At 38.3% G+C, this 72,089-nt stretch overlaps 2 gene segments (V, D, J or C); both read right to left on the bottom strand.

Moving 5' to 3' along the window:
- Positions 1-14,810: 14,810 nt before the first annotated feature.
- Positions 14,811-15,560, bottom strand: LOC132154778 (T cell receptor alpha variable 9-2-like). The segment is given in 2 exon segments: positions 14,811-15,182; positions 15,292-15,560. Coding segments are annotated over 2 exon segments (363 nt in total).
- Positions 15,561-50,219: 34,659 nt separating this feature from the next.
- On the bottom strand, positions 50,220-51,038 carry LOC132154777 (T cell receptor alpha variable 5-like). The segment is given in 2 exon segments: positions 50,220-50,914; positions 50,999-51,038. Coding segments are annotated over 2 exon segments (396 nt in total).
- Between the last annotated feature and the right edge of the window lie 21,051 nt (positions 51,039-72,089).

The following is a 72,089-nucleotide window of genomic DNA, read 5'->3' as shown; positions in this document are numbered from 1 at the left end:
TAGATTAAGATATTTTTTATTTAAATGTAAAACTGCTGTATGAAATTTCAAATTTATTTTGCTGTAAAACAGCAATTTGTTCTTGTTCATTATCAAAAATACCCTTCTCTACTCTTTTTTCATGTGCTCCTAACTTGTTCAGTAGCGGTTACCACATTCTGTCGTTTGCAATCTCAGTGGTATATGTGATATAATAAACATTTGATTACTGACTTTTAAAGCAAGAATTCTGTGTGTGAATTTTTGTGAAGCTTCCATCCATCCATCTTCTTCCGCTTATCCGGGATCTTGTCCTTTCGGTCATGACCCAAAGCTCATGACCATAGGTGAGAGTAGGAACGTAGATTGACCGGTAAATCGAGAGCTTCGCCTTGCGGCTCAGCTCTTTCTTCACCACGACAGACCGGTACATCGACCGCATTACTGCAGAAGCTGCACCGATCCGTCTGTCAATCTCCCGTTCCATCCTTCCCTCACTCGTGAACAAGACCCCAAGATACTTAAACTCCTCCACTTGAGGCAGGAACTCTCCACCAACCTGAAGTGGGCAAGCCACCCTTTTCCGACTGAGGACCATGGCCTCGGATTTGGAGGTGCTGATTCTCATCCCAGCCGCTTCACACTCGGCTGCAAACTGTCCCAGTGCATGCTGAAGGTCCTGGCTTGATGAGGCCAACACGACAACATCATCCGCAAAGAGCAGAGACGAAATCTTGTTGTCACCAAACCTGACCCCCTCCAGCCCCTGGCTGCGCCTAGAAATTCTGTCCATAAAAATCATGAACAGAACCGGCGACAAAGGGCAGCCCTGCCGGAGTCCAACACGCACCGGGAACAAGTCTGACTAACTGCTGGCAATACGAACCAAGCTCCTGCTCCGGTCGTATAGGGACCCGGACCCTCCACAGGCCGCCGCGAGGGACACAGTCGAATGCCTTCTCCAAATCCACAAAGCACATGTGGACTGGTTGGGCAAACTCCCATGAACCCTCCAGCACCCTGTAGAGGGTATAGAGCTGGTCCAGTGTTCCACGGCCTGGACGAAAACCACACTGTTCCTCCTGAATCCGAGGTTCTACTATCGGCCGGATTCTCCTCTCCAGTACCCTGGCATAGACTTTCCCAGGGAGGCTGAGAAGTGTGATCCCCCTGTAGTTGGAACACACCCTCCGGTCCCCCTTCTTAAAAAGAGGGACCACCACCCCGGTCTGCCATCCCAGAGGCACCGTCCCCGACTGCCACGTGATGCTGCAGAGGCGTGTCAGCCAAGACAGCCCCACAACATCCAGAGACTTGAGGTACTCAGGGCGGATCTCATCCAACCCCGGTGCCTTGCCACCGAGGAGTTTCTTGACTACCTCGGTGACTTCAGCTTGGGTGATGGACGAGTCCACATCTGAGCCCTCAGCCTCTGCTTCCTCAATGGAAGACGTGACAGCGGGATTGAGGAGATCCTCGAAGTATTCCTTCCACCGTCCAACGACATCCCCAGTTGAGGTCAACAGCTCCCCACCTCTACTGTAAACAGCGTTGGTAGGGCACTGCTTCATTCTCTTAATATCTATTGAGGCGCCGGACAGTTTGCCAGAATCTCTTCGAGGCTGACCGATAGTCCTTCTCCATGGCATCACCGAACTCCTCCCAGGCCAGAGGTTTTGCCTCCACAACCACCCGGGCTGTAGTCCGCTTGGCCTGCCGGTACCTGTCAGCTGCCTCAGGAGTCCCACAAGCCAACCAGGCCCGATAGGACTCCTTCTTCAGCTTGACGGCATCCCTTACTTCCGGTGTCCACCACCGGGTTCGGGGATTGCCACCTCGACAGGCACCGGAAACCTTACGGCCACAGCTCCGAGCGGCCGCTTCGACAATGGAGGTGGAGAACATGGTCCACTCGGACTCAATATCTCCAGCCTCCCTCGGGATCCGGTCGAAGCTCTGCCGGAGGTGGGAGTTGAAGATCTCTTTGACAGGAGACTCGGCCAAACGTTCCCAGCAGACCCTCACAGTACGTTTGGGTCTGCCGAGTCTGTCCAGCTTCCTCCCCCGATTATATTGTGCTAAGCTTATCAGGCATTTTGTATCACTGGGGTCCAACTCTAAAAGTACAGTAATAGAGACAGATTTACACCCTTTATAGTGATTTCAGTGGAGCTTTTGGATGTAGTTGACCGAAAGTGACTCATCTGTTCCGCTGTATGATACAAACTCGTTTTGAAATTATAATCATATAATTCATTAATGTATAACACTTTCATTATTTTGATGTTATTCTTGAGGGAAGAAATAACAAAGGGTATATTTTAATTCTCTGCTCTTGCTAATTAATGATAAGTTATTTAATTTATCTCAATTTACAATTACAATTTAATAATATTTTATTTAGTTTGTTCATTGGAAGATGGAAAATTTATAAATTATGAACCACTGTTTATTGTTCAACAGGTGTTACCATATCCTCTCATTTATTTATTTCTGTGATTTACAAATGATATTTCTGTTGTTTGATACACATTTGATTGCTGTTGTTCAAAGAAATAAGAGTGTGTGAGTTTTTGTGAAGCTTCTCGGGCATTTTATATCAACAGGCCTCAATTGAAGCTCAATAATAGAGAGCTGACCTAGTAACTCTTAATAGTGAGTTCAGTGGATGATTCAGATGTAGTTGACTGAAACCGACGGTCACAGATTACCATAACTGCTCCATGATCGGGCACCTTTATACCGTTAATATTCTGGCTCTGTTTGGATACCAGTAAAGAAAAACATAACTGATGCTTGTGTCATATGAACAGCTCATTGTCACAGAATCTCCTTCTCTTCTGATCATATTGGTACCCTTGCTGGACCAGTGTCTGCTAATGCACCTGCATTACAATTTATTATCATCATTAAACCATCAACAAGTTATTCATGTTGAAACATCCATGTAATGTTAAATGTTAATGGTAAAGTGCTATTTATATTCACCTGAAACCGTTATGAAAATAGACATCTTTCTATGTTGATACCTTTCAAACATCAGATTAAACTGTCTTTCTTTTGGGTTTATATATGTGCATGTAAACTTCATTTGATATATGATAAAAATGGATGCACAGATAAATGAGTGCAGTGAAGCTCTGTTGTCTGTGAGTAGTGTTTGCATGGTCAGTGACCTTTATCCCTTTTTATTTCATAATATAAATATAATGATACATATCAGTTAAAGTCATGCGGACATCCTTATTCATTTTTTTTCAGACTTCTAAAGCAAATTTAAACTTATTAATTAAAGGATAATTAGCCTAAAATCCGAATTTGAGTTTAACTGGGCATCAAATCTCTCTTCAAATTCAGCTCAGGGTGACCTGCTGTCATGCGTTGGCAGTTTTTGTCTTATTTGGCTGATTAAACAAAGTCTTTGATAAAGCATTGCATAACAACATTATTATGCAATATACATTGTGATATTAACATTACAGTTACAAATTTGAAAGTTTTGATGTTTACCATGGAAAAGCCAAAAATGCATAAACATTCTTAGTCATCTTTGTCTATGAAAGAAAGGTTAAGCTTATCTTGTGATGATGATATTTCAAAAGCAGATGTTTTCTTTGGATTAGTACCTTGGAGGTAGTGTCATGTGTTTCTAAACTAGTGGGTCGCGACCCAAAAGTGGGTCACGGAGTATACAGACAAAGAGGCAATATCAACAGGGTTTTAGTATGAGTGTTGAGTGTGTTTCAGTCACAGTGGGCTGCAGAGCACAGTAGTACACAGCAGAGTCAGATATACATGGATCCTTAATTGTCAGTAGAAATGATTTTGAAATTGTGTTGAGATCGCCACTAAATCTTTCCTTGAACTGCATGTCAAATTTGCTCAGCATGTATTCTGGAACTCCATTTGTTTTTTGCTTGTACCACAAGAGATTTGCAGACATATCAGTGGTTTCATATTGACAGTAGAGTGTTACAGCTGCTCCTTCAACAGCAGTTTGAACGGTTGTATTTTGTTCAACGCTTTCCAGAGAACCACATCCTGCAATGTAATGCACAACATCACTGATGAAGATCTCATATTCATTTTAAAAGAATATTGTAGATTTTGACTTACCCCAGTAAAATGTGATAAAGATGACTACAATTCTTTGCCAGTTTGTCATCACAATTGTTAAAATAATAATTTAGATAAAATGAACTCGTTAAAATCTACAGCAGACTCTTGTTTCAGCCTCTCTTTGATAAAGCTGCTGTAACACAAATGCAAAGACCTGCAGGAGGAGTCTGACTGCACAGAATCTGAATCTGACTGTCTCCTCCTCCTGAAGGATTCTGGGTGTATTTTGAAAAAAGTCTTTTAACATATGTTGGTTCAGGAACTGACCCCTTATTTAAATTTGATGAACAAAACCAATTCTGGAATTCGGAGCACTTGACATTGTTATTGTACTTTGATATGTTGTTATTGTCCCCAACACACTGGAAAGGATTGGATTTGAATTAACAATCAGGCATTACGTGACTGAAGATATTAAGATACTGAGTAACTCAAGTGTTAAAGATGAAACTCTCTTACCAAAATCATCAGCTGTGAAGAAAAGAGTAATAATCAGCCATTTTGTCATTGTTGCTCTGAGATGAAGAGAGTGAAAGTCAGACTCTACTTGTCAGATCTCTACTTATAGCAGATCTCACTGTCCTGTAGCTTCTCTTGATCTTTTCAGCCAGTGAACTCTCTTGTACAAGAAATTAAGAGCTGCTTCCCCCCCGGTGGTGAATTTATATTAAACCGCTTTTCATTCATTTGTAACATTTGGAATCATTTGTGATTATTTACTTGTATAAACCTTGAAGTGCAATGGCTTTTGACATACTATGCATAATATGACATTACTGTGTAAAATAATATTACATAAATACAACTTTATGTATCTGAATCAAGTCGGGATAGATGAGATGACAGGATAATATGATATTCAGTCAAACATCCCTTAGTTTTATATTTTTCTCAGGTTTTAGCCTTCTATAAGAATTTGAGGGATGATCTTAAAATATTTTGTTATATTGTTTGTGATGTATGTCCACATCTAAAGTATTGGTTATGCATATGTTTTGCATATTAATAACAGTCCACAAAATACAGCATGTTGTAAAATAATTTACAAACAGTGTCACTGAATAAATGAGAAGTAAAATTACATTTATCAGACAGACCAGACTTTTTTTTTTTCCAACACAAACATGAACATGATGGAACGTTTTCTTTATAACCAAAGCTTACAACAATATATTTGAGGTGATGTCATGTATTGTATAATTAGATATCACCACTTTCAGACTAAAAATATTTTTACCATCTCTGTCCTATTTGAGGCAACATCCAACATAATTGCATCACAAAATCCCAAAAATGTTCATAAATCAGATATAGTATCTGAAAACACAGGTGTTGTTATTGTCGTTATGTTTTTTGAAGGTCGAAGTCATAGTTAACTTGAAAGTTCCTGATATGAATTAAAGATAATGTTTTAAAAGTACAGAATTTGATTTGACCATTTTACATTTACATACATGTTGTCTTTAGAGGCGTTTATAAAGGTAAGAATATATTATATGAGTAGCACTTGGCAAAGCAGTTCCCTGTCAAGGGAACTTCGAACTGCGTCCTCTGAGGGGACACTATGGGGAACACCTCGTCGTGACCCGTGTCTGAAGCATACTTTGAAAAACGCCAACATGTTGGCCGGCGACAGCCTCTGACGTCACTACAGCGCGACTATAAATACGCGCCCGTATACCCGTCACTTATCTTCTTCGTCTTCATTGACGGTTTTGTTTGAAGCGTGCATCTGAGAAACGACCAAAACGGTAAGAGCGATCTATTATTGTTGTCATGGCATCCACTAGCAGGCGTTTAAACAGTGTGTGCATCCGTGTCAGTGTTATTTGACACCTGACGACACACACAATCTTTGCGTCTCTTGTTTGGGCGGAGAGCACGCGCGCGATGTCCTCGAGGGGGCAATCTGCGTGCACTGCTAGCGTTTTTCTGTGAAAAAGCTCCTCTCTCCTTTGTCTCTCTTTTTGAGGAAAGAGGGACAGCCATCTGGATCCCGCGGCTCAGGACCCACCGTTGCCGAGGCACGGAGGAGGATGAGCTCGTGGGGATCACAGGTGGATCTCGCTGAGGAGTGTAGAGAGGGACTTTTTTTCTTTCACACTCTCCGGCGGCAAACGAGAGTGAACTTCGGGAAGAAGATGGGGAGCTGTTAGAGGTTATGGATCACGTCACGGCAAAATTAGTCTTGCTATGGAAGCGTGCCAGAAAAGTAACGTTGCGAGGTCACCTCGATGAGCGTTATTTCTCTGACCATAGCCCTCCAGCCCAGGTGAGCCTTCTATTCTTGCCTGAATTACATGCAGAAGTCGAAAAGGAATGGAAGAGGCCGTTTTCCTCTCACATCCATCGGTTTGCATGAAAACGGCTATGAGGGGATGCCCCCTGTAGAGAGATGCTGGCTAGCTATCTCTCTGTGGGGGAAACATCCTCTCTTAAATCTCCCTTTTAAATCTCCCTCTTTGCCATCTAAGCCCCTCCAGGATGCATACCGCTTAAATGGCAAATCATACGCGGCAACAGGTCAGGCTGTGGCTTCGTTGCACACGATGGCAGTGCTTCAGGCTTACCAGGCTGGCCTGCTGAAGGACCTGGATACAGGCGAAGGTCCAGGTCCGACCCCGAACAACAAAGGGGTCCTGGCCCATCTCGATCTGAGGATCGGAGACGGGCGCAGAAGGCTAGTGTCGCGGCTCGCGCTCCTCCCCCGCCTAAGGGCAGGGGCAAGTGGAATCGTGGGTCACGGAGAGGTAAGCAGGGTCTGAGGGATGTGATTCAGACGAGGCAGCGTCCTCGCCCGGATCAGAGCGATACCTAGTAGCTCCGGATGTTTTTAACCTCTGTTTTAACTTCTGTTTTTATCCTCCCTTGCCTAATTCCCCTGTAGCCACCAGCCCTCCACCTGATCAAGGTTAGGTGGAAAGTTTCTCACATAACAGTTTCCTGTCCTGGACCTATGATTCTTTGGTTGGTTCTATGTTCATTGTAACCGCCTTATTGACGGTCCGGACCAGAAGGGGGCACCCCGCAAGCGGGACTCCAGTACAGGAGGGTGGGTGAGTATGTAACCCTTGCTTTACCTGCTTATGGGTGTTATGTTGCTGGTGGTTATATGTCTACTAACAAACTCTGTGAGTTTCCTTTACAGTGCTCTAGGTATTAGGTGGCCAAGATCACAGGCTTTCGGCAGGCGGCCGCACCGCGTGGGTTCCGACACCCACCGCGGAGTCGGACCCGCGTGTGGGAGGCAAGCACTCTGCTGTTGTCCATCCCACACTCCCCCCCGAAGAGCCTGGCTGATCGTCAGAACTGGCACAGCACTGTGGGGAATTTCATGGATGTCTGGCCAGGTCACCCTGAGGGGCCGCCTGGCCGCTTGACGCATCCGGGGAGGTGGTAGTTACGGAATTCTTCTGTATGTACTGCCTCAGGTGATGCTCCCCTCGCTTGAGGGTTGGAGCTCGCCTCTCCTGTGCGATCCAGCGCCTCTGCGATGCTTAGGAACCTTTTTGTACACACGCTAAGCCTGTGTACTTTCTCAAAACCACATAGTGTTCAGTGTGCACGTGAACACTTTGCGCACTGTCTGAAGTCCACGTAAGTGGTAAGTGTGCACGCAAGACTCTGCGCACTTTCTGAAATCCACGTAAGTGGTAAGAGTGCATGCAAGATTTTGCGCACTTTCTGAAATCCTGTACGGTAGGGGTTACGCGCTCCGCTTCGTTCCCTTTCTTAAGATGATTAGCCCTGGGTTCCATGGGCTTCATTCAACCAGTGTGTATTTGTTATACACCTCAAGCATCGCTTCCCTCAACATGGGGGGCTGGGTGGACTCCCACATATTGTGGTTATCAGGTAGTAGGCTTCATCAGGCCTCTCTGATGGTGAGCTCCCACATTCTGTGGTTGTCAGGTAGTAGGCCTCACCAGGCCTCCCTGGAGATTTAGCTCCCACATACTGTGCGTTTCCACTAAATAGCATACTGTGGTTTTCAGATAGTAGGCTTCACCAGGTCACTCTGAAAGCGAGCTCCCACATACTGTGGTTGCCAGGTAGTAGGCTTCACCAGGCCTCCCTGGAGATTTAGCTCCCACATACTGTGCGTTTCCACTAAATAGCATATTGTGGTTTTCAGATAGTAGGCTTCACCAGGTCTCTCTGAAGGCGCGGTCCCACATACTGTGGTTGCCAGTTAGTAGGCCTGACCAGGCCTCCCTGGAGATTTAGCTCCCACATACTGTGCGTTTCCACTAAATAGCATATTGTGGTTTTCAGATAGTAGGCTTCACCAGGTCTCTCTGAAAGCGAGCTCCCACATACTGTGGTTGCCAGGTAGTAGGCCTCACCAGGCCTCCCTGGAGATTTAGCTCCCACATACTGTGCGTTTCCACTAAAAAGCGAGCTCTAGCTCCCTGCCATGCTTCGGACGCAAGCTTCACGAAAAAGATAAGTGATGGGTCCTACGGGCGCGTATTTATAGTCGCGCTGGTAGTGACGTCGGAGGCTGTCGCCGGCCAACACGTTGCCGTTTTTCAAAGTTTGCTTCAGACACGGGTCACGACGAGGTGTTCCCCATAGTGTCCCCTCAGAGGACGCAGTTTCTCGTTCCCTCTCAGGGAACCATGGTTACATTCGTAACCTGAGACGTTTTCTAACATTTGTGTCAAATGATTAAGCCATGTTTTTAGGCAAAAATAACATCCTATTAAGTGTAATAAGTATTTAGATTTATCTCGATTTTTAGATTAAGCTTCATAACAGTGGAAGTAGTCGCATCATATCAGAGGTCGAACAATACTCAGATGCTCAAAATGTCTGAGTGTCACTCATGTCTGAGTGTTAAGTGTGTTTCAGTGACTGTGGCCTGCAGAGCACAGTAGTACACAGCAGAGTCAGACACACACACATCCTGGGTTGTCAACAGATATTGAAATTGTGTTGAGATCGCCACTAAATATTTCCTTGAAATGGATGGCATAATTATCAAATTTGACCAGAATGTATTCTGGAAATCCTTTTACTTTTTGCTGGTAATTTGGCAATATATCAGTGGTTTCATATTGACAGTAGATTGTTACAGCTGCTCCTTCATCAGTAGTTTGAACGGTTGTATTTTGTTAAACACTGTCCAGAGAATCACATCCTGTAATGTAATGCAAAAGAAAGAAAAGAGGATCAGATTTTGCTTATATTAGTATTAAAGCAGTTTTTACTTACAGAACGTGACTTACCCCAGTAATATGTGATAAAAAGACTACAATTATTTGCCAGTTTGCCATCATAATGATTTTTGAATAATACTTTAGATAAAATGATCTCAATTAAACATACAGCAGACTCTTGTTTCAGCCTCTCTTTGATAAAGCTATTGTAACACTGACTGCGTTTACATGCAGCCAATAACCCGTTCAAAACCGGGATATTAGCAATAACCCGGTCGCGCACGGCCATGTAAACACCGGCAAAAACCCGGATATTCTCATATCCCGGTTTTTAAAAACCGGGATATTATACCTGGGGTACCCCTTTTCTAACTCGAATTTTTGGTCTTGTAAACGCGTTTCGGCATATCCCCATCAAAATGTGTGTTCTGCGCATGTTCTATTCGCAAGGAATCTTGGTCTTTTGAGTAGAGACGACGCATAAAAAACCCCGCGTGCAGTATAGAGGCAAAGTTGTGTCAAGTGCTGCTGGTGGATCAGTACCAGCGCCAAAGCGCAAACAAAGACTATCGCTATCTGCCCCAAACTATTCATTATCCGCCTGCTGCTGCTGTTGTTGTTGTTGTCTTTGGATACAGGAAGAAGAATCGGAAATGACGCATATTGCGTCTTGTTGTCCGTACGTCCAGACGCTAACCGTGCATCGCCGTTTACATCGGGATTGGTAACTCTCTCTGCTCACGCATGTAAACGGGTTATCCCGAATGTTTCAGAAACCCGAATAGTGACCTCAACCCGACCATAACCCGAATTTTAACAGCATGTAAACGTAGTCACTGTCTCCTCCTACTGAAGGATTCTGGGTGCATTTTAAAGTCTGTCCAATGTTTGTTTTATCAGTCCCATACATTGGTTCAAGCACTGACCCCTTATTTCCATTTGATGAATTGATGTAATTCTAGACATTATCACTTGACATTATTATATTTATGTATATTATAAGAATAAACTTAATTTTTAATCTTAAAAAATGTATAAATGTCCAAACTATTACGATTGGTTTTGCATATATTTAGCATATTAGCAATCCACAACTTTTTATTTTGATCTCTTTCGCTCTTTCTTTCTTTTCCCATTATATTTATAACTACATCACTAACTACACACAGGTGTTTCCACAAGTTTAATTATATTGTGTGAATTATAGATTGTGGGTTTGATGTGGCTTGAGATCAAAGTGAACAATTTAATTTAGTTTTTGTACAGCTTCACATAGACTTTGTATCACTGGGCTCCAACTGTTAGAGCACAATAATAGAGAGCTGAATCTGACAGAGTTACACCAGTAATAGTGAGTTCAGTGGATGTTTCTGATGTAGTCGACTGAAAGCGACGATCAGCTGGATTCCCAGTGCTACTCCAATCCCGAGCCTCTTTCCACATTAAATACTGAGGTTCTCCATTAGGATACTGTCTGTACCAATAAAGTGTAACATATCTGCTACTTGTATCATATGAGCAGCTGAGGGACACAACCTCATCTTCCTTAAGGACACTAGTTTCTTGATTTGGCCTTATCTGGTCTGCAGTCATCACACCTAAAACAAAGAAATAAGATAATTACTGATTCAAACTGCACACAATTATTTCTTACACGGTTTTTCTACTGTAAATGACTACAATGAATAAAGGGAGTCACACTGTACCTGGGGTCAGAATTAAAATCAGAAACAGGCATTTTACCATGTTTACAGTAGGTCAAATCAGTGTATTGATGTTCTCTGGGCTCCAATTATAATGTATTACTGTAGTTCAGTCCTCACAGAAGAGGTGTGTCTTCAGAATTTTTTTTTTTTAATACTTTTATGGCTTCACTTGCAGGTGATTGGTTGGAGGTGACAGTTTTGAACACAAGCACAAGAACCTTGGAAAAAGAAAAATGTATATACATTCTGTGTCATACTACACTCTGTTAAAAAAGTTGAAGTGATAAAAATAATGAAAACAAAATGGAAATGCTATAGATCAGTTCTGCTTGAGTGGAACTTCACAACTTCACAATTCCAGGTTCATCTTGAACTTTTAATGACTCGATTCTTTGGTTCCCCGAGTGATTTAAGAGCAATTTATTCTATATTACTGATATGATTCTCACTTGATAACTTATAAATGATGCTTTTTAGAATGTTTTCACTTGTTTTATAGTGTTACGTTAGTAAAGTTGGACAGGTTTTATTTATTTTGCATGTTTTTGTGTGAGTGTTGAGTGCGTTTCAGTCATTGTGAGCTGCAGAGCACAGTAGTACACAGCAGAGTCAGACACGCGCAGATTCTTGATCATCAGAGGAACTGTTCTTGATGTTGAATCCAATGTTGCAGAAAACCTCTTCTTAAAATCAGGCTCAGTTATTCCTTCACTAAATTGATATTTATTCAGAATAAATATTGGGGATTTGTTTGGCAGCTGTTTGTACCAGAAGAGATAAGCATCTGCATTAGTATTTTTTGTAGTGTAATTACACATTAAAGTCACTTGATCTGCTTCATTTGCAGTCATTCCTCCTGAAGGCTGTTCTACTTTGTCTTGCCCCCTGCATACTGTAAAATAGATTTAATCATTAATAATTTACATATATGAAGTAACGCACATATAAAGAAATAATAAAGTGCAAATTAAGAACTTTCTTACCAAAGTCCTGTACTGTGAAGAAAAGTGTAATAATCACCCATTTTTCCATTGCTGAGATAAAGAGATTAATATTTTAAAGTGTATTCTTCTGTTGTGTCTCTCTCTCTCTGTCTGATGTGATTGTAGGTCCTGGATTCCTCTGTGTTGCTCTTCAAGTCTTCAGGTCCACAGGCAAGTCTCTTTAAAGACACCTTGAGGTATACTGCCTCCATGTGGTGAATTTATGTATTTCTTAATTTATGTATGTTTATCCAAAGTAACTTACAAATGTGAAATACAATCAAAATCAGTCAGATATCAAAGCAATTTCTCAAAACACATCAGATTATCAGATTTCTGCAAAAACCAGAGCAGTACCTTGTATGCTTCTAGAGGAGGTGCTTTGTTTTGGAGGTTGCAATGCTTTAAGTTAGTAAGTAGTAATGAAATACATTATTAATTAAAATTTTGAATTGAATTTAAATAAATTTAAATGTAAAATGTTTATAAATGCAAAATGTATTTGTCTCAGTCTTGTTCACAAACTTTGTTTTATATATATATATATATATGTGTGTGTGTGTGTGTGTGTGTGTATATATATATATATATATACATATACATTTTTTTCTGTAAAGACACTCTGCATCTGTATACACACAGATTTATGGTTTGTCAAGACAAATAGAAGTACATTTGAATCACATTAATAATATTTAGAAAAATACAAATGTGACCATAAAAAGACAAAAATAAAACGAAACTTTGTATTATGTCTAAACTTTTGCATGCTGACACAATGTTTTTGTGTGAGTGCTGAGTGTGTTTCTGTCACTGTGGGCCTCAGAGCACAGTAGTACACAGCAGAGTCAGACACATGCAGATTCTTGATTGTCAGAGGAGCTGATTTTGTTAATGTATTTAGATGTGCATTAAATCTCTTCTTGAACTTGTCGTCATTATCTCCATAAGTAGACAGCATGTACTTTGGGAATCCATTGACTTTTTGCTGGTACCAGAAGAGAGCTGGCGATGGATCAATGCTTGTATATGTACAATTGATTATTACAGCTGCACCTTCAACTGCTGTTTGAACTCTCATATTCTGCTCGACGGCATCCTCAGATCTACATCCTGGAATTTAGAAAACCATTTACCAATTTAATTCATTCAATCATTAATTAATTCTCAAATCAATATGGAAGGAATTTTGTTTAAGAAAGAATATATACTTACCCAAGAAATATGAGATAAACAACACTACATATGTTTTCCAGTGTGTCATCATCTTAATTTTGTAAATGTGCTGTGTTTAACTAAACTAAACTAAACTGAATGAACACATCTAGAAGAGCAGTTCTATTCCCTTTGCTGCTTCAGTCTCTCTTTGCTAAAGTTACACTGAATACATTCACAAACAGCTGGAGGAGGAGTCTGTCTATATACAGATTTTTTTGACAGTTTTTTTGGACACATTTTGACACTTAAGGTATTGAGTAATTTGTTTTAACTTTGAAAGAATATGACATTTTAGTATTCTCTATTTTTTTTTACTATGTGCAAGTGCATAATACTAATACAGATGAAATAAAATAATGTATAATGTTAGCATATTCGTTTTGTCATACATAACTCTAAACAAACCCTATGTAATTTATTCAATGCAACATGAAGGCTGTTAATACTTTGCTTATTGTATTGTCTATTAATTACTTGATATTACTTAATAAATGTATATTTTGTCATTATCTACTCATCCTGCAGAAGAAATAAAGTCATGTAGGTAGGACAACATGAGGGTGACTAAATAATGGCAGTGTTTTGGTGAACTGTCCCTTTAAGATCATGGTTATAGATTTTTTGTGGTGTTTGTGAATATATTATGATTACAGGAGTGTTTTGTGGTAGATCTCAGTGTTTTTGTGTGAGTTATGAGTGTGTTTCAGTCACTGTGGGCCTCAGAGCACAGTAGTACACAGCAGAGTCAGACACACGCAGATTCTTGATCATCAATGGAACTGTTCTTGATGTTGAATCCAATGTTGCAGAAAATCTATCTTTAAATTCATCCTAAGTATTTCCTTTACCAGCTGTAAATTCACTCAGAATGAATGTTGGTGATCCATTTTGTAGTTGTTTGTACCAGTAAAGATATGCATTATAACTGCTGGTAGAGTAATTGCACTGTAGAGTAATTTGGGTTGCTTCATTTGCAGTCATTTCTCTTAAAGGTTGTTCAACTTTGTCTTGTCCCCAGCAAACTGGAAAATAGATGTAGCCATTATTCAAGTGCTTACATTGAGTATCTCACACAGATATAGTAGTAACGTGTAAATGATCAAATAACTTTCTTACCAAAATCATGTGCTGTGAAGAAAAGTGTAATAATCAACAATTTTGCCATTTTAACATAAAGGTAAAAAAATGATGAATATTTTAACAGAATTTTCAGAAAAGTCTTTTCTTCTTACTTCTGTTTCTCTTTGTAGTTCGATATTCTTCACAAGCCTCAGCTTTATATAAGAATTTGAGGAATGATGCCTCCTTGTGGTGACTTTGAATAGATTTTGTTGAGCTGAAAAAAATTCAATTGTACCAAATTACAAACACAGTGCAACTAATGTGAAAATCTGTTGAATTGAATCAATTAAAGAATCTGAATAAATAAGAAGTAAAATGACTTTTATTTGGACATGTTAGTTTGCACTATATGAATAATTTGGCTTTGAGTGGAAAACTTTCTTTAAGAGACTCAGTACACTTCATACAAGAGACTTTGCTGAGGAGATATTCTTTTTATTACCCTTTCAGTAAGCGCACACAGGTGTTTCCACAAATGTAGTTATATTCTGCGAATTCTAGATTCTGGGCTTGATGTGGCTTGACATTAAAGGGAAAAAAATAATTAGAGTTTTTGTACGGCTTCACATAGACTTTGTATCACTGGGCTCCGACTCTTAGAGCACAATAATAGTGAGCTGAATCTGACAGAGTTACACCAGTAATAGTGAGTTCAGTGGATGTTTGTGATGTAGTCGACTCAAAGCGAGCATCAGCGGGTCTCCCACTTCCACTACTTGACCGTGCAGCCTTGTATATTAAGTAGCGAAGCTCCCCATTAGGATACTGTCTGTACCAATAAAGTCTAACATAACTGCTGCTTGTGTCATATGAGCAGCTGAGGGACACAACCTCATCTTCCTTCATGACAACTGCATCTTTATTTGGCCTAATCTGGTCTGCAGTCATCACACCTAAATCAAACAAACAATAATAATTTGTCAGCTAAGTTACACAAAATTATCTCAAATTATCTCATTAAAACCACTGTAATAAAATGATAATAAAAGAGTCAAATTGTACCTGAAGACAGAATTAAAATGAGAAGCAGGTGAAGCAGGTGTTTTTCCATGTTGACTAGGTCAGATCAGGTATGTGTTAATGTTCTCTGTGCCCTGAGCTGTAGATCTGTGTTACTGTGAGTCTCTGCAGTTTCACACTCAAACACACTGAAACTTCCTGCTTTCTGTGTGAAAAGAGCATCTGCCGCTTCTCACATTTTTTTGTGAGTTTGCATTCTACAACATTTGCAACAGCAAAAAAATCATACATATATTTATTACTTTAGCAGACGGTTTTGACTAACAAAATCTATAAACCTGAATTATTAATGAGCCAATAATATTAATAGTGCTATGTGTGATGAGTGGGACGGGGCCGAGAGCCGTGGGAACGGGTCGAGGCCGGTGGAGTGATTGGAAATGAGCGACACCTGCTCCACTCACTGGTTTCGAGTCCCACGGAGGAGCTCCGGAAGGATAAAAAGGAGGAGTTACGCCAGTGACGGACGAGAGAGGACCAGGCCTGGGTTTTATATTGTGTGTTGGTTTTGTTTGTGCGTAGCAGTCGTCCGCGAGGGGCTGTCATGCTGTTTTGTGTTTATTTTATAATTAAAGTTTTATTTGAATGTTCGCAGGTTCCGCCTCCTTCTTCCCATGACTGAACATTTGTATATTGTTACACTATGATACAAGTTGTTGACATGACAGAATATTACTGATCTAGAGCATAAATCTAGTGCTGAAATAAACAGAAAAGATGTATACTGATAATAGTTAACAAGGCCAGTCTCAAAAGTTTGATTAGTGACCTAAAATAGTTATCTTAAATATTTCTGAGTTCTTATGTCTTAAATCTTTTTTTTATGTTTTAAAATGTAATACATTTCCATATTTAAATTTGAATTATAAAAATCAGCGTTCCTATACTGCATTGGCTCATAAATTAGTTTGTTCGTTTGTTTTTTTTATTGTTGTGATGGTATAGGATGGTGATTCCTATAATTGACCTCGGATGATGGATACTGATCCAGAGGCAAGCACACTTTTTGAAAAAAAAAAAAGATACAAGACTGTGTTCTTTGTGAAGGAAAGACCTAAAATCCCATGAAGCCTTGCAAATGACTATAATCAAATTAAATTAATTTGAGCATCTTCTATTCCTAAGGTGCATTCCACCTTCTACTGCATAACATCTGCATGACAGCTGGTGTAAAATAAATGATCAGGAGAGCTGAAAAAAGCATATAAACACAATACCTGTGACTCCTGACGATATATTGAGGTTTTCTAAAGCAAAATGATCAGTCTGTGCAAAAAACTGAATATGATTTACACATTTACCTTTATTTTAATTAACTGGTTCAATTCACTTGTTTCTTTTCGTGATCATGCAATGATGTAACACAGGGTTATTCAAATCTTGCCCTGGAGGGCTAATCCTCAAATCTGGACCATGAGATCCACTTTCCTGCAGAGTTTAGCTCTAACCCTAGTCAAACACACCTAAGCATGCTAATCAATGTTTTTGGGATCATTAGAAAATCACAGGCAGGAAACTTTGATCAGGGTTGGAGCCAAACTCTGCACCGCATTGGCCCTTCAGGGCAAGATTTGAATAACATTGATGTAACATATGCACAATTATATAGTTAAAACACTGAATGATATGAAATGTTGATGTTTTAAATGTCTAATGCATATAAAGTGAATAAACTCATAATTTCGCCCCTTTGTTCAAGTGCTTGTTTCACCGGCTCATTGGTCTTTGGTTCAGTGTACTTTTAGAGGAACTGGTTCACTGAATGAGTCCAATTTGATGAACTGGTTCAACTTATTCTCCAAAAAGAACAGGTTCAAAAGAAGGATCTGTTTGCAAATCACCGAGGCTAAAGCTAAGGATTCTTACACAGGCCAATTGTTTCAATTAGTAAGATCTAATATCGTCATTCGTAATATCGTCATTTTGTTTTTCTCATTCTCAAAAATGGCCAGCCGCTGACTTGCCTTTAATGAACTTACATCTTGGATGGCCTGAGGGTCATTAAATTAACATCAAATTTTCTTTTTTGTCGAATTATCCGGTTAATTAGAAAACAAATAATAATCTTTAAAATAAAAACAATTGAAAATATCATGATAATACTATTAGCTGAGTTGACCTGCATTATATGTAATTTGTAAGTTCATGTGTGTCATGAAGTGCTTGTGTATCTTGTGTATCTTCTGTTGTTCATTTGACTTCTTTTTTTGCTTTTTTTCCCCTTTTTTATTGGCACCTATTATTAAACATTTCTTTTTTGAATAAAATTTCTTATCACAGTTGTTTGCAGGTGTTTCCAAATAATTTATTAGTTTCTATTTGTAACATTGTGGTTTTGATGTGGTTAAGCTTCAAAGAGAAAAAATGAAATTGAGTTTTTGTACGGCTTCACATAGACTTTGTATCACTGGGCTCCAACTCTTAGAGCACAATAATAGAGAGCTGAATCTGACAGAGTTACAGCAGTAATAGTGAGTTCAGTGGATGTTTCTGATGTAGTCAACTGAAAGCGACGATCAGCTGGGGTTCCAGTACCACCCCTTGACCGAGCACCTTTCCACATTAAATAATGAGGTTCTTTATTAAGATACTGTCTGTACCAGTAAAGTGTAACATCTCTGCTACTTGTATCATATGAGCAGCTTAATCTCACAGACTCTCCTTCAGTACTGATGACTTTTTCACCCTGATTTGGCCCAATCTGGTCTGCTGCCTTTGCACCTGCAAAGATATAAACAAACATTTTTAAACTAATTTTGGTTAAATCCTATCATATCTATTTCCCTTAGCACAAGAGTATTTTACCTAAAGTCATGATTAAAATCAGTATCAAGTGTCTGTCCATGTTTACTAAGTTAGATCTGCTCTGTTGATGCTCTTCTGTTCTCTGGGTTGTGATGATTGTGATGCTATGAGTTTCTCCAGGAACTCAGGATCTGAGACATACAGTTATTCAGGAACTTCTTCCTCTCTGTAGATTATGCTGTCTGGCAATTTACAATTTAGAAAAAATAAATAAAACAACACTAACAAAAAACAAAGCCAAAAATAATCTCACCAGAAACAATGGCAAATATTATTACACGTATCCTATCCTTCAGTCAGTATCACAGTATCATTTTTGTTGTAAGAAGAAAAGAAGGAGAGAAACACGTGAATGAGAGATCTGTTTTTTAAACTAGAAAAGGAGGAGCTAATGGTCCTGTAATGAGGCTTAATGTAATATGAATATGTGGTGAATATTGCCATCTTATGGTTAGCAAAAAGTATTACAAAATTACAATGAAGTTTTTTTCGTATAGTAGTGTCCTCATCCCCAACAATTGTCCATTCTGTTTCTTTCCTCCATGCTTTTTTTTTTACATTTAATTTTATAATATATATATATATATATATATATATATATATATATATATATATATATATATATTATCATAAATGTTGGTAGAAATTACATTGTGTAATGTACTTTTCACAGTGCATATAATCAGTTTAATCATGGGCTTGTACAGAATTATTATATCTAATCTTAAATCTTGAGTCTTTGAGTACTAAAGTCTTATAGAATACATTCAGTGCCTCAATTGGCAATTTGTGAATGTGATTCTCTTGATTGTTATGTTCTCCGTCCAAGTCTGTTTAGTCTAATTTGTAGCAGGTATAGTTATGCTTTTTCACATGTCAAGTTTTTGTACAGTGTTTTTGTGATTTCTGTCACTGTGGGCTTCAGAGCACAGTAGTACACAGCAGAGTCAGACACACGCACATCCAGGATCATCAGTGGAACTGTTCTTGTTGTTGAATCCAGTGTTGCAGAAAATTTCTTCTTAAAATCAGGCTCAGTATTTCCCTCACCAAAAGTAAATTTATTCAGAATGTATACTGGTGATCTGTTTGGTAGCTGTTGGTACCAGAAGAGATATGGGTTTGTATCTGTGGTGGTATAATTACACCATACAGTAACTTGATCTCCTTCACTCGCAGTCATTTCTTTATAAGACTGTTCAACCTTGTCCTGTCCCGAAGACACTTGGAAAATAGACAGGAACATTTAATCATTAACTTGAATTATTACTAAAAATGAGTGTAAACGTTTAGTAACCTGAATGTAAGTAATTATTTTTCTGCTAAAGTATGCAGAAACAGAAAATATGTGCTTACCCTCACAATGTGCTATAAAACACAGAAAAATCAAAGCCCATCTAAACATAGTTGTTCTATGAGGTAAAATAACAGAACATTTACTCAACTCTGCTCTAAAAAACTCTGTGCTCATCTCACCGAGCTCTTCTTTAAATGTTTGTATCATGTCACGCTGTAACAATAAATGAAGAGATCAATGCTGACCCCTTGTGGACAAAATAACACTCATTGGAAATATGTGCCTCTAAATACATTTCTGCTAAACTGAAAAATAAAAACACGTGTTGGAGAGCTGCAATTTCCTGTTGAAATTAACACTATAAGCATTAAAACCCCAACAACTTTTATTCCTTTTCACACAAAGTATGATTTACAGGTCCACAATTTCGATTAATAAAGCATAATTTCTGCACTACGGTGGCCCAGTAATGCACAACACAACGACATTAAAAAAGCAAACATAAGCTCACAACACAACGACATTAAGCCACAACACAAATACATTAAGCCACAACACAAAGACATTAACCCACAACACATCGAAATTTTCACAACACAACGAAATTAAGCCACAACACAACGAAATTCTCACAACACAAATACATTAAGCCACAACACAACGGAAATGCTCCCGACCACTAGGGGGCAGTTGGTCTGCAGAAACGGGCAATAGACTACGTATTTCCTGTGAAATGTCAGGGCGAATAAAAGAGTGCATTACCAGCTGCAAACTTTTATCCATAAACGATGAATATTAAATAATATTTATACATTTTGCTTTAATACGACAAATTAAGTATACCACAGCAATATAATTATTTAATGAAGAGTTCCATAAACATCTGTGAGGGTGGTTTACACAGCTATTGCTGTGACCCGTTTTGTGAGGCTCCTCAAAGGTTTTTCACACTTCTCCCCTGGATGTAGAAACTCAAATTAGTATTCAAATTAGTAATGTAAGATTTAAGGATTTCAACATCACTTCTGATACTTCAGTCTGCAGGCGCCTCTTCAAAAATGACAACAGCATGCGAATCCACACTAGGTAAGATCTAAACCTTTATTACTATATTAACGAGCACAATGTAGGCCTATTGTGAATTTTTTAATTGTCATTATTTATTTTTTGTCGCTGTGGTTGCCTGTTTGTTTAAAAAAACAAACCGTGGATCAAGGCAATACCTGTTAATAGACGATTAACCCAAAAATAAAAAAATAAAGCTGTCATCATATACTCAACATTATGCCGCTGTAAACCCATATGTTTACATATGCTTTGTTCATTGGCATACAGAAATGTTGTAAATAATGTTACTGTCAGTCAGCTATCTAGATAGACCCCACAGAATAAATTCAGAACAGTTTAGAATGACACGAGGGAGAATAAGCTAAAACCCCAGCTAAAATCTTTTTACAGACCTACCTTTTTTCCACTTGTATGTCAATACATTATACATTTTTAAGTATCCTTCAGGTTCAGTGTAGGCAAACAAACTTTTTACATTGTTTGGTGTGTATTTTCTGAAAACATGTCTCATCCAATCTAGATTTGAGAAGTAGATCCATTTAATGGCCATTTGGAGAGTTATTGAACCTGCATTCCACATGGTTCGTGTGACCAGAGCAAGGACAGCTAAAGCGAGGAGAGAAGTTGGAATAACAAGCAATGCAATGGTAAATATTGATATTGTATTGTTTGTGACAGAGAAAGAAGATGTTATATTTATTTTCACTTTTTAATGCACAGGTTACATGCATCATAATTATTTAACATTTATTTTGACAGTGTCAGTCTCTGCAGCCCTTCGATGAGTTCCCCCTCTTCATGGTCCACCTTTCAGTCGATCTTCCACAGAGAGATCTGGCCTTACACAAAAAACTTGGGATGGATTCATTTGGTTTTATTTGTACAGACTACAATATAAAATGTAAATTAAATATGTAAGTGCAAATATATTTAACTTTAATATGTTTTCTTGCTCACCAGTGTAGTGTAAACATGTAAATATCCACACTTAATTTTTTACAACTTTGATACAGTTTTAATAGTTATGTAAAATACAAATACTAATAACTATGACAGTGTAATGGTGTGTTACTATATTTTTATAACACTACTATATTTATAACACTTCTGCCACTTGGAGGACTGATAGGTGAGGCAGATCACAGGGGACATCACTGTAAACATTCTCCTGAGATGAAAAACAAAGGTATAGTGTAAATTGACCATTAAGAAAAATAAAAAATTTCCACCATCATTACAAGTTGCATGCATAATGAATAGAGCCATAATCATTATGATTGTGTTTTTGTCTTTTTTCTGTTAGGGCTTATCAAATAGGCATGTTATACATTATGAATAAAAGCAAGATATGAAAAGAAGATGTATCAATATTAGACACTTTCCTCCTACCTTCACCACTCAGCGAGTTTCCTCTCTTGAAAACAGGACCACCATCCCACTGACAGGACCTGGCTTAACTCTCTAGGCATACCAATGGGGCGTGCTAATATTATTAATGAAAGTTTATTAATTATGTCATACATTAAAGAATTTGATAATTCTCTTACTTACCATTGTTCTAGGTTTGTGCCAGCTCTTCTCCCTTCAGTGCAGCTCTGTACAGGAGTAACCGCACTGATTCTCAGTTCTGAATAGTGTGCTGTCTGCTACAGTGCTGCAACAATATGTATGGGAGTCCGTTAAAACAATCTGTGAAGATAATAACATTGGTTTACATATTTAATTGATTTCAGATACATTTGGAATTACTTTCAGTTGCATTTTAAATTATTACATTGTAAATTACTCTATATTTAAAATAAATTATGACAAATAATTAATATTTTATATAATGTTACAAACATGCCAATAGACTGTAAAGAGATCAGTAATATTTCAAAGGATGTCCCTATCTCTCTTAACCATTTCTGATCTTTTTTGCTTTTTACTGAATAGCTTTATCATGCTTCTGTTAGGGATCCCTGGAAAACTGCTATATAAATGTGAACAATTAATTCAAGCTTCAGGTTACAGATAATATAATTTGAAAATATAACAATAACTGTCAGACTAAAGCCCCGTTCACACAATGAATGATAACTATTAAGATAACGATAGAGTCCACAGCAGCGAACGATATAATCTGTTTATTCTAAGCGCGCACATGCTCGTCCGCTGCTTTACATTCTCGAGCTCGTTATAGCAGGATTCTGATTGGCTGTCAATGTTTTTAATCGTTCATCAGCTGGAAAAAAATAGTTCTTAAAGTGATTCCAATGATATTGTTTCTCTTCTTTATCATTATAGCTGTGGTGTGGACTCTTTTTTAAAATAGTGAGAACGATTTTTAAAACTAAATATCTTTATCGTTTTCTTTATAGTTTGGCGTGAACAGTCCTTTAAGATTTATTACGATACATGGCAATCTAAAAATGGCAACAGTATTTAAAATACTTTATATCAAGTGAAGAAGTTTATATCACAGCAAACACCTATCAGAACCACCTATGCAAATCAACGTGGATTACCGGGAGTCTTACCGGGAGTTCTACTATCTCTTACGAGTTATAAAAAGATGAGGCGGACGGAGTTTAAAGCTAAACTCTAACTTAGCCCTGCTATTTTTGAGCTGATCAAGTCAGTGCAGCAGCGTTATCAGCTAGATTTGCTAGAAGACGATAGAACAATACATACCCTAAAGTTGTTGATGTAACGTTTAATGCCCTTCTCCGTGCGATGAAATTCATTTACAGTCATCAGGAGAAGTTCTTGTAAGATGAAAAATCTTCTCCTCTTGTCAATTTGAAAGCTCTACGGAAAGAGCAATGGTTTCCCCGCACAGCACCGAAATTTAAATAAGCCCCCCTGAGGAAAAACATTGTGTACAAGAGCAGAGCTAAACGGTCCAAATTGAAAATATTATCAATTTATTATACATTAAGATTATCAGGATATCAAAACATTTAAAAAAACACGTTTTTCATTTAAAAATCGATTACACATATTAAGTTACACATACGTCTCGATGAAATATCGGTGTTTAACTTTCAACACTGCCCCCTAGTGGTCGGGAGCACTTCCGTTGTGTTGTGGCTTAATTTCGTTGTGTTGTGGCTTAATTTCGTTGTGTTGTGAGAATTTCGTTGTGTTGTGGCTTAATGTATTTGTGTTGTGGCTTAATTTCGTTGTGTTGTGGCTTAATTTCGTTGTGTTGTGAGAATTTCGTTGTGTTGTGGCTTAATGTATTTGTGTTGTGGCTTAATTTCGTTGTGTTGTGGCTTAATTTCGTTGTGTTGTGAGAATTTCGTTGTGTTGTGGCTTAATGTATTTGTGTTGTGACTTAATGTCATTGTGTTGTGAGCTTATTTTTTCTTTTTTAATGTTGTTGTGATGTGCATTACTGGGCCACCATACTGCACAATTACTTGAGGAATATTATGTTATATATTCAAAACAATTTTAACCTGCTGCGAGATTTTAAAACTGATACTCTTGAACTTTAGTATCTCATATGCAGCTCACGCAGTATGAAGTTGCACTTGATTTATTTTATGCTTTGACAAAACGCTTCAAACCTGCATATAAGGAAGTTTAAATGGCACGGTTACATCGACAAATGCATTATTACATCTGTTTTGAATTTATTAACACTATCAGGTAGTTTTAGGGTAGAGTTGGTGTAGGGGATATTTCCAACACGATTCATCGCTGGATATTTGAATTATAAACTGACGCAATACGTATCCTGAAGCAACAAAGGAGTGGAAGTTTGAAATTGCTGAACATGATGTTATTCTGCAAACTCTAAACAATTATTTTGAAAGGTATGATTGGTATAAATAATGTTTTTGGACAAAAGCTTGACCGCACCAGCTGCACCCCACATGAATGTGCATGTGCATCAGTATCATGTGGATTTGGACCTCATCATATAACTGAGCACTTCATCTGTTTTTGTGTGAGTGTTGAGTGTGTTTCAGTCACTGTGGGCCTCAAAGCACAGTAGTACACAGCAGAGTCAGACACACGCAGATTCTTGATCATCAGTGGAAATGTTCTTGATGTAGAGTCCAGTGTTGCAGAAAATCTCTTCTTGAAATCAGGCTCATTGGTGTACTGATTCAGAATAAATGTTGGTGATTTGTTTGTTAGCTGTTTGTACCAGAAAAGGTATACATCTATACCAGTGGTAAAATAATTACATCTTAAAATAACTTGATCTCTTTCACTCGCAGTGATTTCTTCTGAAGACTGTTCAACCCTGTCCTGTCCAGAAGACACTAGGGAACAATAGACAGAAAAATAAATCATTTAGTTGAATTATTAGGAAAGTAAGTGTAAACACTTAGTGACCTATATTTAGGTAAACCTTTTTCTGTTAAAGTATGCAGAAACAAAATGTGCTTACCTTCATTATGTGCTATGAAGCACAGAGAAATCAAAGCCCATCCAAACATATTGATCTCTATGAGGTAAAAGAACAGAAAAATCACTCAACTCTGCTTTCAAAAACTGCTCATCTTACTATGATCTTCTTTAAAGGGTTGTATCAAGTCACATGATATTCTATATATAAAGAGAGAGCAATGCTGACCCCTTGTGGATGAAGTTTGAAAATGCTAAATGTGATGTTATTTTGCTATCCTGAACAAATCTTTATAACGGGATGATTGATATAAAAAGTGTTTTTGAAAAACTTAATATACAGTTTTACTTCTGTATATTATAAAGCTATTTACTCACTTATTTTTTTAGAATAATTTAATGGAGCATCATTGTATGTGTGCTTAGTCTCAGTGAAGTGAAACACTAATAATCTGGGGCCATCGACAATCTTTGACCGCAAAGGGGTCATGATTGTATGACGCTGTCTCTGTCAGGTTCAGCAAAATGCTTTTATATATAAACCCTTCTTTCCTCGTCACCTGAAAAAGGTAAATGCATATAAATAAGATTTTATCACCTCTTTGAACAATGTTACTTAATAAAACATTATAAATATATTGAGAAGCATATTTTAACCGAATCTTTGTCACCCTTTCTTATATCTTATTTTGTTGTGAGTGATAATCTATAATAGTAATTTTCCTGAATAGAGGGGTTTTCCCTTGTGTTTACTATACTGTGGCAGATATGAGGGCTGTGTATGTGTGAGGAAGATGCAATGCTGTGTGTCAGGTTTTTGAACAGTGTTCTTGTGTTTCCTGTGACTGTGGGCGTCAGAGCGCAGTAGTACAGAGCGGAGTCTGTTATAGATGCAGAGAAGATCTCCAGATACACAAGGTTTTCTTTATCTGTGGTGACTTTAGCAGTGAATCTGGAATCTACATAGGACTCCTGAGCTTTTTTTGAACTGCCTGAGAGGAGCACAATGAATTCAGGAGCTGGTCCAGGATACTGACGATACCAATGAAGATTAAATGCAGATGAATAACTGCAGGATAATGTAACACTTGAACCCTCATCAGCAAACACCTCTATTTTAGTTGGTTTGATTTCATTTCCATATCCCGCATCTGCAAAAGTAGATCAAATAATTTAAGAACAGGTGTTTAAATGAAATATATATTCAATTTGGATGTATCATTATAGAATTTAATATACTACATGGAGAAAAAACACTTTATACTTAATAATGAGAAGAAATGTGTCATTCTGACTTCTCAGAGTATTGGGGTGAAAAACACAAAACTTCAACACTTACATGCAAAGGCAGAAAGCAGAATGACAGAATAGAGACTCATTGTGTGTGTTTCTTATTCTCTCTCTAACAGACATGAAGTTAAAGAAGATCACATCAGATATCAGTGTTTAAACCCCACCTCTTCCAGAAAGCTCTTTGAGAGAGCAGAACAGATCAGATCTGTTTCACACACTCAGTCATTTATTCATATCCTCTTGTACCCTCTTGTTGTTACTGACTAACTCTGTCAGTTCTCAGAATATGACCTACATTACTCCTCATACTTTGGTTCTTATAATATTTTATATCTTATAAAGTTGATCATATTCACTTTGCACAGTAAAATAAATACATATTATTATTATTATTATCATCATCATTATTATTATTATTATATGTATGTTATTGTTATTGAACAGAAGTAAATGGCATGTGGATTTACACCTTAAAATAAAACTGAACACTTCCTCTGTTTTTGTATGAGTGTTGAGTGTGTTTCTGTCACTGTGGGCCTCAGAGCACAGTAGTACACAGCAGAGTCAGACACTCGCAGATCCTTAATTGTCAGTGGAAAAGTTCTTGATGGAGAATCCAGTTTTGCTGAAAACCTCTTCTTAAAATCAGGCTCACTGGAGTATTGATTCAGGATGAATGTTGGGGATTTGTTTGGAAGCTGTTTGTACCAGAAGAGATCCGGATTTGTTGAAGTATAATTACACATTAAAATAACTTGAGCTCCTTCACTTTCAGTCATTTCTCCTGAAGGTTGTTCAACCATGTCTTGCCCCCAGCAAACTGGAAAAATAAACCGAAAAAAGAAAGTCATTAACACAAATAGTAATAATTTAGGAGCTTGAATGTAATAAATCATTTTCTTTTAAAGTATACAGAAACAGAAAAAGTGCATACCATAATAATATGCTATGAAACATAGATACATCAAAGTCCATCTAAACATATTTGTTACAGAAGGTAAAAGAGCGGAAATGTACTCAACTCTGCTCTAAGAACTCTGCTCATCTTACAGTGCTCTTCTTTAAAGGTTTGTGTTATGTCACATGTTATACCTATAAATGAGGAGAGCAATGCTGACCCCTTGTGGACAAAGTTGGAAATTGATAAACATTATTTTTTAAACCTTGCACTATTTGTAATAAATGTAGTAGGATTGGTATAAAAAGTGTTTTTGAACAAATGCTTGATCCACACCAAACTTAATCCTCTGTATGTTATAAAGCTATTTACTCACTGATATACTTATGGACATTTGTTTAGAATATGGTGACAATATGAGCCATTTTTTCCAGGACGCGTCCTTGCCAGGATTTTTATATTGCCTAAAATATCCAGATTTTGGCTGTTTGTGCTGTGCAGATCGATCATTGTATGACATTCATAAGAGCTATAGAAAGCAGAGCAGATGGCTCCTTATGCATTCGAATCACTCTCTTGGTACTTTGGTGTCATACAATGATCGGTGCGCAGCGACGCTTCAAGTTGAATGAACCAACAAACACCTAACATGTATGTGTATTTGCACTGCTTTGATTGTTCTCTGTAGATCTCACTTTCTCACAAGCAACGATTGGTTGATTATGTAACATACCTTCATGTTATTGGTCAAACTGCTTTGGATGTTTTAGGCAATATAGAAATCCCAGCAAGGACGTGTCCTGGGAAAATGGCTCATATGGTCACCCTATAGAATAACTAAATGGATTATTATCATTGTATGTGTATTTACATTCTCAGTTTATATGACACAGTCTCTGTCAGGTTTGTAAACCACACAAACCCCTCCTGCCTTATCACCTGGGAAAAAGCAAATGCATCTTAATATGATTTTATCACCTTTCAGCATGCTTTATAAAACATTATGAGTACCAAGAACTATCTTTTAACCAAATCTTTGTGTGTCACCCTTTGTTATATATTTTTTAATGTCGTGAATGACAATCTATAATACTGTTTTTGCTGAATAGAGGGGTGTTCCCTTGTGCTAACTATAGCAGATATGGGGGCTGTGTATGTGTGATTGCAGATGCAATGCTGTGTGTCAGGTTTTTGTACAGTGTTCTTGTGTTTCCTGTGACGTAGATGCAGAGGAGATCTCCAGATTCACAAGGTTTTCTTTATCTGTGGTGACTTTGGTTGTGAATCTGGAATCTACATAAGACTCCTGAGTAGGGCTGGGACAACGCGTGTCGACGCAAAATATGCGCATCGATTTGTCGACCTGTTTTTATTTCTCTAAAAAACGTTTGCAAAACGTTTACCTTATGTGCGCTGAATATACGCGATGGCAGGATCAACATTCTGTCCAACGTTATATAACCAATCCAGGGGTTTTTCTGCATTGATCTTTTTTTTTGGCGGCTGTCAAAGCCTTATTTGATCGGTGAGTGACAGTGACAGGGCGCGTACGAGAGAGAGTCCCGGCTGCGCGCGCACTCACAGTCTTCAAACAACACGAGCGCTTCTTGATCTCTCCCTCCCTTGTGCATATTAATCAAAATCATTAAACACAATAGAAAAAGGGCGAAACACCAAAGTTTCACGCGCGCTCGCGCACTCACAGTCTTCAAACTACACGAGCGCTTCTTGCTCTCTCCCTCCCTTGTGCATATTAGAAAAAGGGCGGAACGCCAAAGTTTCACGTGGAGCATTCGGAGATTTTTTTTCTCCATGACAGGCTGCTGGCTCCCACTGTTAATTTTTTTTTTTTTTTTGAAAAAGCACTCTCTGTATTAGCTTAAAGCCCTCAAGTTTACATTTACATACTGTATTCTTTCAATTGCTCTAAACAAGAATTTTGGGTGACCTTTTTTATTGAATACTAGACATCAAGTTGTTGTTATTTTCATCTGAAAGAACTTCTTTTTTCAGTAAGCTAGGCCCTATGTGTTCAGTAAGCTTGTTTCAGTAAGCTATGTGTTTTCAAGGTTTCAAGGTTTTATTGAATGCTATCTCTATACAAGTATAAAGTAATGCATTCTTAGTCAGTCTTTTATTTTGTAATTTTAAGAGCAATAAACATATGTTGCAATGTTAAGGAATTGATGTTTTTTTCATTCAGATATGTAAATCAACATGTATAAATTGTTAGTAGTCAATTAATGGGGAGATAATCGAAATCAAATCGGTCTGAAAAATTAATCGTTAGATTAATCGATGCATCGAAAAAATAATCGCTAGATTAATCGTTTTAAAAATAATCGTTTATCCCAGCCCTACTCCTGAGCTTTTTTTTCACCATCTGAGATGAGCACAATGAATTCAGGAGCTGATCCAGGATACTGACGGTACCAGTGAAGATAATATGCAGATGAATAACTGCAGGATAATTTAATATTTGAACCCTCATGAGCAAAGACCTCTGTTTTGGTTGGTTTGATTTCATTTCCATATGCTGCATCTGCAAAAGTAGATCAAATATTTTTATTTGATGCAATATACAACATAAATGAAAACACTTTATTTTTAATACAGAAAAGAAATTAGCCATTCTGGCTGCTGAGAGTACTGAGATGCAAAACACAAACATTTTAATACTTACATGCAAAGGCAGAAAACAGAATGACCGAATAGAGACTCATTGTGTGTGTTTCTTATTCTCTCTCTAACAGACATGAAGTTTAAGAAGATCACATCAGATATCAGTGCTTTAAACCCCACCTCTTCCAGAAAGCTCTTTGAGAGAGCAGAACAGATCAGAATCTGTTTCATGAACAGATACATTTGATTGCTATTCATATCCTATTGTATCTGTTCAAAAGGCTCCTCTGTTAGTTGACCAATCGCACTCTTCAACGTCATCACTGGTCTCGTGGTAAGGAGAAAAAGCAGGTGCAACGAGCAGAGACAATGAACGCGATCGTTTTGAGATGACTCCACTTTATCGCACGTTTGTTGGCAGTATCTGAATATTACTGATGTAATATTGTGTGCGTGAATAGAAAGTAAGTGTATTTTGTTAGTTTTTTCCTCAGAATTATGCTGATCGTTCTTGCCGCGATTCGGATGTATCTAGCGCCATCGCGTCATAGGAAATTGTGTTATCTGCATTATTTAAATACTGCTGCCATCCTGTTATTCTTTGCTCTATTATCATAATAGCTACTGCAAGTAATACCTGCTATTTACAGTAGAATATGACAATGTGTTAGATTATTAGTGATTTATGATTACATGCTATCATTGGTTTGAATGTGTTCAGTCACTATAAATGTGCCAATGGCGCCATCTTGTGGCCTTACATAGTATAACTGTCTATTGTTTTCCTAGTACTGGCATTAACCGCTCACATATATGGTTATTCATATTTGTAAAGAGTATTGCATATCACTTCTAAATGTTAAAGTAAATTAATGTAATCACTCATTTAAGTTTATATCTGTATTTTGTTCCAGAAACCACACCTGTTACTTTTGAAATTATCATCAGTAAATCATTCAAAGAGATTTGGAGTCTGCAGAGTGAATTCATTACCATTGATGTCATTACACAGTTCTGACCGACTGTCTGCAGGGGTTCGAAACAACCCGAATTAGCGCAAACTTAAATCTCAATTATAAATGGTCCTTCGAGCCGGATCTCGAATTACTGCAGAAGAATGGCATTCCGTCCAGAGCCTCCTGTTGTCCGCCCCAGACGACATTTAAAGCCACCAGCATACTTGGCAGACTTTCAAGTACAAAGACCTGGACCTGAAAGAAGATCCCTGCAACCTGCTTATTCTGATGAAAATGATACTGAACTTGCGTCACTGTCTGCCGAACGCGAGTCTCGTGTCTCTTCCCCTATAAGTCAACATTCACAATTCAGTGACTTGGTGATACAAGATGAATGGCAAGATACACTGGGAGACTCACACAGAGATAATGAAGAGCTACAAAACAGACCGCCTAGATGGAAGGAGATGCAAAGAGAAAATGATGAGCTTCGTAGCTGCGTTCAACACCTGCCAGAGATTTTATCTGCGTTACAGGGACTGAAAGCAGAGAACGCCATCATGAAACGTGAGATTCAGCAGCTAGCCACAAACGTGGCCACCTCATGCAAACCAGTGCCCCCATCGCCAGCTCCCCGTTTCCACGTGCCAGAAAAAAGCCACGGCCAGCCAGTCCACACCACGCACGTCAGAGACTACAATGAATATCCTTCTGCACAGATCAGACAGATAACTGAGCAGGTGATGGACTGCACTATTTCACCTGTACAAGTTAATCAGCCTCAAGCAACATCAATCTATCGAACACCTACTCAGAGTCGCGATACGCATTCATATGCTCATCCAAACCAGTATGCTGAACCCATCCACTATGATGAAATGGCTTCTAGAGACAACCATCATCCCTACATGGGTGTCAGTGAGTCATATCCTATTCAGCGATCTGAACATATACAACAAACTGCAGCGCCATGTTTCAAAGAGAAGATCTACAGGGGACCCAAGCCTTCTATACCCACATTGACGACATCGGATCCCAGAGAGTTTTCAAGGTTGCGCATGGCATTAGAGAACCTCCTCCCTGTTGACGCCACCGAACGGTTCAAATATCAGATCCTCACAGATCATTTGCAGTTAGAGGAAGCGCTGCTAGTGGCGGATTCTTATGGCAACTCAGCACACCCATATACAGATACTTTGCAAGCCCTTATCAAGATGTATGGGCAGCCGCACAAGCTGGTTTTACAGAACATCGCTCAAGTCATGGACAGCCCTAACATCAGAACTGGAGACGTTAAGGCTTTTAAGCTGTTTGCACTCCGTGTGCGTTCACTGGTGAGCATGTTAGAGCAACTGGGGCCTGAGGGGACGGTTGAATTAGACTGTGGGTCGCATGTGTCAAGGCTTCAATGCAAACTCCCTCACGAACTGAGAACAAGTTTCAAGAGATACATACACCCATTACGAGTAACCATACCTACTCTCATTGATTTCTCTAACTGGTTGGAGTATGAGCTCCAAGTTCAAGATGAGGGCTCCAGGATGACAAGTCTCCCACTAGAATTCAGCAGTAAGAAAAGAGAGCGCCGCTCCTTCGAGCATGACTCAAGATCTACTAGGAAACCAACCTCTATACTGCTAAGCACAGAGAAACATATGAGTAGGAATGAAACTCGAGCACCTGCCCCAGAGGGAACCTCTAAATTTGCCAGATTTAAGGGAAGGTCACAAGCATATTGCCCCTACTGTGACAGTGTCAATCACTTCCTAAATGGGTGTTCCAATTTCAAAGAGCTATCCAAGGAGCAAAAGGAAAGCTGGATTCGTAAGAACAATCGGTGCTGGTGCTGCGGACGTAGTCATCATGCCTCGAAATGCAACTTGAAAACCCCCTGTAAGACATGCAATAGGAAGCATCTATTCATACTGCATGATGTGAACGAATGGTCTGTGGAGGATACAACGGAGAAAGACACAAAGGAAAGTTCCTGCTTGGTTAACACCACCAACGACATCCTGTATGTAGATCGCCCGATCTACAGCCGCAAGGTTCTCCTCAAGGTGAGCAAAGTTGTTATCACCAATGGTGACAAATCGATTGAAGCGTATGCTGTGTTAGACGATGGGTCTGAGAGGACCATACTGCTCCACCCAGCAGCACAGCAGTTAGATCTCAAGGGACAGCCTGAGGACCTTATATTACGAACAGTGAGGCAAGACCAACAGGTTCTTCATGGGGCGGCAGTCTCATTCACTGTGTCTCCAGTCACGAATCGACACAAGAAATTCCCTATTCAAGGTGCTTTCACTGCCGAAAGGCTTGGTCTTGCTGAGCAAACTTACCCTGTAGCAGCTCTTCAAAAGAGGTACCGACATTTAGCGGGATTGCCGCTGCAACAACTAGACAGAGTACAGCCAGTACTGCTAATTGGCTCAGACTGCCCACATCTAGTCACCCCCATCGAGCCTGTCCTACTAGGCCCACCAGGTGGACCTGCTGCCGTCAGAACTCAGTTAGGCTGGACACTTCAAGGCCCTACACACGAAGTCAAACGTGGGCTCAACTCTCATCAGTGCCTCTTTACTGCTATCTCACCCAATTCTGAGCTGTTCTCTCAAGTAGAAAAGCTATGGCAGATGGACGTAATCCCTTATCAAAGTGAGAAATTAGTGATGCGATCAAAGCTTGATCAGGAGGCCATCAAACTCCTTCAAGAGAGAACAGTGAGAGTTGATGTGGATGGGGTCATGCGGTATGCTACACCGCTCCTTCGAGTCCAAAACATGCCAACTTTGCATATGCCCAAAGAAGCTGTACTACCGCAGCTAAGGAACATTGAGAGGAAGCTGATAAAGTACCCTGAACAAGCCCTGGCTTACAGAACCGAAGTTGAAAGGCTTAAGAATGCTGGCTATGTAGAGAAACTGCGACCATGTGAAGTAGATGGTAAACAAGAATCATGGTACATCCCCCACCACATGGTCCAGCATAACGGCAAAAATCGTGTTGTTTACAACTGCTCATTTCAGTACCAGGGTCAAAATTTGAACGAGTTGCTCCTTCCAGGTCCCACTTTGAGTTCTACCCTGTTAGCCGTGTTACTTCGCTTCAGGGAACGCTCTATAGCCATAAGTAGCGACATCCGAGGGATGTTTCATCAGGTGAGGCTGCTCCCTGAAGACAAATCATTACTTCGGTTTCTGTGGAGAGACATGGCATTAGAGCAAGCACCAGATGTTTACCAGTGGCAGGTGCTTCCTTTCGGTACTACATGTAGCCCCTGTTGTGCCACGTTTGCCCTGCAGAAGCATGTGCTAGACCACAGTCAACCAGACGACCAGGTGAGGGAAGTTATCGAGAAGTCATTTTATGTTGACAATTGCCTGTACAGTCTCACCACCAAAGATGCGGCTAAAGAACTTGTCGATCAGCTCTGTTCCCTCCTAGCTGAAGGAGGTTTTGAATTACGGCAGTGGGCCAGCAATTGCCCATCTGTGATCGCTCACTTGCCACCTGAATCAAGATCTAACAGCTGTGAGCTCTGGCTTAGTCAGGGTCAGCAAGTAACCCCTGAATCCACACTTGGCCTTCACTGGCAGTGTCAGTCTGACACCTTGCACTACAAACATCGGGTTGTGAACTGCTCTAAAGTAACTATGCGCAGCATCTATCGGGTTCTAGCTAGCCAATATGATCCTCTTGGATACATTATCCCATATACCACTAGAGCGAAAATACTGGTGCAACGCTTATGGGATAAAAAGCGTGACTGGGACGACCCGCAGCTTCCAGAGGATCTGCTCAGGTTATGGAGATTGTGGGAGGAAGAGTTGAGTGATCTGGAGAAGATTTCGCTGCCGAGGTGTTATTCCAGTTCAAAAATGGACCTCCCTTCTAGCAGGCGTGATATACACGTGTTCTGTGATGCTTCAGAGAAGGCTTATGGGGCTGTAGCCTATTTGCGTACAGAGAACCAAGAAGGCCAAGTTGAAGTGGTATTCCTGGCTGCTAGGTCACGTGTTGCACCCCGAAAGCAGCAGTCCATCCCACGCCTAGAGTTATGTGCAGCTCTCAGTGGTGCTCAGCTCTCCAAGGTCCTTGTCACCGAACTCACTATTCCCATCTGTTCCTTAACACTCTGGTCGGATTCCATGACTGTGCTCACCTGGCTGTTGTCAAGCTCTTGCCGTTACAAAGTGTTTGTGGGGACACGGGTGGCGGAAATACAGGAACTCACAGCAAATGCAACATGGCAGCACATACGATCAGAAGACAATCCTGCGGATGACATAACACGAGGCAAACACCTCTGTGACCTTGTTGAAGGAAGCCAGTGGATTCAAGGGCCTTCTTTTCTTAAACTGCCACTAGCAAATTGGCCCAATCAACCCTCCTTGCCAACTGATGGGCAAAGTAACGAGTTAAGACAGTCTGCTTTCTGTGGATCAACTACAGTGCTATCCATGCCGAATCCACAGCAATATGACACATTAACTGAGTTACTTGAGGCATGCAGTCAGCAGCTTCACGGGGCGGCAAAACTCTCATGCGCTGATACACGGAGGGAGGTAGAGTTATTAGTGCTTCGTCAGATTCAGATAGACTCTTTCGCTGTTGAGGTGGCCCAATTGCAGTTAGGGAAACCGGTATCAGGTACGAGTAGGCTTGCTTCTCTTTCTCCTGAGTTTGACCCTACCACTGGACTCATTCGTGTGGGTGGGCGCCTGAGACGTCGCAGTGAGACAGATCTGGATTTAATTCATCCTATCCTTCTTGCCCCTCAGCATCCTGTGACCAGACTCATTATCAAAGATTATGATGAAAGGCTGCACCATCCTGGACCAGAACGGGTGTTCGCAGAGATAAGGAGGACCTACTGGGTATTGCGAGGACGTGAAGCAGTTCGGCGCCACCAACGACACTGCGTAGAGTGTCGAAGATGGAAGGGTCAACCAGAAGTCCCCCGTATGGCTGACTTGCCACTTGCAAGACAACAGCTCTTCAAACCTGCTTTCTTCTCAACTGGCATGGACTGCTTTGGTCCTTACACAATCAAGATTGGACGTCGAAATGAGAAGAGATGGGGCATATTATTCAAGTGCTTGACAACCAGGGCAGTGTACATTGATTACCTAACCAGTATAGATTCAGACTCCTTCCTGATGGCCTTGAGAAGATTCATCTCGCGACGAGGAAAACCACATGAATTGTTAAGTGACCAAGGCACTAACTTCAAGGGTGGGGAAAGAGAGTTGAAAGAATCCTTTGCTGCCTTGCACAGTGAACTTCAACGTAACCTGGCTGCCCAACAAATCAAGTTTGTGTTCAATCCACCAGGAGCGCCTCACTTTGGTGGATGCTGGGAGAGGGAGATCCGTTCAATTAAAACGGCTCTACGAGTTACCATAGGGGCGCAGACTGTGACGGAAGAGGTCTTGAGAACAGTCTTAACTGAAATTGAAGGGATCTTGAATTCAAAACCTCTGGGTTACACCTCTTCAGATATATCAGATATCGACCCGATAACTCCCAACTGCTTTCTCATCGGACGCAGAGATGCTTCTTTGCCACAGGTGGTTTATCAGGAGTCGGATGTGCTGAGTCGTCGCCGTTGGCGACACAGCCAACTCTTGGCTGATCATTTTTGGAGACATTTCATCAGCTATTACTTGCCTAGTCTCCAAGCTCGCCAGAAATGGAGGTTAAATAAAGAGAATCTGCAAGTAGACGAAGTGGTGATGATTGTTGACCCTCAACTGCCTCGGGCGTTGTGGCCAGTGGGAAAAATCACAGAAGTGTTCCCAGGAGTAGACTCAAGGGTGAGGTCAGTCACGGTAGAGGTTAAGAAAAAACTGTACACTCGACCAGTATCCCGTCTTATCAAACTTCCAGTCCTGCTTGATTAGGAATAACCTACTATAGGTTAAACCCTTTTGGAAGATGTGCGAATTCAAGCTTTGAATTCGGGGGCGGCTGTTCAAAAGGCTCCTCTGTTAGTTGACCAATCGCACTCTTCAACGTCATCACTGGTCTCGTGGTAAGGAGAAAAAGCAGGTGCAACGAGCAGAGACAATGAACGCGATCGTTTTGAGATGACTCCACTTTATCGCACGTTTGTTGGCAGTATCTGAATATTACTGATGTAATATTGTGTGCGTGAATAGAAAGTAAGTGTATTTTGTTAGTTTTTTCCTCAGAATTATGCTGATCGTTCTTGCCGCGATTCGGATGTATCTAGCGCCATCGCGTCATAGGAAATTGTGTTATCTGCATTATTTAAATACTGCTGCCATCCTGTTATTCTTTGCTCTATTATCATAATAGCTACTGCAAGTAATACCTGCTATTTACAGTAGAATATGACAATGTGTTAGATTATTAGTGATTTATGATTACATGCTATCATTGGTTTGAATGTGTTCAGTCACTATAAATGTGCCAATGGCGCCATCTTGTGGCCTTACATAGTATAACTGTCTATTGTTTTCCTAGTACTGGCATTAACCGCTCACATATATGGTTATTCATATTTGTAAAGAGTATTGCCTATCACTTCTAAATGTTAAAGTAAATTAATGTAATCACTCATTTAAGTTTATATCTGTATTTTGTTCCAGAAACCACACCTGTTACTTTTGAAATTATCATCAGTAAATCATTCAAAGAGATTTGGAGTCTGCAGAGTGAATTCATTACCATTGATGTCATTACACAGTTCTGACCGACTGTCTGCAGGGGTTCGAAACAACCCGAATTAGCGCAAACTTAAATCTCAATTACAGTATCCTCTTGTTGTTACTGACTAACACTATCAGTTCTCAGAACACAACAAACAGAATATGAAATACACTATTTCTTATACTTTGTTAATATTTTAGATCTCATAAATTTGATGACATTCACTTTGCACAGTACTAACAAAATTATTTTATTTATTTATTATTATTATTATATGCATGTTATTGTTGTGGGAAAGAAGTAAATAGCATGTGGATTTGAACCTTGTCATATAATTGAGCACTTGTTCAGTTTTTGTGTGAGTGTTGAGTGTGTTTCAGTCACTGTGGGCTGCAGAGCACAGTAGTACACAGCAGAGTCAGACACTCGCAGATTCTTGATCGTCAGTGGAAATGTTCTTGAGTCCAATGTTGCAGAAAATCTATTCTTAAGATCAGGCTCAGTGGTATATTGATTCAGGATGAATGTTGGTGATCTGTTTGGTAGCTGTTTGTACCAGAAGAGATATGGAGTTGTACACTGTAAAACCCGACAAGTTAACTTAACTCAAACCGTTTGAGTAAACAGATTGCCTTGATTTAAACCATGTAAGTTTTGAAACTTTGCATTCAAGTAATTAAGTGATTAACTAAGTGCTGATTGAGAATTAGTGATGAACAGCTGCTGTTAACAAACAGAATCACTGAAGAAAAGAGAAACACAAGAACTACTACAACTGACTTCAGACACAGCCTTAGATGAAATCAACTGAAATAAAATACATGAAATCTCTCAAGATCTGATTAAACAACCCCACAAACAGCATCACCAGCTCCACTTATTAAAAACCAGACTGACTTTATTTCTGTCAGACGTCTACAGAAGATCTTACTGAGAATGAACTAAGGTTTAGATGTTGATTTATTGTTTCATTTGAAGTAACCATGTTAGAGATCAGTGTTTGCTTTAGTTGGGCTCTTAACCCTTTACTTTTGTCTTTGCGTTTTCTCTGGCTGTTATAACCGTGTGTTTCTAAAACACATTTGTTGTAATCCAAAAGCCCAGAAGAAATATCATCAGGTGTTAACCTGTACCTAGGTGTAGGTTGTTATACTTTATATTGGTGATGATAATCATCAATTATTGTACTGTGCGGAGTCTAATCTCCGATGAAATAGGTGTTGTGTATTTTGATTGATTATAGTAAATGGATGCTAAGAGCCAATGGTTCTGTGATAATCAGGTAATACAAAGACTTTCCAGACAGTTTGGACTTCTATGGTGTCAATTAGTCACACACAGACATCAATAATCAGCATATGAACCTCAACAATGGTGACCATAAAAAATAAAATGCTGCAGAGCATGCTGGGAGCCATGGATGAGTTTTGTAATACAATAGTACCCAGCATGCATTGCAGCATGTTTTTTTTCGTCACCATTGTAGAGGTTCATATTCTGATTATTAATGTCTGTGTTTGACCAACTACTGGCATAGAAGAAAAATGTATGTGTATAAAATGTTAAGAAAGTCATTTCTAAATTAACTGATTATCACAGAACCACTGGCTCTTAGTGTCATTTTTTACTAAAACCACTTAAACAAATTTCACAACACCTATTTCATCAGAGATTAGACTCCGTAAGGCTCAATAAATGTGAATAATAATGAATAATTATCATCACCAATATAAAGTATAACAACCTACACCTAGATACAGGTTAACACCTGATGGCATTTTTTCTGGGCTTTTGAGTTACAACAAATGTGTTTTAGAAACACACGGCTATAACAGCCAGAGAAAAGACTAAGACAGAAGTAAAGGGTCAAGAGCCCAACTAAAGCAAACACTGATCTCTAACATGGTTACTTCAAATGAAAAAATAAATCAACATCTAAACCTTAGTTCATTGTCAGTAAGATCTTCTGTAGACGTCTGACAGAAATAAAGTCAGTCTGGTTATTAATAAGTGCAGCTGGTGATGCTGTTTGTGGGGTTGTTTAATCAGATCTTGAGAGATTTCATGTATTTTATTTCAGTTGATTTCATCTAAGGCTGTGTCTGAAGTCAGTGGTAGTAGTTCTTGTGTTTCTCTTTTCTTCAGTGATTCTGTTTGTTAACAGCAGCTGTTCATCACTAATGTTCAATCAGCACTTAGTTAATCTTAATTGCAATGTACATCTTTCAGTGAACTCAACTGAATTAAGTTCAGAGTAGCCTACTCATAACTGTTAGTTTTTTCAACCTAAATGGTTTAAGGCAATCGGTTGCCTCAAACGGTTTGAGTTAACATAACTTGTCAGGTTTGAGTGAGGCTGTGTCTGAAGTCAGCTGCAGTTCCTTTCTCTCTTTTCTTCATTGATTCTGTTTGTTAACAGCAGGTGTTCATCACTAAACTCAATTATCACTCAATTAATCACTTAATTACTTAATTGCAATGTATATCTTCTTTCAGTGAACTCAACTGAATTAAGTTCAGAGTACTCATAACTGTGAGTTTTTTCAACTTAAACGGTTTAAGGCAATCGGTTTCCTCAAATGGTTTGAGTTAACATAACTTAAGGATATCTGTTTACTCAAACCGTTTGAGTTAAGTTTACTTGTCGGGTATTACAGTCAAGGCAATCGGTTTACTCAAACGGTTTGAGCTTGAGCTCCTTCATTTGCAGGCATTTCTCTTGAAGACTGTTCAACCCTGTCCTGCCCCGAAGACACTAGAAAAACAGACAAAAAAAGTAATTAACATGAATAATTAATATTGAACTGAAACATTTAGTAACCTGGATGTAAGTAATGCCTTTTCTTTTAAAGTATACAGAAACAGAAAAATGTTCTTACAATAATAATGTGCTATGAAACACAGATAAATCAAACCCCATCTAAACATAGTTGTTCTACGAGATAAAAGAAAAAACGAATCCCCTCAACTCTGCTCTGCTCTAAAAAAAACTCTTCTTTAAATGGTCGTATCATGTCACATGTTATATCTATAAATGAAGAGAACAATGCTGACCCCTTGTGGATGAAGTTGAATATTCATAAACATTGGCTGCATCTGAAATCACATACTTCCCTATTATTTAGTAGGTAAAAGACAGTATGTAACAAATGAAGTCTGAATTCACAGTAAAAAAGAATAAAGAGTAGGCAAAAAGTACCCTGATGCCCTAGACTTTACTATCCCATGAGGCCACTGGATTTATGAATTGCAGTGACGCAACGAAACTGACACTGGTAGGTCGCGTGGCAATGACAACATGGCGATTGTAGTACATCCAGATTACATTTATATTACACACATTCATACTGTATAGAACAGACTTATTTGGAATCATTTGTTTTTTCCCCAGGTGATGAGGCTGCTCTAGTCTATGCTTTTTCACATGTCAGGTTTTTGTAGAGTGTTCTTGTGTTTCCTGTGACTGTGGGCTCCAGAGCACAGTAATACAGAGCAGAGTCTGTTACAGCAGCAGAGGAGATGATCAGATCCACACGGTTGACTTCTTTTGTGGATTGTTTTTCATTTCTGAGCTTAGTAGAGAACCTGTGATCTACATTAGATGTCTTAGTCTCTTTCATACCCTCTATTATGAGCACAAGAAACTGAGGAGCTGATCCGGGATACTGACGGTACCATTGAAGTGAGTCTGCAGAGGAATAACTGCAGGATAAAGTAACAGTTGAACCCACTGCAGCAGATTCCTCAGTGCTGTCTGGTGTGATTTCAGCTCCAAAACTCACACCTGGAAATAAATAAAATAAATACTTTTAATTGTTGAATAGTGATGCAATAGATTTATTACAGTGATTTCAAATTGTACAATACATACAAGAAGCAAAATATTAATGTTGCATTGTCATTGTGAAATGACATTTTAAAATGTAGTACCAGAAAAATAATACATTATTTAAGGATGTAATAAGTTTAGATTGAAATGCAAACGCATGCAAAACATACACAGAAGCACTTACATGTCAAGGTCCAAAGCAGAATGACTGAATGAAGAATCATTGTACATGTGTGTTACACTACGGCAGGACTGAGCTTTGTGACAGTCTAGAAAATGTAACAAGATCATCTCAGATCTACAGTATGTGCCAAACTCCTCCTCTTCCAGTCTGATGGCAACAAAAACCTACACATGTTTTAAACCAAACATTACATTTTGACTAAATAAATGTGAGATCTGCTTTTGCGAGGTTCACAGAAGATTATGAAGACCATTTTATGGTGCAAAGACCTTATTTATAATTTAAATTTATAGTGATGAGCACTAAATATATAAAAAATTTTATATATAATAATATATAAATGTTTTATAATTGTCATGGGACAGAAGTCTGTTTTTGGGTTTCAGTTTTGAGTGTGTTTCACAATGAGCTGCATATCAGTCAGACACACACACAACTCCATGATTGTCAATGATTTTGTTAACATTAAAAGTGATCATTGCTCTTTTTCAAATCTCCACAGACTCATATCTCTCAGTTTTACTGCAGTGAATAAGTGAAAGAATATGAACGCAATATACGAGTAGTTTACAGTACAGTTCGCGGAATTCTGAAATTGGAATTAAACTTGGTTAAAATGTGTTTAATAGAACTAAAAGGACTGCTACTGGAACCATTCCAATTCTATGGTTTATACAGAGTTCTGTGCACACAGACTTCAAGTGGCCCATAAAAGTTTTTGTATGAGTGTTGAGTGTGTTTCAGTCACTGTGGGCCTCAGAGCACAGTAGTACACAGCAGAGTCAGACACTCGCAGATTCTTGATTGTCAGTGGAAATGTTCTTGATGTGGAGTCCAATGTTGCAGAGAATTGCTTCGTAAAATCAGAGTCAGTGGTGTATTGATTCAAAATGAATGTTGGTGATCTGTTTGGTAGCTGTTTGTACCAAAGGTGGTATGGACCTGTAGAAGTAGTAGTATAATTACACATTAAAATAACTTGAGCTCCTTCACTTTCAGTTATTTCTCCTGAAGGCTGTTCAACCCTGTCCTGTCCTGAGGACACTGGAAAAATAGACAGAAAAAAGTAAGTCATTAACACAAATTATTAGGAAAGTATAGTTAAAAATGTATTGACCTGAATGTATGTAAACTCTTTTCTTATTAAGCAGGCTTATACAGATGTGCTTACCATCATAATGTGCTGTGAAACACAAGGAAACCAAAACCCATCTAAACATAGTTGATCTATGAACAAACATTCACTCAACTGTGCTCTCAAAAGCTCTGTGTTTATGCCATAGTGCTCTTCTTTAAAGGGTTGTATTATGCCACATAATACACTCATTCATGGAGAGAGCAAGGCTGACCCCTTGTGGATGACGTTAAAATTGCTTGAAATTACTTTGAAAACCATTTTTCACTAAATAAGAATTAAACTCAAAATGTTTTTCAAAAACATGCTTGAACCCCACTAGTCTCTCTCTATTAAATCGGCCCTATTATGGTCTTTTACGAAGTCTTGATTTTGTTTCGGGGGTGTACTAGAACAGGCTCTCATACTACAACCCGAATTCCGGAAAAGTTGGGACGTTTTTTAAATTTTAATAAAATGAAAACTAAAGGAATTTCAAATCACATGAGCCAATATTTTATTCACAATAGAACATAGATAACGTAGCAAATGTTTAAACTGAGAAATTTTACACTTTTATCCACTTAATTAGCTCATTTAAAATTTAATGCCTGCTACAGGTCTCAAAAAAGTTGGCACGGGGGCAACAAATGGCTAAAAAAGCAAGCAGTTTTGAAAAGATTCAGCTGGGAGAACATCTAGTGATTAATTAAGTTAATTGATATCAGGTCTGTAACATGATTAGCTATAAAAGCTTTGTCTTAGAGAAGCCGAGTCTCTCAGAAGTAAAGATGGGCAGAGGCTCTCCAATCTGTGAAAGACTGCGTAAAAAAATTGTGGAAAACTTTAAAAACAATGTTCCTCAACGTCAAATTGCAAAGGCTTTGCAAATCTCATCATCTACAGTGCATAACATCATCAAAAGATTCAGAGAAACTGGAGAAATCTCTGTGCGTAAGGGACAAGGCCGGAGACCTTTATTGGATGCCCGTGGTCTTCGGGCTCTCAGACGACACTGCATCACTCATCGGCATGATTGTGTCAATGACATTACTAAATGGGCCCAGGAATACTTTCAGAAACCACTGTCGGTAAACACAATCCGCCGTGCCATCAGCAGATGCCAACTAAAGCTCTATAATGCAAAAAGGAAGCCATATGTGAACATGGTCCAGAAGCGCCGTCGTGTCCTGTGGGCCAAGGCTCATTTAAAATGGACTATTTCAAAGTGGAATAGTGTTTTATGGTCAGACGAGTCCAAATTTGACATTCTTGATGGAAATCACGGACGCCGTGTCCTCCGGGCTAAAGAGGAGGGAGACCTTCCAGCATGTTATCAGCGTTCAGTTCAAAAGCCAGCTTCTCTGATGGTATGGGGGTGCATAAGTGCATACGGTATGGGCAGCTTGCATGTTTTGGAAGGCTCTGTGAATGCTGAAAGGTATATAAAGCTTTTAGAGCAACATATGCTTCCCTCCAAACAACGTCTATTTCAGGGAAGGCCTTGTTTATTTCAGCAGGACAATGCAAAACCACATACTGCAGCTATAACAACAGCATGGCTTCGTCGTAGAAGAGTCCGGGTGCTAACCTGGCCTGCCTGCAGTCCAGATCTTTCACCTATAGAGAACATTTGGCGCATCATTAAACGAAAAATACGTCAAAGACGACCACGAACTCTTCAGCAGCTGAAAATCTATATAAGGCAAGAATGGGACCAAATTCCAACAGCAAAACTCCAGCAACTCATAGCCTCAATGCCCAGACGTCTTCAAACTGTTTTGAAAAGAAAAGGAGATGCTACACCATGGTAAACATGCCCCGTCCCAACTATTTTGAGACCTGTAGCAGAAATCAAAATTGAAATGAGCTCATTTTGTGCATAAAATTGTAAACTTTCTCAGTTTAAACATTTGCTATGTTATCTATGTTCTATTGTGAATAAAATATTGGCTCATGTGATTTGAAAGTCTTTTAGTTTTCATTTTATTAAAATTTAAAAAACGTCCCAACCTTTCCGGAATTTGGGTTGTAGGTTGTTCGAAAAACACATTATTTTACACATATTTTACTTATTTTATTTCATTTTAATTTAAATTAATTTAAATTTAATTCATAGCAATTTTATTTTATTTTACCCCCACACATAAAAGTGAAACTCTGCCTATGATTCTGGCATTTTCCTGTATTCTCCAGAGCACAGTAGTGCAGAGCAGAGTCTGATACAGCAGCAGAGAAGATCTCCAGATCCACACATTTGATTTCTTTTGTAGCTTTTAAATACAGACAAAGTTCAGGCTCGGATTTGCTTGAATATTCAGTTACAAAGAGTGAAAATTCTGGTTTTGCTCTGAGATACTGGCGATAGCACTGGAGAGTGTTAACAGTGACACCAGTGGTACTGAAAGTTACAAGACAGTCACATTTTCACCCTTCTAAAATAAATTGTTGTATTATATCAGTAGAAGAATTTCTTGTGAAAAGGAAAATTGCCTCAATTAATCAAGCAATAAAGTGGTTAAACTGATTTTTCTGTATTTTCTGTATTTATTTTGACTGAAATAATGCTGGTGGGATCTCTTACCAATGCAAAGTTGGACTATTATCCAGGTAAAAAGTAACATGTTTGCAGAGACGATGGCAAAAAGAGTTGCTCAGTAATTATTTCACTCATCATCATCCCAAACTGTCAACATCAGGGCGAATCTGCTCCTGCTGCTTGAGTGTTTGTGGAAAGTGGAAATATGATCACCAGTATGAATATCATAACAAATATTTTATGTTGGTACCAGTAAAGATAAGGGTTTTGGTCACTGGTACTGTAAGTGCAGTGAAGTTTAACCATCTCATGTTCAGAAGCTGTTTGAACTCTTGTTGGCTGATTAACAGAATCTTGTGTATTGCACACTGTCAGGAAATACAAAAAAATGTAATCCGTTTTGAAGTATACGCTGATATAAGGAATAATTCAAATTAAAAGTAAAATTGCTTTACCTAGAATGGCAGCAAATAGATGAAAATTCCTCAGCCAGATTAACATAGTTTACCTAAAGCATATAAAAAGGTGGTATTAGTGAAATATAATGATGATAAATATGAGCCAGTCTGAGTTTTGATTTCACTGTGTGTGACTTTGTTTGCAAAGGTGAAATACTGCTAGGAGGAGCAAAAAAGGATACAATTCTGCCACGGTGTGAACAGGTTTTGCAATTACATAACTTCCATTAGAAAAAAAAAAAAACTTGTTGCAGTTTTTCCCTGTTTGAATTTTTATCTTTTTTTTTTGTAGCTACACTATTTTCAACATTAACTGTTCATACTCAAAAGTTTGATTCTAAAGGTTAAAATCATCATCTTTAATTAAAAGAAGAGGAATTTGTTGAATAAACAGATTAATTTACAGTTTTTTACAATCGCTATGACAGTTTTTTTTTCAATACATTTAACAAGTTTCATAAACTCTTAACGCACCAACACACGTAAAACACACAATTGGCAAAACGGTTAATTTCATGCTCAAAATCACACATTGTAAACTAAACCCAAAAACTAATTTTCAAAATACAATAATAAACTAACACAATACACTATGTCTAACAAAACACTTCAAACATGTTTCAATATCAAATTATTATTTAAAACACAAACACATGTTGTCTTCCAACAGGAACATTTAGTCAATCAAAACACAATGATAAAAAAAAACACTATCATCAGCTAAAATTACAGAAACTGCATTATTTTATAATGCATATAATTATTTATATTATATTTATATATATTACTTTGTGTCAGGTCTGCCCTTATACAATAGACAGTATATTGTATTGATCATAGATTGTGTTTTGCACTGTAGTTTCTTCTGAAGCCTCTCTACATTTTTGTTTAGTTGGGTTTAGTAAATGCATGCATTTTGTTTCTTTTGCTGTAAAAATTAAATACAAAAAATGAATGACCATCTCAGAGTAGCTTTATAAAATGTACAGTTTATGTAAAAAAAAAATATTTGCAGAATACTTGCAATTACAGAATTGCTGCAGTAAATACTTTATTTGCAACAGGACATTAGAAAATGAAAGAAAACAAAAATACAAGAACAAAATGCAATATAGCTGTCATTTATTTATTTTTTGTGACATTATGTGAAAATACAAAATTTACAGAACAGAAAAAGCCACAGTAGAATAAAAAGTAAATAATTCTACCTTTGGCCACATGTTCTCATCCACATCACACCTGATATCTTCTCTGGTAAGGCATCTTTTTGATGCAACCCTCAGTGAGGTTGAGGAAAAGGGTGTAAGGGCCAAGGAAAAGAGACATCATTGACTGACTGCTCTGGGAATGGTGGAATGCACATTGTTCCATGTGATCACATATATTGGCAAGTGGTCTCCCACCTGTCCCCTTTCTCTGGCACCAGTCTTTGGTACAGATCTTCTAAAATCTCACATTTACGCAGGAGTGCACTTTTCCACACAAAATCAGCCCAAATAGGTCCTCTTTTACTGTATATAGAATGATCATGTGATTCAAAAGACCTCAACACCTGAGTGTGGTTCCTGGGAATCAGCTGTGATTTATATATTTGCATAACTGCAATAAGCTGTTTCTCATTAGCAATGGAATAAAGTACAGGGAATATATTTGTGTTTCAATTCACAATATGAACAGCTGTTCACTTTGACTTTAGCCTATAAGTTATGTTTAGAACATGGTGTTATCTGTTCTAACATACAGTGTGAAAGCATTTGTAAATTTGACTGTAAAATTACATTGTTTTGGTCTTGGTTGAGCTTGTGTGTAAAAAAACGTTCAAGAATTTTAAATTGGTGTTAACTGTATGCATTTTGTATTAAAGCAACAAGAAATGTTTTAATTGTATAGCCTACAAAGACAGATGTTGTGCTAACTGTGTTAAGAGTTTAGGAAACTTGTTAAAGGTATGGAAAAAACTGTCATAGCGATTGTAAAAAAAAACTGTAATGCTGTTTTCATGCAAGAAACTAATGAAACATGATAACTGAATGTTTAATGCTTCTTTTAAATGTTTCTGGTTTGCTTGCATGCCTTCTGCACACAGGTGTTACCACATATTTTATTACATTAAGGGCTGAATAGATTGTGGTTTTGATTGTGGTTTTCACTAGATATTTTCAAAGTGAAAAGAGCTTCAGGTTTTTGTATGACGTGTCTCATGTTTTATATCACTGGGCTCCTACTAACAGAGCACAATAATAGAGAGCTGAATCTGTCAGAGTTACATTAGTAATAGTGAGTTCAGTTGATGTATCTGATGTAGTCGACTGAAACCGATCATCAGAGGTGCGTGCAGCACTCCATGATCGAGCACCTCTATATGCTAAAAACAAAAGTTCTCCATGTAGATTCTGTCTGTACCAGTAAAGCCGAATGTCATTGCTGTTTGTACTAAATGAGCAGCTCAGCTTGACAGTTTCTCTTTCTTGTTTGATAACATTTTTCTCTTTATCTGGCTCAATACTGTTCCCAGACACCAAACCTGTGAACAAAAAAAGCAGAATATGAACCAAACACATTTCAAACATTTCAAATCACTGCTCACAAACAGTAAAAATGACTAAAATTATTTCAACAATTAAGCTGTTTCATCATTTAGTCAATAATTAATGCACCTATTCCCATAATAACAATAAGCAGAAAGCATCTGTCCATGTTAAATAAGATCAGATCAGTTCTTTTTTGAGACTTTCAATGTTCTGAACTGTGTATGAGACAATGAAACTCTTAAAGACACCCTCTTAAAGTACTTCCTGTTCGCTGTCACATGATGCTGTTTGCTTTGGATAAAAACAATTAAAATGATCTATCTGTCTCTCTTTCTGTCCATCCGTAAAATGTTCTTCTTCATCAAATGCTCTTCTTCGTTGACAGTAAACAATGTAATATTTTCTGTCTTTCTGATATTTATAGACATAATGTAATATGTGTTTGTATGTGTTGTTATAAATTGTTTATATTCTATTATTTAATGCAGTGGCGGCTCGTGGATTTTAAAATAGAGGAGGCACACTAATTGTATTGGTCTGGGGATCCTTGCTGATTATTATTATTTGTATCATTATTATTATTTGCTTAACCACTTTAAAATGGCTTTTTGGTTGTTTTTAGTCAGACAAGTAAAGAAAATGATACACATACAGCAAGATAATATAACTTCACTTACCTGGCCTATCACTTGGAGCAAACATCCATCCCTTCTTAAAAGTCTGTGTTAAAAGAGGGCTGCCTTTTATGCTATTTAATTAAGCTGACGGCTGTAGCCTATATCTATCTTAGGTGTGTTTTCTCTTCATTTTTAATTTGTATAAAAATTGTTTGAATGACAGCTTGGGAAATATGTTGGCGTTCAAATATTCAATATCGCTACTTACAGTATCATATGAATTGGTACTTTATTAGCGCAGTGGGAGCCGTTCAAACTAAAAGCACGTAATTTACGTCTCTATGATAATTGGTTGATATACCAGAAGGGTGGCTAGCATCCTCTGTGAGGTTTCTTTTCTTAACACTCCACAGCGCTGAAAGTGTACACTCGATGTTATGTTGTGTGAATGTCATAATGTCAGTTTAAAGGGGTCAAAGGATGCGATTTCAATAAAGAAGATCTGTAAAATTGCAAAGACTTAAGTCTCAAATCCAAAGAGATATTCTTTATAAAAGTTAAGAGTCAAACACACACCCCTAAAATGGCTCGTTCTAACACACCCCCACATATCTACGTCACTGTGTGGGAAGATTTGCATAACACTGCCCAGATGTTTATGCAAAGAAAGTGGACGTACCTTTTAGTCTCATTGTAGTATTGTTGTTGCCGCCGCTGCCATGTCGTATAGACGCTGTGTGTTCGGTTGTGAAAGTGAAACTACTTTGTTTGACCTTCCAAAAGAGGACAATATCCGCTTCGTCATGCCTGGAGCTGGTCCATGCTGGTCGCTGAGGAAATACATCAACTTTGCACTGTGAATCGCCGGATCGGCTTTCACCGTGGATGAAGCGGAGTCCATCCCGGAGTCGTCACATGTGGTTGCCGAAAGCTCCTTCGTAGAATCCACTGGCTGCGCTGTTCTCTAGCTGGCCCGCCTCCGCTCACTCAAGGCCTCCGCTCACTCTAGGCCTCCGCTCACTCTAGGCCGCGGCTCACTCTAGGCCTCCGCTCACTCTAGGCCACAGCCGCAGCTCACTCTAGGTCTCCGCTCACTCTAGGCAACGGCCGCGGCTCACTCTAGGCCTCCGCTCACTCTAGGCCTCCGCTCACTCAAGGCCTCCGCTCAATCTAGGCCACGGCCGCGGCTCACTGTAGGCCTCCGCTCACTCAAGGCCTCCGCTCACTCTAGGCCACAGCCGCGGCTCACTCTAGGCCACGGCCGCGGCTCACTCAAGGCCTCCGCTCACTCTAGGCCACGGCCGCGGCTCACTCTAGGCCTCCGCTCACTCAAGGCCTCCGCTCACTCTAGGCCTCCGCTCACTCTAGGCCACGGCCGCGGCTCACTCAAGGCCTCCGCTCACTCTAGGCCTCCGCTCACTCTAGGCCATGGCTGCAGCTCACTCTAGGCCTCCGCTCACTCTAGGCCTCCGCTCACTCAAGGCCACGGCCGCGGCTCACTCTAGGCCTCCGCTCACTCTAGGCCATGGCTGCGGCTCACTCTAGGCCTCCGCTCACTCTAGGCCTCCTCTCACTCAAGGCCATGGGTGTTTGACGCTGTTTCTTTGAGAAAGCGAAACTACTTTGTTCGGCCTTTCAAAAGAGAACACAATTAGAAATCATGTTTATAATGGTTTTCAATGTTTATTTCTCGTCACTCCAGCCGGACAGGGCATCACAATATGTTACGGGACATAACATTTCCATCGGTTGAGGTACTCGGCCAATCACAATGTACTGGATAGCTGGCCAATCACAGGACACCTCACGTTTTTAGACCAATGAGCCTTGTAAAAATCGATGGGTTTCATAAGGTGGGGAATTGAGGAGAAACAGTAATGTACAGTTTGTGGAAAATAATGTGTTTTTTTAACCTTAAACCACGTAAACACATTTAATTACACCAAATACACAAAATAATGTTCTTTTTAGCAGCATCATATGACCCCTTTAAGACTCACTGCATCTGCTCTATTCTTACTCTCTCTCACTGGGGTTTTTGTAGGGAAACCAAATGTTTCCTGTGACTGTGGGCCTCAGAGCACAGTAATACAGAGCAGAGTCTGATACCGTAGCAGAGGTGATCTCCAGATCCACGTGCTTTTGTTCTCGTTTAGTGAGTTTAACTGAGAGTCTTGGATCTACATCAGACTTTTTGGTGGTTGTTGTACCATCAACGATGAGCTCAAGAAATTCAGGAGTGGAACCAGGATATTGACGGTACCAGTATAGATAATCTGCAGAGGAATAACTACAGGATAATGTAACACTTGAACCCTCCTCAGCAAAAAGCTCTGTTTTGTCTGGTGTGATGACGTTTCCAGAGACAGCAGCTGAAAAAGAAGGACATGTTTAATGAGATCTTTTTAAATAAGCTAATCATTAACAATCGATAATAAATATACAAATATACATACATGCCAGACTGTAGAAGAGAAAAACTGAAAAGATATCCATTGTGCAGTGCACTGTGTTCATTTGACGAGTAGAATAGTTTCTTCTTCAGTCTGAATTGATTAGATAGTGTCAGACCTGTGTAGTCCCTCCTCTCTGTTACCATTTCACTCCTGGAGAACAGAAGAAAGTTCCAAAGACACCTTGGCAATTGACTCGCCATTGGCTAGGTTTTTCTTTTTTTGTTAACTTGCCAGACTGAGATTAATAAATATATATATATATATATATATATATATATATATATATATATATATATATATATATATATATATATATATATATATATATATTTAATGATAAAATACAATAACAAACAAAAAATATATATAATACAAATAAAAATAAATAAATAACAAATAAATAAAAATATTTTTTTATATAATTAAACAATTAAATAATAAAAAATATTTAATGGTAGAACTAAAGTTCTATCATTAAATAATACTTGATTATCATATAATAATGCTTGACTGACTGATGTTAAATGTGTACTTTCAAATATTTAATTTTTTTTTGCTATTTTACAAACATATGTTTTTTAAATATTTGAAGGTACACATTTAACATCAGTCAGTCAAGCATTATTATATGATAATCAAGTATTATTTAGTGATAGAACTTAGAATTAAATTAGAATTAAAGTAATTAGAATTAAAACTTGATAAACATGTTTAAATGCATATGAATAATGTTACTGAACATTTTAACTGGACTGGTCGTGGTGTTTTTTGGTCATTCAGTGTTTCTGTTAAAAAAAAATAACCCTGGGGAAAAAACAAACAAAAATACTGATAAGGTAATAATGATTCTAATTCTACTAATAAGAACTAAAACAAGCTGCTTTTTTTAAAAGAAATTACACAAATAAAGGATGAATGATTACTTACCATAGAAATTAAAGAGACAAATCAATAAAACAAGCAAAGTAATCTTTGTTTATTTTTGAGGGCGATGGGTGAATAGACCATTTTCACAGCAGTCCTCCACAACTGTAAGTGAAGCTTTGTTTTCTGCTTATGTTAGTGCTATTGATGTTCAATAGCTGAATTTTTACTTACAGTCAAGGCTTACAATAGTAAATACGAGGCGTCATGTGTATGTAGATATTGCCACCTTCAGGCTAAAAACATTTTTTGTGTGAGTGTTGAGTGTGTTTCAGTCACTGTGGGCCTCAGAGCACAGTAGTACACAGCAGAGTCAGACACACGCAGATTCTTGATTGTCAGTGGAACTGCTTTTGTTAGTGTGTTCAGACTTGCATTAAATCTCTTCTTGAACTCTTCCTCATTGTTTCCATAAGTAGCAACTCTGTTCAGCATGTACTTTGAGAATCCATTTACTTTTTGCTGGTACCAGAAGAGAGTTGGCGATGAATCAGTGGTTCTATACATACAATTGATTATTACACCTGCACCTTCATCTGCGTTTTGAACTCTCATATTCTGCTGGACGGCATCCTCAGATTTACACCCTGGAAATTAGAAAACCATTTGCAAATTTAATATGAATATAAATAAGAAATATGGGATAAAGAACATGAAATATTTTTGCCAATGTGTCATCATAATACAACCCGAATTCCGGAAAAGTTGGGACGTTTTTTAAATTTTAATAAAATGAAAACTAAAAGACTTTCAAATCACATGAGCCAATATTTTATTCACAATAGAACATAGATAACAGCAAATGTTTAAACTGAGAAAGTTTACAATTTTATGCACAAAATGAGCTCATTTCAATTTTGATTTCTGCTACAGGTCTCAAAATAGTTGGGACGGGGCATGTTTACCATGGTGTAGCATCTCCTTTTTTTTCAAAACAGTTTGAAGACGTCTGGGCATTGAGGCTATGAGTTGCTGGAGTTTTGCTGTTGGAATTTGGTCCCATTCTTGCCTTATATAGATTTCCAGCTGCTGAAGAGTTCGTGGTCGTCTTTGACGTATTTTTAGTTTAATGATGCACCAAATGTTCTCTATAGGTGAAAGATCTGGACTGCAGGCAGGCCAGGTTAGCACCCGGACTCTTCTACGACGAAGCCATGCTGTTGTTATAGCTGCAGTATGTGGTTTTGCATTGTCCTGCTGAAATAAACAAGGCCTTCCCTGAAATAGACGTTGTTTGGAGGGAAGCATATGTTGCTCTAAAACCTTTATATACCTTTCAGCATTCACAGAGCCTTCCAAAACATGCAAGCTGTCCATACCGTATGCACTTATGCACCCCCATACCATCAGAGATGCTGGCTTTTGAACTGAACGCTGATAACATGCTGGAAGGTCTCCCTCCTCTTTAGCCCGGAGGACACGGCGTCCGTGATTTCCAACAAGAATGTCAAATTTGGACTCGTCTGACCATAAAACACTATTCCACTTTGAAATAGTCCATTTTAAATGAGCCTTGGCCCACAGGACAGGACGGCGCTTCTGGACCATGTTCACATATGGCTTCCTTTTTGCATGATAGAGCTTTAGTTGGCATCTGCTGATGGCACGGCGGATTGTGTTTACCGACAGTGGTTTCTGAAAGTATTCCTGGGCCCATTTAGTAATGTCATTGACACAATCATGCCGATGAGTGATGCAGTGTCGTCTGAGAGCCCGAAGACCACGGGCATCCAATAAAGGTCTCCGGCCTTGTCCCTTACGCACAGAGATTTCTCCAGTTTCTCTGAATCTTTTGATGATGTTATGCACTGTAGATGATGAGATTTGCAAAGCCTTTGCAATTTGACGTTGAGGAACATTGTTTTTAAAGTTTTCCACAATTTTTTTACGCAGTCTTTCACAGATTGGAGAGCCTCTGCCCATCTTTACTTCTGAGAGACTCTGCTTCTCTAAGACAAAGCTTTTATAGCTAATCATGTTACAGTCCTGATATCAATTTACTTAATTAATCACTAGATCTTCTCCCAGCTGAATCTTTTAAAAACTGCTTGCTTTTTTAGCCATTTGTTGCCCCCGTGCCAACTTTTTTGAGACCTGTAGCAGGCATTAAATTTTAAATGAGCTAATTAAGTGGATAAAAGTGTAACATTTCTCAGTTTAAACATTTGCTACGTTATCTATGTTCTATTGTGAATAAAATATTGGCTCATGTGATTTAAAATTCCTTTAGTTTTCATTTTATTAAAATTTAAAAAACGTCCCAACTTTTCCGGAATTCGGGTTGTACTATAAATATGTTGTGCTAAATTAAACTAAACTGAATGAGCACATCAATGAATGAACAGTAGAACAGTAGTTTTAACCGTCTCGTTGCTTCAGTATCTCTTTGCTAAAGTTACACTGAATACATTTACAAGCACCTGGAGGAGGAGACTATAGCACAGTACCTAAATACACTGCTTGACTGAAAGAATTTGTGATTCATTTTGACACTTAAGTGTCATAGTATTGTAGAATAATTTGCATTAAATTTGATAGAATGGTATTTCAATCATATCTAATTTCTCAGTTATAAATAGAAAAGTGCAGATTTATAATAGACAAAATTAAATTAACATGGGATGAGGTTATTAGACAATATTTGTTCTGTCACAAATAGCCTAAAAATGAAAGTAGTTAAATACAATTATATATTCATTTTGTCTATTAATGTTTATTATGAAACTGAAATCTTGAGTTTGTTAAAGGGATAGTTCACATAAAAAAAATAAAATAAATAATAATAATCTTTTGCTCACCTCATGTTGTTCGAAACCTGTATGACTTTAACTAAATATTTTTGTGTTTTTGTTCATAGTGTCAATGGTCAAAGTCAGTGGTTTCCAAACATTTTCTAAATAGTTATACAGGTTTAGGACATAATGAGGGTGTTGAGAAATGATGAGGGAACAATCATTTTTGGGTGAACTAACTTTAAGATCCTGTTATTAAATTCATGGCCATGGAACTCTAGAGAGGATCCAGTATGGCTTGTGTCAAAAATTTGATTGATGAGGGTCATAAAAGCCATCTGTTCTGGACACCTGTTTGTACACCCCCCTCCCCTCCCTGTACACCCCCCAGTGACCTAAATATGAACTTATGAACCCAAGAAGGTATTTCGTTGGGGGGAGAAGTGTTGGGAAGCTATGTGCTTTTTTTAAACTCTGAAAAGGGCGAAATCATGAAAATGGTGTAAGGGAAGATTTTATTAAGGTTTTAAGTACACAGTGCATTTCAAGAAAAAGGTTATAAACACATAGCAGCAATGGAAACAATGTAATGATCGTTTTCGTAGTTGGAAAAGTGTAAAAACGTTGTTAAAGTTGTTACAAATGAAATAAAAATAAAACTAGGTTACTGGTTATTTATCTAAAACAACTAAACAAGTAAAAAACTATCAGATATTTTTTCGTTAAGCAACACGTGAAAAAGATGTGAGAGCTTGTAGCATTTCAATTTAAAAATGGTGTTTTGTTACCAGCTAGAAAAGAAAGAAAACTAGGTAATAGAGTTTTAGCATTTGTACCTTACCTCAAACTGAAAAAAAAGAAACGAATGTAAAGCAGCGATACAAACCAGAAAAGTAGGAGTTTTGTCACGATGTTAGAGAAAGTTAAAACAAAAGAAAAAAGATGGTAGGCATTTACACGGATCTAAAATAAAATACATCAGACAAGATACTTGTCAAATCTATGCAGTACTTTACCACTAACTAAAATTTTAAAAAGCGATACTGACAGAGAGTTTGACGAAAGAAAAAAGGATCCTCCGGCAGAGTTGCGAAGCGTCCGTAAAACAACCTACCACCACCGCAAATACACTCAGAATGAGGCTCGGGAATGCTCCGGAAAAAAAACACGCCTCCAGCGCTAGAGAGGGCCGGGCTGTAGGTGTGATAGCAGCATCAAATAGATTTAAATGTTACAATAATTAAGCTAAGTAGTTTTTAATAAATAGACATCAATGGTCAATTTTTACTTTTTAAATGATGTAGGCCTATACGATTTTTATTTACTTATATATACTTTATTTATTTATTTTAGGCTAGTCTTAAAAAAACATAGTTGAAAAAGCGTTATTTGTTTTTAATGTGTTAAGTTAATTACTTTAATCTACGACTAGTCTAAATCTAGACTATCTCCGTCGATAGATCTTTTATTTTTGTCAAGCTTAATTTCTCAAGCTATGTCAATTAACACACACACACACACACAAACACACTTTCCTTCTGTCAAGCTTGTGTCGCGTTATCTAGTAAATAAACCAGACATCATCTCAAGCACCGAAACGCGAATGTGTCCGGTGTCTGTGTGATTACAGGCGCCTGCATATCAGTTAGACATCAAGCGGTTGTAAAAACATCTAACGGGTTTTGAAATGCTTGTAACTGGCTTGTGAAACTAACTAATTTCAAAGGGTGTTTTATATATATATAAATCAATTTGATCATTTTCTTCACTACATCGATGTATATTCAACAATATAGTGTTGAAATAAAAGATTGATCCACTTCACTCGCTATTCTGTTCTCTGAGTTCAGAAACTTTTTTGTTTGTTTGTTAACAATTCAGTAATAAAAAGCAACATATCTTATATCTATAAAGGATAATATAATGATGTTAAGTAAACGTCTCGAATGAAGACAATGTTTAAAGCAATATTTTAATACCCAAATTCACAGAAATATTGCTTTGTATGAACAAAGAGGTCGGTTAACATGAGATCAAAAACTAAGAAAAGGACTCGTATAAAGGCCCTTTCACACCGGATGCGTAACGAAAAAGCGAAACGAAAAAGCGAATAGTTCGCGTGTGAATAGTTCGCGTCAAAACCATTCACATCAGCCGCGACGCGAATTTGCGATGTCTGTGACGTTCAGAGAGCTTCAACATTCCAAAACTTTCGCGCCGACAGTTGAGAAAATGGACACTTCAACATCATCATCCAGTGAAGATGAGCTTTTCATTTTCTTTAAAAGACAGAAAAGAAGGTTTTGGGTGCACCCAGTCCTAAAGAACAGAGAGTCTGAAGGGGAGTATGCCAATCTTGTACAGGAGCTAAAACTTTATCATGGCCGGTTCCGCACTTACTTTCGGATGTCTGTGGGACAATTCGAGGAGCTCCTTCAGATAGTGGCACCGCATCTGACGAGACAAACCACAAACTTCAGGGAACCAATTGATCCGGAGCAGCGTCTGGCAGTCTGCTTAAGGTGAGCTGTCCTCTTAAAAACATCAGCCCATAGAACACACACACAAGTAATCAGAAGATCCGTCATTTTTGCTGTGACGTCACCTTTGTTTCCTTGTATGTGATTGGTTGAAGCCTTTTTGTCGCCTCAAAAGTAAAAAAAAATCGACATCGAAGCGAAAAAAATAAAAGTTGTTTTTTCGCCTCAGCACATTCGCGTTCGGTGTGAAAGCACTCATTACACAAACAGCTGATCAAAAAATAAAACCATCGCGTCAAAATCGCGTCCAGTGTGAAAGGACCTTAAGGCCCTTAGCGTAAGACCAAACCATTGCAATTAGGATGGTGAAACTGCGGTAAACAGATTCAAACAGAAACAAAATCATGGTAACATATCGTTCTGGTTTCAAAGTGTAACGCTATGAAAAACATTGCGGTTTATATCTATTTATATGTGTGTGTGTGTGTGTGTGTGTGTGTGTGTGTATAAAGATCTCTAACACAGTTTGCTCTATTCTTTTTTATTCAATCTGTTTTCTTTTTATTTATTATATTATTTAAAAGCCCATGCTTCGTGTACTGTGTTAACCTAACTGAGACTTGTTATAACACTTATATACAGAGGTGGAAAGTAACGAATTACATTTACTCGCGTTACTGTAATTGAGTAGCTTTTTTGTGTACTAATACTTTTTAAAGTAATTTTTTTAATTTGTAATTTTACTTTTACTTAAGTATATTTTGATTAAAGTATTGTACTTCGCTACATTTTAAAACACATTAATTACTGAGTAAAAAAAATACAAATAAAAAAAATAAATCGCTCCCTGGAAACTACGGCAGTAAATAATGAGCAGGAGGGCAAACTGGCGCTAAAATCACAAGAAAGATGCAGACGGACAAAACAGGCGCTAGTGGTGCAGACACCGCTGAAAACGAAACCCCGTCATATTCTGAAGTTGAACTCGAAGGAAATGAAGTGAACCCCTGGCCATATGTATGCTCTATTATGCAGTGTAAGCTGTACTTGCCTAAAACCAAACTAGCAGCTTATAAAATCTCGACAAGACATCAACCCTTCGCAAGAAGAGGTAAGCTAAATAATTGCATCGTTGCATTGGTGGTTAAAATGAAGCTTTGACATTTTAGCAAGAGGTTTTGCACAAATTAGCCAAAAAGACAGTGGTGAGGAGTGTGCTGTTTTTGTTTTAATGATGTGCGCGCGCATTTATAGTGCGTTCTTTCACTGTGTGATTCAGTCTCCTAAAATGCATTTAGAATGATCGCAAAATTGAAGATATAGGGGCAGAAAATTCACATATTTATATAATTTCATATATTAAATCAAAATCACACAAAGAATGCCATTTTTCCATGAATATATACATACATATATATAACAGTTCAGTAAACAAGTTAATTAAGAGACTTGCGTTTTAGACACCATATTGCCTTTTTAGCTCTATTTCTACAACAGAAAATAATTCCAAACACAGCCACCAAAGCACAGTTTTGCGTCTCTGAGCAACGTGACAGTGTTTCGTTTCTGAATGAATCAAACGTTTAAATGATTCGGTTCAATCGCAATGACTCACTTATTAACAGTGACTTGCTGACACATATGGCCATTTTAATTTCACATTTAAAGTAGGCTATCTTTTGATTTTTTTAAATAATTAATTTCTTATCATTTCAAATGAGTATTCAACATTTTATGTCTTGTATATCAAAACATTATTCATGCATTTGTAACTGCAGGTTAAATGCATTCTTGTCCAGCACTACACAGTGTGATACATCTAAATGCCACTTCCAATGAATCTTCTGCATTTCCTCTGCATTAAAAGATGAGTTTGTTGATACTGATTTCCTTGGCAACAGCCCAAATGTATTATTATTCTAAATAACTGATTCCTTTAATTAAAAACAACTACAACCCGAATTCCGGAAAAGTTGGGACGTTTTTTAAATTTTAATAAAATGAAAACTAAAAGACTTTCAAATCACATGAGCCAATATTTTATTCACAATAGAACATAGATAACATAGCAAATGTTTAAACTGAGAAAGTTTACAATTTTATGCACAAAATGAGCTCATTTCAATTTTGATTTCTGCTACAGGTCTCAAAATAGTTGGGACGGGGCATGTTTACCATGGTTTAGCATCTCCTTTTCTTTTCAAAACAGTTTGAAGACGTCTGGGCATTGAGGCTATGAGTTGCTGGAGTTTTGCTGTTGGAATTTGGTCCCATTCTTGCCTTATATAGATTTCCAGCTGCTGAAGAGTTCGTGGTCGTCTTTGACATATTTTTCGTTTAATGATGCGCCAAATGTTCTCTATAGGTGAAAGATCTGGACTGCAGGCAGGCCAGGTTAGCACCCGGACTCTGCTACGACGAAGCCATGCTGTTGTTATAGCTGCAGTATGTGGTTTTGCATTGTCCTGCTGAAATAAACAAGGCCTTCCCTGAAATAGACGTTGTTTGGAGGGAAGCATATGTTGCTCTAAAAGCTTTATATACCTTTCAGCATTCACAGAGCCTTCCAAAACATGCAAGCTGCCCATACCGTATGCACTTATGCACCCCCATACCATCAGAGATGCTGGCTTTTGAACTGAACGCTGATAACATGCTGGAAGGTCTCCCTCCTCTTTAGCCCGGAGGACACGGCGTCCGTGATTTCCATCAAGAATGTCAAATTTGGACTCGTCTGACCATAAAACACTATTCCACTTTGAAATAGTCCATTTTAAATGAGCCTTGGCCCACAGGACACGACGGCGCTTCTGGACCATGTTCACATATGGCTTCCTTTTTGCATGATAGAGCTTTAGTTGGCATCTGCTGATGGCACGGCGGATTGTGTTTACCGACAGTGGTTTCTGAAAGTATTCCTGGGCCCATTTAGTAATGTCATTGACACAATCATGCCGATGAGTGATGCAGTGTCGTCTGAGAGCCCGAAGACCACGGGCATCCAATAAAGGTCTCCGGCCTTGTCCCTTACGCACAGAGATTTCTCCAGTTTCTCTGAATCTTTTGATGATGTTATGCACTGTAGATGATGAGATTTGCAAAGCCTTTGCAATTTGACGTTGAGGAACATTGTTTTTAAAGTTTTCCACAATTTTTTTACGCAGTCATTCACAGATTGGAGAGCCTCTGCCCATCTTTACTTCCGAGAGACTCTGCTTCTCTAAGACAAAGCTTTTATAGCTAATCATGTTACAGACCTGATATCAATTAACTTAATTAATCACTAGATGTTCTCCCAGCTGAATCTTTTCAAAAATGCTTGCTTTTTTAGCCATTTGTTGCCCCCGTGCCAACTTTTTTGAGACCTGTAGCAGGCATTAAATTTTAAATGAGCTAATTAAGTGGATAAAAGTGTAAAATTTCTCAGTTTAAACATTTGCTATGTTATCTATGTTCTATTGTGAATAAAATATTGGCTCATGTGATTTGAAATTCCTTTAGTTTTCATTTTATTAAAATTTAAAAAACGTCCCAACTTTTCCGGAATTCGGGTTGTAGTTTGAGATTAATAGACCTATCCCAGGGGTGTCAAACTCAGTTCCTGGAGGGCCGTAGCCCTGCAGAGTTTAGTTCTAACCCTGCTCCAGCACACATATCATGTAGTTTTCAAATAAACCTAAATGATTAGATTAGCTGGATCAGGTGTGTTTAATTAGGGTTATATCTAAACTGTGCAGGACTGTGGCCCTCCAGGAACTGAGTTTGACAACCTTGGCCTGTCCCATTTTTGACTCCCTCCCACTGTTAAAATGTAACTAAGTAATTTTTACTCTGAGTAAATTTTAAATGAGCTACTTTTTACTTTTACTTGAGTAGATTTTTAGACTGGTACTTTTACTTGTACTTAAGTAAAATTTCATTAATGTAATGGTACTTTTACTTGAGTAGAATATTTTTGTACTCTTTCCACCTCTGCTTATATATCATTGCTTTTTTTGTTGTTTTGATTGCTTCCGCCGTCCTCATCCGTAAGTCGCTTTGGATAAAAGCGTCTGCTAAATGAATAAATGTAAATGTAAATATCTCACCACTCTAGCAAATTTTAGGTGTACTTAGCAGGGGCTATTGTGTTTTTAGGGTATATTGTGCTTATTGTCATTATGAATATTTGTACGCTTATTTTCATTTCGGCATCTTAATGAACACTTACACAATTTGTCTTCGTTTGAGTAGCTAAAGTTACTCGACGGTCACATTTAAGTTTTCACCGCTTACACTCACCAAAAACACCCGAAACCTGTAACTCTGTCATAATAAGGTTAGTTAAAAATACAAAAACTTAATGCCTGACACCTTTGTAACTGACTAAAAACTGATGTTTAAGCTAAACAAACGACAGAGGCACTGTCCCTAAAACTGCGAACACAAACATCACTAACTTAAATGAACAAAAGACAATAACCACCAATATGTGTTCACACAGTTAACTTTATTTAGATGATTCATGGAAATAAAATGACTCTTGAGTTGTTAGAAGAGAAAAAATGTGTACTGACATAACTGCGAAAATGACTTAAGGGCCCTATGAATCAGTTCATTGAACCAAACTGTCCAAATGAATCACTTTTCAGAAGTGAATCGGACTTTGCATCACTAAAACAGATCACAAAAAAGAGGTTTGTAACATCACAACAACGAAGGTGCGTATACTTCACAACTTTATTTAGGTTATCTGCGCATGCATAATTTAGAACGTTGCCCACATACAATATCCACGACGGCCTGTTTGAAGCCTGAGGTGTATGACGGGTATTGTAGTTCCCTGACCTGAAGATCTACATAGCTTGAATGAGGTATTAGTTAAACGTATTACATTTAACCCCTTTGTAAAACAAAAACATATAATACATATAACAACAATAAAATAACTGTTAACACATATTTAGACTAAACGACTATATTCAAGAATAATACGATATACTGTACATGTGCTAAAACAGGCTAAAATAGGGTTGGCTATGTTGTAATGGAGCGAAACCAAATAATTGTCTTTATCTTTAGAAAAAGACAATCGTGTCCTGCTGCTGTGGTCTGAATATGCAGTCTGTCTTCATCATGAAATGATGAACCCCCATCATCAGACCCCATTCTGGAGATTGTGTGTGTTTGTTTATTTTTACAGACATATTTCATCATAAAACTAGGTAAGCAGGGCCTTGTAATAATATGGTAAACATGTCATAAGTCGGTCAATCGTGCATCCAGAGTTTATCTTACTGCATCTCTATAATAAATTTCTGCAATGGCTATACTTGTTAAGGTGCTTTCAAGTCGGGGTCTGGGTTGTTTTAAGAGCAAACCCTTGTTTGACAAACTAGTGTTAAGCGATACTGTCCGCATTTTTAAAGTTAAAGAGGGTAATGAACTCTTTCACCATCTATTATTGTTAGAACGCATAATCAGTGTTAGGGATCAACTAGTTACATATAGCTAAATTATATCCTTTGATTACAAAAATAAATGTAATCAGTTACAGTCACTGAGAAAAAATAATTAAATTGCGGTTAATTATAAAAATGTTACAACTGAATATTTTTTCACACACGTACAGATTTAATTGATATATTTCATAAACCACTTTAACTACTCTAACTATTCTATGTATTTAATCTCCAAGCAAATCTGATTTCATGGTGGTTGTGCTTTAAAATGAAATCACGATCACAATCCTAATTTAAGTGATGAATGATTTTGAAAAGTCTGACGGTCATTAGTTGTCGAGCGCTCTAATGTCCTGTTTACATGTTTCAAAAGATTAACGGTTGAAAACATTACAAGTCTTAAAACATGTAATAAAATGTTATCAGTTACATTACTTTTTTAAAGAAATTGATATAGTTGCACAACCTTTTAGATTTTAAATAGGGTAATTTGTGATCTATAAGCTATTACAAAGTTCATAGTAACCTCCCCAAAACTGTGCGTAAAATAATTCCATCAAGGTCTCAGCTACAGCTAAACGTTAAAACAAAAACTTAAGGTCCTTGTTGGCAGTTTTGTGAGGTGTGTGTGTGTGTGTGTGTGTGTGTGTGTGTGTGTGTGTGTGTGTGTGTGTGTGTGTGTGTGTGTGTGTGTGTGTGTGTGTGTGTGAAAACCGTGTGGTTTGAAAGAAAAATGTATTAGCTTATATATGTGATTTTACTACAAATTATAAGCATTCTAACTAAGAAATATAATATGTTTTTATTTATTTTTTATTTTCCAACCAAACCGGTTGTTCGCAGTTAAAAAAGTCATAAGAATGTTTATTGTGTTTTGAAAAGAAAGTAAGTTATGATATATAAACAATATTTTTTATTGTTTAACATCAACCACAATGCGTTTATGTATTTCTTCTGCTTCATGTATGCAACGGTTACCGTACACACATTCAAGAGAAATGCATAAACTCAATTGTTTTAAACAACCTAAAGCATTTAGTCTGTCATTAAAAACTCTTACATTTTTTTCTTCACGCATCTATTTTCATCTGTCTCTGGACTCTTGCTAAAAACATTTGAGTACTGACATGAATCCTACACGAAAGCTAAAAAATAATACTTTTTTTAAACTATTTTAAACATCATGGTTAACAACACCATTTGGAAAGTGAGAAAGGACGTCTAATCTATTGTATAAAGTTCTGTGAGACATTTGTAGCAACAAACACTTTTGGTTTCAAAGAAAACTTATGACTCATTATAACTCATTTTCAATCTAATATAGGTATTTTCGTGTTTGTGACCTATTTTGTTTGTTTGTGTATTTATGTACTTGTTTGAGTGTATATTTGTATTTGTTTGGTTACATGTTCATGTTTTCTGTATGTTTACATTTTTGTGTGTGTGTGTGTGTGTGTGTGTTTATGATTGTATGGTTGTGTTTGTGTGCTTGTTTGCATTCTCAGTACGTCTATGTTGAGGTTGAAAGATCTAGGGGTTAATAAAAATTATAAATGTAACTAAAATAAACTAAATTAATTCGAATTAAACTACATTTTTCTATGGTCTGACTTGTTAAAAGATTTCACATCCTTTTGACCAGTAAATGAACTTTCAGCTAACTTTGCGATCACAGACCTAAGTCATAAAGTTGAAATTGTCACCCTTTGATCACTGAATACACAAACATTTTTTTTTTTACTTTAGCTGACCTGCAGCACACCATTTACAACACCAGAATCCCGGAAAACTGATTAGATTACAGTTGAGTTGCAAGCCCCAAAACCTTTAGATGTTTTACAGTCTTCTCTGACATGGTCGTAAAAAAAAACACAAAGACACCAGACGCGTTTCTACGCACTACTTGAGATGAAATATTTACCCTTTCCTGTAATGTTGTAAAAGTTTCTTTGGCAAGAAAAGCCCTTCTTGATATATCACATTCATTCCTGTTTAATATTTGTGTTTGCCTAAACGCATGTTTTAATTGATATAGCAACGATATAGCAATGATAGAAGTTAATATTGACAACATAAAAGACATATTCAAGGATTTAGACTACTAAAGTATGTGTGAGTGACTTATTAAAATTAAATAAAACAACACTTTTTTCCAACAAGGAATTTTGTTGAGATGAAAAAATTAAACCGTATAGGTAAACCTAATTTTAAAGTAAAAACATCAGTCTAATATTAAAACCAGGTAGAATGTTTTCATCAAATGAGAACTGATGTGTTGTTATTAAAAACATTACTTTGTTTAATTCTTTTAACATACATTTAAACCTTTGCGACCAACGTTATTAGGGTGGTTGGGGAAGTGTTAGTGTGTGTTTTTTATTTTTTATTCGATGCTTTAAACATTAAAAACTGTCACAGTGTCTGGGTTGTGTTCCCTGGGTTTCCACTAGATGTCTCCCTTTCCCACGGTGTCTGTCACTTTATGAACTTCTGTTCCCTTATTTGGTCACTTTCCTCCTTGTTTGGGTTAATTGATTATTCCCCACCTGTCTCCAGTTCCCTCATTACCTTCTGTGTATTTATACCCGGTCTGTCTTAGTATGTGTCACGGAGTCCTTGTTTAATGTCTTATGATTATTCATGTCCGTCAAATCAGTCTTGCCCTTGCCTTGTCTTCTTGTCTTGTTTTCATGTTTGGATTATGTTTGGTTTTGACCCCTGCCTGGACTGTTTACCCCTTTGGATTACCCTTTAATAAATGACTTACCTGCAATTGGTTCTCTCTCCGTGTTTCCAGTAACACGGATCGTGACAAAAAACATAAAGACGTACATTACTGGTAGAATTACAAATACGGTCTGAGATTACACTCAATTTTTGTTCACACTCTGTACATCATAAAACAAAATAAATGTAAAATAAATAAAACAACACTTAAGAAAAAATAAAAATATAATGATAAAGAAAATGTAGGGGGGAGTAACCGATTTTCACATTAAGAAACCAAAGTCCTCTAATGAAGAATACAAAAATCTTGCTTTGGGCCTTTTCATTCCTTTTAACGTCTCCAAATACATCACAAATTCCTCTTTAAACGCCACTAAACGTGGTGGAATTTTGAAAAACATACATTTATGAATGTAGAATTTCATACCAGAAGTTAATATTAACAAAATAAAAGACATATTCAATGATTAAGGCTACTAAAGTAAGTGTGAGTGGCTTATTAAAATAAAATAAAACATCAAGGACTTTTGTTTAGATTAAAAATAAAGAGCATATATATAGAATACCAGAAAGAACATCTTATCATCCGTCTGTTTATACTACAGAAATGATTGTCATATTTTTGGCTCTTCAGTGGGGTTGAACACATTAATATACCTAAAGTAGTCATATGCTCAGACTCATTTTCAGTACTATCAAGTTTAAGTGGTGAAGCTTCTACTAGACAAGACATTTTGTCAGTCATTTTACAGAGTTTGTTCAGAATACAAGCAAAACAAAGATTTATTTTGTATGGATACCCACACATATAGGTAATGTATGTAGGTAATGTATAAAGGTAATTCCCACACATTGAGGGAAGTCGTGGCCTAATGGTTAGAGAGTCGGACTCCCAATCGAAAGGTTGTGAGTTCGGGTCCCGGGCCGGCAGGAATTGTGGGTGGGGGGAGTGCATGTACAGTTCTCTCTCCACCCTCAATACCACGACTTAGGTGCCCTTGAGCAAGGCATTGAACCCCCAACTGCTCCCCGGGTGCTGCAGCATAAATGGCTGCCCACTGCTCTGGGTGTGTGCTCACAGTGTGTGTGTTCACTGCTCTGTGTGTGCATTTCGGATGGGTTAAATGCAGAGCACAAATTCTGAGTATAGGTCACCATACTTGGCTGAATGTCACTTCACTTTTCACTTTCAATGAAGGTAATGAAAGTAGTGGACCAGATAAAAGCATTAAAATGTCAGACATCGTATTGAATACTCCAATGAGTAAATTAGAAATAAAAGGTCTAATTAAAAAATAAATAAAAATAAAAAGATACGTGTCAAATTAAATGGGTTGGTTAGAATAAAGGCCAGCATTTATATAATATCCAAAGATCAGTTGGAAATGAAAGGAGAATTTTTGGGAATAGAAGGGAAGATCTCACCATAGAATTGGACACATTGCACTTAATCAGTCATTATTTATAAGATGAAATACATGTGTCTGGACTTTGTGTTAAATGTGATCTTGTGAAACAGTTGAAACTATTTTAATAAAATAAAAGATATGACAATGAAAGATTACAACTTACAGAAGCATTTAATATAGCAATAAATCAGATATCATTTAGATTTTGTTAAATAAAGATGTGGCTATAGAAATGTTTCACAGAATAAGCGTGGGAGAAGGAAAGTATGTGTGTGTGTGTGTGTGTGTGTGTGTGTGTGTGTGTGTTGAGGCTTTGCATTGATGCTTGCATTTGTGTTTAAAAATCACCTTGTGAATAAAAATAATAAATGTTATTAAAATAAAAATCATATATATATATATATATTAGGGCTGTGAATCTTTGGCAAGGCAGCGATTCGATTCGATTACGATTCATAGGTTTTCGATTCGATTCAAGAACGATTTTTGCAAATTTAGAACGATTCGATTCGATTCACGATTAAATTCGATTCGATTCGATTATAACGATTCGATTCTGCATTCTTTAAGTGCATTCACGGGATTATTTAAATGCTTCTACTAAATTCTTTAAATGCTTAGTCAGGGGGCAAATTACAGTAGCATTTATGATTAGAGAACCATAGGTTAGAAAGAAAAAAAAAAAAAAAAAAACTTTTGTCCATTGTTAAATGCTAGTTTATGATGCGACATGGCATACGTAAAAATGTATGTAAGCAAAGTTTTTAAAAAAGAGCTTAAAGAGTATTATGTATAAGCTAACATTTTGTCACCCCAGGGGCGTAGCCATAAGTTCAGAAGTGACAGAAATGTCAAATACAATCATTTTATGTATGTAGCCTATATAATAATAATAATAATAATAATAATAATAATAATAATAATTATTATTATTATTTTTTTACAAGGAATTATGTTCTTTTTTAATTACTTTTAATTAGCTGTAATAACTCAAATACACTGCTGGACAATAATCAATCATTTGTAATCAATATTTTTTTCCTAATGGCAATTTTATGATTGTTTTATATACTAGGCTACATTTAATTAGCAATTATTTAAATTTTCTACACAGAATAAGGTAGAAAATATACTTTATAGTTTCTGTACTGTAATAAATGTCAGTTAGCACTGCAACATTCATAAATGTTTTGTGGGTTTTTTTTTTGTTTCATCAGTCATTCTGCTTTTATTCAGTTTAGCTGCAGATAGCCTGGCACGTCTATGAGAGCGAGATCGCTTCTCTTTCAGTGTGAAAACGTCTTCATCTCTATTTAACTTTTCCTCTCCATCAGCGAATGATTCTGAGAGAAAACGTACCAGATGTCTGTTTGCTAATGAAACAAACGCTACTTTCATGCATCTGATTATCAGATAAATCTCGCGCTCTTATTTCAAGGTCGTTGTTAATGCTGTGCAAATGATTTAGACACTTGCTCCGTCCATGCAATAAATACAGCTGTCGACGGCTCCGGTAACTCCGTCGGTAAGATGCAGAGAGCCGAACGGAGCGCGAGCGCAATCCTATGACAGTCTCAGTCGGTAAACAGTGGAGCGCGTGAAGGACAGATAAGAGGATTCACGAACACTCTTCAAGGTCTCTTTAATGTGTATACATTTTGAAAGCATTGAATCGCTATAGAAATCGCGATTCATTCGATTCTTAGCATTTTGAATCGATTACTGTCCAAGATCGGTGATTCACGATTCAAAAATCATGTTTCAAGATCGATGCATATGAATCAACAGGGTTTGTAATCGATGCATCGAGAAAACGAGTGAATCGTTACACCCCTAATATATATATATATATATATATATATATATATATATATATATATATATATATATATATATATATATATATATATATATATGTGTGTGGCGCCCCCTAATTCTACAACTGACTACGCCACCCCTTGAGTTTTAGCTGGTATCTAGTGTCAGAGCAAGGAGAACTCTGCCCCAATAAAAGGTACAAACACAGGTTCATAGAAAAGTATAAAAATACAATCTTTATTAATAAATAGTTGAAGGTGTTGGTTGGCCTAAAATGTAAACAAAAATCAATAAGTCAAACAAAATAAATATAACTAGAAGTCAACAAATCATCAGCATGGGAGCCAGTAGAGCGGTTTGAGAAAGCACTAAGAGAAGGCCAAGTTCTCACTACCACCAGTGGACAGAGGCACAGAGCCTTATAAGTAGTATACACTAGAGCTCAACGTCTACACACCGCAAACTCACAGCACTAATAAGTATGGTTAAGAGACATTAAGGTTCACACTACACAGCACTGCAAATGTCTTAAGAAGAAAAAAAAAAAAAAGAAAAGAAAAGAAAGAAAAGAAGAACAAAAACCCACTTTACAGTGAAGTCTCTTGCACTACCCTGGCTCCACCCACACAGAGGCCGTTTACAAAAAAAAAATAGAATTAAAAACAAAAGAATTGGGAATAAATGAAATACAAATGAAAAAAAAAAGAAAGTAAATAAAACCACTCTAGCCTGTGACATACAATTCATACACTCACTTACAATAACATATCGCCAAAAGGCTAGAGAAAAAAAAAAAAACAAACAACAGCAAAAGAAATGAAAATAGAATAATATATACTATAAGCAGCACCACACAATCAAATCACACAATATGGAGAACAGCAGCCAGCAACTCAGGTGTAGCTGTACAGGTCTGTAAGCACAACCACACCATTAAGAATATTTGTTTGATCATGATTCACATTCATTACAACTCACGTTTTAGATGTAATCTTCACACATTACATGATAAAATAGCCTCAAACAAAGGTGGTCAATATTGCATTGAACTGTCTTCATTTACCAAGCATATAAAACAAATACCCTCCTATATACATATATGTTAAAACAACGAAGGGAAATTAAACATACCTGTCGTAGCATTAACAGTGAAATAGAAAGCACTAAATTGGATGTAAACATCCCACTGTAATCATGGTATCCAGTCGACACTTGTTAACCACGGAAGTCGTTTGGCATTACTTTGCCATAGTTCGCTCGCCCATTCACGGTCTCACAGGGAAACAATGTTGCACCGCAGCTCAGTCAGCGTCGGCTCATCCGCTCACTGAACACTCAAACACAGCCCTTGAATCACTGGTTCACCACACCAGAACCAGCAGTAAATTGACACGGTTCCAGTCTAAGGACCCCAGGTGTCTATATATAAGCCGGCTTCAATCACATTAAGTGGTTTACTAAATACCTACTCCACCCCCAAATTAGTGATGTAATTAACATGAAAGTAAAGCGTCAGGGAAAGAGAGTGAACTAAAGGATCCCAATCCTAACCCAGCCCACAGGCTACATTCCACCCCCTCCAAGTGAATCGGCGGCCCGACGATGGCAATTCACACTCCAATACTCTGGTCATCACCCCTTGGAAGTATCCCCTCCTCATTCCCAGCAGAAACGGCTCGAGGGAGCCGGTAGGGGTTAGGATGCTGGCCTGCTGTAGATCTAACTGAGCGTCGCTGAGTCATGGTTACGTCTTCAGGTATAGCCTCCACTTCAGCAGGAGCGAGGGAACTGGGTGAATCTAGGGCCTCCTGGATCTCCTCAGGATGAAAAATGACCACATCTTCCTGCCCTTCCTCTTCCCTGATCGTGGAGTTGGCAGACAAGTCAGCCCGTCTCATGGAAGGAGTGGCCGCCTCTGCCATGGACGGTAACTCCTCCGGAACAGCCCTCAACTCGGACCGGTGCACCTGCCGGACTGGTCCTTCTCCATCTCTAGGGGCCACAGTGTATACCGTTCCAGTCCCAGAGGGACTCCGTAGTACCCGAAACACAGCAGAGTTCCAATGGTCTTGGATCTTGTTCCGTCCAGGCACATGATTACGCAAGTACACCAGCCTCCCCTCTTCAAGTCCAGGGTCATTCACCTTGTCATTGTGGCTCTGGTTTCGTCGATGTATCAACTCATCTGATCTCTGCCGGACATGCTCCTGGGTCATCCGCATACTCTGTTGATGTTTCTGGATCCAATCCTCCAGGTTGCCAGCGTCCTGCACTACTGCTCCAGTCCCAAGCAAGAAATCCACGGGTAATCTCGGGTGGTTACCAAACATGAGATAATATGGGGTATGCCCGGTAGTCTAGTGGGGTGTCGTATTGTAGGAAAAGGTCAGCTGCGGCAAATGGCGGGGCCAGTGTCGTTTATCGGCTGAGGGCAGGGTGCGCAACAGGTCGTGCAAAGTACGGTTAAATCTTTCACACTGTCCATTGCCTTGGGGGTGGTAAGGGGTGGTTCTACTCTTCTGGATGCCATACATCTGACAAAGTTGTTGAATCAGCATGCTTTCAAAGTTCCGCCCCTGGTCAGAATGGATACGGGCAGGGGGACCAAAACGATGGAACCACTGCTGGACCAGCACGTTGGCCACAGTGGAGGCCCTTTGGTCCTTGGTGGGAAAGGCTTGAGAGTACTTCGTAAAGATATCGGTCAAGATCAAAACATTCTCCCGACCATCACTTGCAGGTTCCAAAACTGTAAAGTCGATAGCCAAGATCTCATTTGGATGGGTAGCCTGCAGTGTGCCCCAGTAGGCACGAACCTTGGGCTGGACAGCCTTCCCCAGTACACACCTTTGACATCGTTGGCACCACCTTTCAGCATCCCTGGTCATATTCGGCCAAAAGCACCGGCTCCGTAGAAGCTGGAGGGTCCTCTCGGTGCCCTGGTGCCCCTGATTATCATGGACACTACGGAGGACTTCTTCCTGCAAGCACTGGGGGAGCAGCAGCTGGAGTGTCTCCGGGCCTCCACCTGGGGAATGAATGAGGCGGTACAATACCCCTTCCTTCTCAACTAGGCGGTTCCATTGACGCAGCAGTGCCCTGCTGGAGCGAGACAGCAACTCCCGCTCCTCCGCTCTTGGATGTCGCCCTACTTGATGGCATTTACGTACCGGCCCGATGACTGGATCAGCCTCTTGCAGCAGGCTTAGGTCCTGAGGCGTACGGCCAGGCAACGCCACCACTTCTCCACAGTGACCCTCGACGGCAGGTGGCTGGCCCATCCCAGCCAGGGCTCCCAGCAAGGGGATGTCTGTCCCAACAGCAAAACGGTCCAGGTATTGCCGGGATAATGCATCAGCATTTTGGTTGTTCTTCCCTGGGCGGTATTTGATAGTGAAGTTAAAAGATGCAAGTTGGGCGGCCCACCGCTGTTCAGTTGCCCCCAGCTTAGCTGTCTGCAGATGGCTCAGAGGATTATTATCTGTCAGAATGGTAAAATGATTCCCCAGCAGGTATTCTCTATACTTTTCTGTCACTGCCCATTTCAGTGCGAGAAGTTC

This window comes from Carassius carassius, chromosome 12 (assembly GCF_963082965.1).
Source record: "Carassius carassius chromosome 12, fCarCar2.1, whole genome shotgun sequence".
NCBI lineage: Eukaryota > Metazoa > Chordata > Actinopteri > Cypriniformes > Cyprinidae > Carassius > Carassius carassius.
Note: the sequence above shows the minus strand (reverse complement) of the source record. Positions and strands in the feature narration are given on the sequence as shown.